Source organism: Micropterus dolomieu, linkage group LG04 (genome assembly GCF_021292245.1).
Source record: "Micropterus dolomieu isolate WLL.071019.BEF.003 ecotype Adirondacks linkage group LG04, ASM2129224v1, whole genome shotgun sequence".
NCBI lineage: Eukaryota > Metazoa > Chordata > Actinopteri > Centrarchiformes > Centrarchidae > Micropterus > Micropterus dolomieu.
Window position 1 is genome coordinate 2890715 of NC_060153.1, and position 72089 is coordinate 2962803.

A 72089-nucleotide genomic window follows, 5' to 3' on the forward strand; every position below is an offset into this window, starting at 1 on the left:
ATAAACACTCCTCATTATGGAAATGTATTCATATCACTTTGGCTTATATCCAGTGTGTGTGTTATAACAGTTAACACACACACACACACACACACACACACACACGCATACACAGGTTCATGCTGCAACAGGCTGGTGTTATGGTTGCTGCAGTGCCCCCAGAGACAATGAGGAGAGAGGGAAGAGAGACAAAGAGAGAATGCTGAGGAAGATGAACTTGACCTTTATGATGTCTTGGTGAGGAGGGGTTGGGGGCATGTTGCTACTTATGAATCTGTAATGAATCTCGACTATGTGTGTGTGTCTCTTGTAGAGGTCTGTGCTCTTAGCTGAAGAAAGGTCATCACACAGGGGGGCACTGATACACCTGGCCACATGCCTCCTTCTCATCCATCTATCTATCTATCTATCTATCTATCTATACGATATGTTGAAATATTCTTATTTGCTTACCTAGAGTTAAAAAAGAAAGTCGATACCCCTGATATATTTGCAGTCTTTTCTACTTTGTACTGCAACTGCTGCACAACAAATGCTCTATCTTACTTTATTTTATTAGATTATGAATGGGGGGACCATCTGGCCTGGCTCTGTCAAAACAAAAGTGTAGCAAAATCTACATAATAGCACCTCTATAGCTCACTAATTAAAATGTTCTGTCTGATTTAATCTGTACAAAAACTGAAATGTAAAAACGACACGCGGTGGTTTTACGGGAGGCTGTGTGCCGGACTATTTCTTGGTTCGGACGCAGTGATTTCCACTCTAAGTGACGACAAGGCTCCAGAATAGTCAGATGACATCAAGACATAATAATGTAATGAATAACAATTATCTTCCTTTTGAGTTAAAAGCTGAATTAAAAAAAAAACTTGAATGAACAGAAGTCACATTCCAAAAATGTTTATTCAGTATCCGCTCAGTTAATTAATTCTGATACACATATTCCCTTTAGGCTAATGCAACATTACTGAGCATTTAATGGCTTGTGATATTATGATTGTGCCATAACATTTATACCAGGACATCGACCCTTTTATTATCTCTGGTCGTAATGGCCATGGGCCTTCACTCATAGCAGACATTTTTGACTAGTCATAATGGAAAAAAGCACAGGTTTCACCAATAACATTAACAATGGCTCTGTTCTATTTACATGTGCCAGTAAACCATGAGAGTGTGGCAGTGATCCAGCATGCACAATACCAGGACCCTGAAACTGAAGCAGCTAAATGGAATTCAACCATCACTGATTTCCTTATTTACACCTAGTGTTACTGTGATATGTCAAAATGTTTTGGTGAAAATAGCCGATTGTGGGCAGTGTTGTAGATCAATGAACAGCACTGACTTATACCAATATTGGAGTGAAATTTTCAGACAGAATTTCCAGTGACTGCATACTATCACAACAAATATATTGATACCGCCATATAAATTACATATACCGTGGTAGTGGAGTTTATCCTTACCTTAAGTATGTATAGCAGAACAATATGCAGTACCATCTATAATGTCACTGGTACTGATTAATTAAAATGTCAGTCATACATGAACGATCTATATCCATCAACTGATGAGGCTTGCTATCTAGTTTGCACTGTCTCAATAAAAAGACAAACAGCCCTATGTATTACTCTCTAAGCACTGTCAAGTTTGTGATGAAAACAACCATTTCAAGTGATGGTAAAAGTAGATTATTAATTCTTAAATTGAGGCAACCCCCTTAGACTGCTGAGACGGAGCTTTTTGTCAGAGTGCTGGTCCAGCTCAGGGGTCCCTTTGTTCCAGCTGCCACAGCAGATTTGGGCGTCTGTACGGAGGCCTGTCAGAAACAGGCTTATCTCTTGGGGGCCTCCCAGCACAAAGACCCATTTAGATGCTCACAGAGAGTGAAATCTTCATTATATACCTCTTGAAAGAGAAACAGACCTCTGCTCTTTAAGAAAATTAATTGGAGACAACTATTTTGTTTGCCTGCGTAGAAAGCTCCAAAACAAAGGACAAGGAGAATCTTGTACAGTGAACCCTTTTATTGTGTTTGACATAGAGTGGTTTGGGAAATATCAATATCTCAGGTCTGTTTGTGGTTCTGTTTAATATAAATGCAGACACTGTCACAGAGCTATGATAAATAAGTTTATGTCCATCACCTCTATCATTGTGTTTTGTTTTTTTCTTTTTCTTAAAATGCTTCAATTAGTTACAAAAGAGGACCAGACAATATGTAAAATTAAAAAGCACAGTATCAATCTCAAGGGTTTCCATCCATCCATGCAATTGTCCATTCATGTATCTCTATATTATCCATCCATCCATCCACCCACCTATCCATCCATCTGCTGGCCTTTCCCAGCCATGCCTGTAGTAAGAGTGTCAGTATATCTGCCATGGCGTCCTGCTGATGTGTATTGTGATGGGGTTGAATACTCCAGCTACCAATATGGCCTGCACCAATACTGGATTAGCCACAGTGGATTAGCTGGCTGCCCTCCTGCTGCTTATTCAAATATTGTTTCACGTATTGTCATCATTGGGGCAAAGCTCTGGCCCAGCAAGCTACAGAATATTCTCAAAGGCAACTAGAAAAAATGTCTTTGCGTCCATTTCCCCACAAAAGCACCTGATTTCATTTTTTCAGCGATTGAGAAATTTTGACCACTGAGGGTTGGGAGAAAACATCGACGGGTTCGGGGAGAACGTCTGCCGCCCTTGAACAGGGAGAAAAAGCAGGATGGAAAGATGATGGAAAGCAAAACCCAACCAGGGCCAAAATCAGGCATGAAAGCGTGCCTTGATCTTTGATACATGGTGTTCTTCTTTTTTCTCCTCTCTCCCTTTCTCTCTTTCACCCTCACACATACACTTGGGAGTCAAGGCAATTGATGTGCTGCCTTTGATGGCAAAGAGAGGCCTATATTAACAGCCAAAAAGACCATGATGAAAGGGCTGAGAAAAAGAAAGAAAATGGGTAGAAAATGTGTTATTAGAAAGAATGGCAACTCATGATAAATACTTGGGATGGGGTGATGGTAACCAGACATCGGGGCGTTGAGGGTTTGATGGTTTAACGGCAGCGGAGGAAAGGCTAAGGTAGACGGAGAGCTTACCGTGCTAGCCCGGCGGTAGTGGTGGCTGAGGTTGGCTTGGTGGTTCCAGTATGTCATGCTGGTGGTCATCCTGTTAGAATGAGGGGAGTGAATACACTTGCTGTACGTCCAGGGTTCTTCCTGGTGATTCGGAGGTCTGGACGCCAGTGGACGTCCCATAGCAGAAGCAGTCGCCATCTTTGTCCCGTTGTTGTCTTGGATATCCTCTCCAGCGTCTTCATCCCTCCCTCTCTCCTTTGATCATGCCTCCCTCCCTTGCTCTCTGCCGTATGACATCATCACGCAGCGGTATCAACAAGCATCAAAGAACCTCTGGGCAGGACTGTGTATCTGTCGGTCTGTGCATTTGAAAGGGGTGTAAATATGGAGCATAAAGAGTGTTGTAACCCCCCTCCGCTCCCTGCATCCACTGTTCTCCTCTCCCTGCAGATGGATGGTTTATTAGGCCAATACAAAACTATACACACACATGCACACACCCACACCACCCAACTCTCAGACGGGTGTATCCCGAGGCCCCCTGCTGTGCCTGCAGCGTTTGATGATGTGTTTAACGGCTTCATTCATCCCAAAGCTTGTTCTTTTTCTCTACTAGTTTTTCCATCCTCCTTATCCATCTCTCAAAGCTGGTGCAGCAAACACAAATGTGTCCTACAGTCAACTTTGGAGCTAAATGATCAAACTGATCTAGTAACACTCCTTGTTGCGTCGCCACCCCTCCTTCCTCCCACTTTGACTCTCATCCCCTGCTCTTTCTCTCTTACCTCTTACAGCTGGTGGGTACCATTTCCAATCCTGTTAAAGCTGTATGTCCTCTCGAGGAGCCCTTCTGTCTGTCTGTCATCTGCCTGAAAATCACATATACATGTTTCACTGTCACACTCTCAATCCTCTGCGGCAGCTGTTATCCAATCCAATGAGATCTTCCCCCCAAGAACACACATAATGAACAACAGAATGAGAAGCATCTGACCAACATTCATATAACAGAAAACAAAATAAGCCAATCAACTCTTTACTACCATCCATATATCTTTGAAATACAGTTAATTTAAATAACAGTTAACAAACAGTATTTCTGTATCTGACCCACAAAAGAGGAGAGCAGTAACTACAGAAACAGCGATGTTGAGAAAAAAGGGTTTGGAGTTTCAGGGGGGATGAGAAAGTGTGTAACAAACAGAAATGTTGTAATGCATTATTTTATACATTTTAAGGCTGAATATTTAACCCAGCTTAACCACATCACAGGACTGAGAGTCAAAAGCCACATTAGCTTTGTAAAAAAGTGTATTTATATTCAGCTTAGACCAGCAGTACCTATCTCCCTAGTTAGCTTTTATTTGATATAGCTATCTTGTTTTACCTGCTGTGTTGGTTAACTTTCTGTGGCTTGGTTTTTAGCTTTATTTTGTAGGCCCAGTTGCACATTTTACATTCTGTTTTCGCAAAGATTTTAACTTTCTACAGCACATAGTCTGGACTTAATTAAATTTTGACCACATATGTAGTCACTGCGTTTTGGCTTGGTGGTGCGTTATAGTTCAAACTTACATTTAGGTTTTGGCAAATATATTTACTTCTTTGATAAAATGTGCACAGTCATACACACGTCCTGTCTCTACCTTTTTATTAACACTATCTCTCTAAATGCATGTTTGGACATGTTTTTACAGACTGTATGAAGCTAATTCTGGATTCTAATGATATCATCTCGTACTGTCTTTTGCTAATAGCTAGTAAGCTAACATAAACTAGTTAAATTCAACCCAAACCAATAATACTGCATCTGAATGAATGCAGTATTAACTAAGCGTTATACTGTAATTAAGCTCAAACATTTCCTTCAAATGGTGGTTTTGAAAACAGTTTCACATTCAAGTTTCTGATACATTAGCCTACTTATGAAAAGCTGGTGATGTGATTGAAGATGTAGCAAAGTATCCTACATTGTTTAGCTGACATAACGGTAAGATTAAACTTATAGTGGCAAAGCTATTAGGCACACCTGTAATGCGGTCCAATACAAAAGCTCTGCCAAACAGTCTATCTCTAAGATGGTAATATTATCAGAAATGTGTAAATTCACATATGTTTAACACTGAGGTCATAGTGGTGGTGGTTATTTGCCATACTGCATCACTGAAAGGTATTTCTCATGATCTGTCCTCCTCATGTACATACATGGAGATGGCAAAAAAAGGAACATCTTATAATGCAGTCCACTACAACCAACACCTTTATCTAAAACATGTTATATTATAAATGTTTAAAGGTAGAATTTATGGCAGTGCTTTTGTATTGGGCTGCATTACAGGCGTGCCTAATAAAGTGAGTGTATGTTGCTAGTTACATTGACTCTAATTGCATCTTAACACTTGGTACCATTCAGTCTATCTGTGGTAGACTGAGGCAAGTCTAATTGAAATAGGGCTTTGATCCTGGTCCTCTTAGTACTGATCATTAAAAAGAAATTAAAGTCATTAAAGCTTTTAGAGTCACACAGCTGATGGCCCATTTCCACCTCCTCTCCATAGTCTCCTGTTCTTCTATTTTCCCCCATATCTTAATTCACGTCTTTACTCTGCACGGTGCACTGCTGCTTCTCTACCCCCGTGTTCCCTCTCCTATCTAACTAATTCTCAAGGTTCTTGTTAGCATTATGCTAAAATGTGTTTCTCTGCAGCATAAGCCGTCCAGTGATATGAAAAGCCCCAATCAGCAAGGATTATACCACTCATAAGAATGAGTGAGTAAATGTGTGGAAGGCAATAACCGCTCCTGAATTTGTCATTCGCTCATGCTTTCTCCTCTCTCCATCTTGTGATTCCTCCTTTTCAGCATGACAAAATGTTTCTCAGCTTTCCTAAAACCAAGCTTTCTTTCTCTCATCCGCGTTCCAATCACATAAACAGTGATTTACATTCAAACAGCAACTTCATCCCAGGTATTAAGAAAACTAATTTCACAACATTAATAGACCCCTTAAAAATGCCCTCTTATTTCCTCCACAAATTACTTCCCTTAATCCTAATCAACTAAATCCGTCTGCTGATTGCTCTCCTACTGCGGGGACAAACAGTGATGTTTGGAATCAATACGTGCACTCTTGGCCTACCTGTAGGATTGTTGGGGTAACAGCTAATAGCACCGAGCTGACAGGCTGTAGAGGGTTGATAAGCATTTCTCATTACTGAATCCCATTCACATTGCTGGCTGCTACACACACATACAACACATCCACACACACAGAATCTCTTAGAGAAATAGATGTCCTCCAAACCGATTTCCCATCACTGTAACAATAGATATAAATAAATAAATAAATCATTGGCATGTGCATCTATTGACTATGCATGTGTGTGACAAAAGAGAAAGCCTCTGGAAAGCTACAAACTGACACGTAGGAATGGACAAAATAACAGAAAAGCCTCACTATACAATAGCTCTGCGGTAAATACCAGTTTGACAAAGCTCATTATCGCTTTTTTGTTGCTGCTGTTTGGGTTCAACTCAGTGGTCATTTTTGAGGCCATAATTTGTTATCAAACAAATACCACATTCAGTGTCCAGCAGTCAATGTTAGCCTATACTTATGACACCTTTGTGAGTTGCCATAAGCAAATGCAGCATGTGTTTGGTGTATGTCTTCATGATTTTTGGGACTTCATGTAAATTACCATTAAAAATGAAGATATACAAGTATATCAGCTTTAAGAGGTCTGACAATCTTGCATTTTACTGTAATGTATATTAATTTGGACTAGGGAAGCATAAGTACCACTTTTTTCTCTCAGGTAACTGAATGTAAAGTCATGGGATTGGCTGATACCAGTGCCAGTAATGATATAGGGTGATATGATCCCCCCTTTTCTATTCCAAAGTAAAATCTGTATTCCTCACTGTAAGCCCACCCCCTGCCAGCCGAGGCAAATGACTGCCGACCCTGAATCTAGGTTCTGCTTAAGGTTTCTGCCTGTTAAAAGTAAGGTTTTCCTTGCAACTGTCTCTTAAGTGTTTGCTCATGGTGGGAGTTGTTGGGTGTCAGTAAATAATACATACAGTATAGACCTGCTCTATATGTAAAGTGCCCTGAGATTATACCTCTGTTATTATTTGGTGCTATAAAAATAAGATTGATTGATTGGTTGACTGTTACGAACTAACCTCTAAATCTAACCAATAAATCACCGCTCACATTGATTTGGCAGTAATTAATACAAATGTGTAATGTGAAACAAAAGGGTAAAACAATCTGATGAGTGTTTTTCACAGCAGACATCATGAAATGTCATTGTAGGAAAAGGACAGGTTTAGAGGAGAAAATCACTATTTGCTTGAACTGCTCCCAGATCACAGATATATTCAACCTGTGGTGAGGGGTAGCAAGCAGGCACAGCTTCATTTTAAGGAGTCATCAGCCAGAAAGGTTACGTAACAACTGTTCAAGAAGGGTTTATAAAATAGAAAAATCCCCTAAACAAGCGAGTTAGTGGACCTTCAGGTGAGACTCCGGGTCGAGAATGATTGTTGGCTCGGCCACATCTGGCTGATCCAGATTTCAAATCAGGTTAGTGATGGACAAAATCTCCTCTCAAAGAGATCAACGCTACACTTGGACACTGTTTTAATTACTTTGTTCCCTGTCTTTTTTTGTAATTGGTTGAGTGCATAAGATAAAGGCAAAGGACATAAATGTAGTAATGTAATGTAGGATTATGGATGGAGAGCCCTCATGTTCTTGAATCTGCCCATGCCTCTTTCCCTAGGTAAATACTGCTTCACTCCCACACCTATATTTAAGCATACAAGCTTGTACTAGCTGACCTTTTTCCTGTGCCTTGTCTTGTTTGATATGGCTTAGTTTATTTATTTAGTAATTATCATGTCATAATGAAATGCAACACTTTATTCTACTCTTTAGTTTGATAATCTTCCATTTGTTCACTCTTAAAATGCGCCTATGAAACTTTTGCTGAACTCTGTGGCCAAAAGTAACAATAACAGGATAATGAAGGCTGAAACACAGTGTTAAATCAACACAAGTGGAGAAGAGTCAGGAAGTCAGTGAGGTGATAGATAACATCAGGTGTATAACAATGTCTCTGTTTGTTCACATTATTTAACATAGCCACCACAAGCTACTGGTCCTACCAGACCAAGTAAGTCAGTTGTAGTAGCAAAACCCATAAGAGCACTCAATTGTGTTGTGTTATTGGTTATGCATTATTGGTTAGAAAAATTTGTTTGTAGTGCTGGGTAACGATTAAAATTTTGAATCACGATTAATCGCATGATTTTCGCATGACCCATAGTTTGAGGATATATGTATTCAGAGGCAGTGAGCAACGGATTTTCTAAATAATAATAATAAAAACTGCGTTAACGTGCGATAAAACAGTTGTCTGTGTTAATTAATGAATGCGTTAACGTGCCCAGAGGAAGAATGTGTTATTTCCACTTTCACAAGTTAGGCTCCATTGTCTTGCTTTAATATCACATTTCAAAACAATATGTGCCTTTAGTATTGTGACTACTTGAATTTTTAGACAAAATTGAAGTAGACAAAACTAAAATCCCTATTTTTAGCAATGGGATTTAAAAGCAACATAAGATAACATACTGGTGTGCAAGGAGACACGCTGTCCAACCAATAGGAGATTAAAGGAAAAACATTTTTCTCAATGAGCTTCTTATGTCCCTCATTAACTTACTATTTTCTGCCAGAGTTTGACCAGTGTTTGTTAACCTATTTCACATGACAGATTTCTGTATTTGTGTTTTTGTGTCACTAGTGAGCAGAGGGTGGGGCTCTGTTAGAAAAGGGGATGTCACGTAACTCCATGCACCACTCACAATTCAGCAACATTTGAATCAAAATGTGATGACCGTTGTGGGGTTGGTGGCTCACCGTTCTATTGAAGCAGACTAGTTTTCGAGTGATAAAAACACTTAATAAATAATAACAAATTGAATTGCTGCTTATTTAGTAATAACTACAGAATGGCATTATACAATGTTTTTTCTGGGGTTTAAACGGTTATATTGAACACATAAGTAAGTAAGTGAAACCTGTAGTCCTTGAAAAGCTCTGCAGCTCACCAATTTGAGCCTCAACATGTGAGAAAGAAGGCTGCAGTTTTGAGGGGGTTGAGGCCATTGTTCGGGTAAAGTGAGACAAATGAGACCCTGGAGAGCACTACTTAGCCACTCATAAAGGTCAGATATGGAGCCACACCAACGGATGCTAATCCTGACCCGGGGGACAGTGTGCACATGCGCCTGTGGATGCAATTGTTTCACAGGCCTGTGACATTTAAACCTGAATGAGTGTACAATCCTGGGTGGCAGAACAGTGTGTACGTGCCTATTTGGCTGGAAAGCAGTGGGCTTTAGTTCCCACTGAGGTTTAATTAGACATGACCTTGGGGGCAATTAAAACATCAGAGGCTGTTTTCTCCTGTAGACAAATTGGTTAGTATTGTAAATATTATATCCTCTTGATTTTGATTGTGCTGTTCCTGGTAAAACATTTTAATCTGTCAGCTTCTACAGAATGCTTTACGGTTTTAATAAAAAGTTTCAATATCCGTCATTTGTTATACATTTTCAAAACGCATTCAGCAACCATGAAAACCTACCTAATACCTTTGCATCTGTAGTAAATTATGTTTTATTATGTTCCCTATTAAGACATAAGGAGTTCACCTGACAGCAGACATATCATTAAGATGCTGCCGTTGCGATATCATTATGAGGCATCACTGTACGTTAGCCATTATGTAGGCTAGTCACATCGTCTAATTGGTATTATACTAATAACACACCGGCAGGCTGAAAACATTCAGTCCTTTCCCCTTGTGTTGGAGCTATAAGCTTGTCAGCGGGTCACACTGATTGGGGTACCTGAGAGCTGGTGGCAATGCAATTTGTTGAGTTTTAGCTGAATATAATGGAGATAACGACTGGCGGGTCACAGCAACAGCTCAGCCCAAGTGTAATGAGCAGAGAGAAATTCACAGCTCTGTCAATGCATGTGTGTGTTATGTGTACGTGACAGAGATGGACAACTGCGGAAGTCCTTACTATGACTGACGCCTTCACTGAATGCCAGCACTGTGGTTATACTGCACAATTTTTGCTTTAGAGAACATTTTAACATTTCTCTTAATTTTCTATATCCAGTTTTGATGTGTCATCCCAAAAAATCATTAATCAAAGCCAAGTTCTCCCGATAACATCTTCAAAAGACAAACCATAAAACTGTTCATGACCTTTGCAGAAAGGCTCAGTGCACACAGAGGAGAGACCCAGGATAATTCTACAGAAACATGAGCACATATTCTGGCTTGAACCTGCAAAGTTAATGGAAATAAAACTCATCCAAGAGTCACAGATTAACACCTTTGCAAACATGAAGAAAACACAGAGCTCTCTTATCTACCATAGGCATGTTGTTGTGACAGAAGGTGGAGCCTTTTGTTCCAAACTGAAATATCTCAACAACTATTTGATGGATTGGTATGAAATTTTGTACAGATATACATGATCCCCGAGGACAAATCTGACCTCCGTGATTTTCTGCAACGCCAACATGAGGTTAACATTTGTGTTTTGGGTGAAATGTCTCAACAACTACTGAATGGGTAGCCATGACATTTGGTACAGATCTTCATGGATGAGTTGTTAGAACTTTGATGATCCTTTGACTTTTCATCTAGAGCTGTCTTATCAAATGTTTTATTCAATGTTATTATTATTAACACAAAAATTAAATGATCAAATCAAAATCCCCTCAATATACCTTAACAACAATCACACCACAGCTGCTTCTGTCTTTTAACTGGGTGGCACATAACTTGACATCCATCCAGTCTGTTTGGCTTTCTCAAGTTTCCCAGAATAAGTAAATGTTAAAACACTTTAAATAGATATATAGGTGAAAAGATAATGTCAGCTCACAAACATTTGGTATGACCAGTAAATAACCGATGTTTGTATTCATCTCATCATTGCAAATGCATATGAGGGACGGGGAGAGGGCAGTCATAAAAGGTAGGCTACATTATATTAGTAATAATAGTCTTTCTAAACGAAGCTTAAGAATGCTAAATTCCCATGGCAAAGTCTTGTCAACCTCTAAAGTGGAGCAATAGAAAGCATCCTGACAGGAAACCTCACCATCTGGCATAGGATGTGCATGGACAGGACAGGAGGGCTCTGCAGCAGGTGATTTGAACCGCCCAGAAGATTATGATTATGAGGAATACCAAGCATCAGTGATATCGGTGAGGTGAGGTGTCTGCAAGGAGCCCAGGACAGTACCAACAAAGCCACAGCCTGTTCACCCTGCTGTCCTAGAAGTCTCTGTTGTCGTACAACCAGACTGCTGAGCATTTACTAGCATAAGAAAAAGCACTAAAATCTAATATGAAGAGGTGTGTCTCATTTGTCTAATGAAGTACTACAATTGAGCCATAGGTTGGAGTCACTAGTAAAACATGACATTGAAATAAAGCTGTCTTTTCCAAAAAAAATATTAATAGAAATATGAAAAACTACTCAAATCTAATATGAAAAGATGTGCTTCATTTGTCTAGTATAATACTACAATTCAGCAATGGTATTGAGTCACTGAATGACATCACATGGAAGCTATTAAAAAAGAAAGCCTTATAAATAGTCATATCAAATAAAATATGCACTCAAATCTAGAATGAAGAGGTGTGTCTTATTTGTCAATTGTAGTTCTACAATTCGGCATTGGTTTGGAGTCCCTGAATCACATGACATGAAAGCTATTGAAGAAAAAAAGTTTTTTCTTTACATAAAATATTAATAAATATTAATATAAAATAAAATATGCACTTAAATCTAAAATTAAGAGGTGTGTCTTATTTGCCTGGTGTAGTTCTACAATTCGGCATTAGTTTGGTGTCCTTGAATCACATGACATGGAAGCTATTGAAATAAATGATTTTCCCATAACACTGTTTTAATAATTGTAATTTATTGATGGTCCCTAAGCTAACCCCCGGTGGTTAAAAGCGGCACTTATACTGCCGACACTGGGTGAACTGAGTAAGAAGCCGTCACCGGATCCTGGGTGAATGTCTGTCGAATTTAAACGAACTTAAAACTAACTTCACCGCGGTGCATTCCGTCACTCAAAAAACCAACTCGCTCATGACCAATGCAGTCTTTTGCCATCACAGACACTAGTCGTTACTGTTCACTTTTCTGCTGTCAAATACATGTAAATTCACTACATCTGTCATATATCAGTCTGATATACCAGAAGCTGATGTAGCAAAGAAAATGAGATTATGTCAAATATCTGAAGCAATTATTCATCCATAAGCAATCACCATATTTCCGCCTGTCACAGATGTTAATGTCTGAACAAACGAGCCACCAGCGCCATCTTGTGGTGCAGAGAAGAACTAGCAGCTCGATGATCGTGGCAGTAGGCATAACACGTCAAACATGACATTTTACTACGTCATGTAAAATGAAACTAAAACTGAAACACTGTACACTTATGTACTTTTTTACCCTTCTTTCTTTTCTTCTTCGTTCCTCCCTGTTGTGCCAATCACTGAAGCACAGTGTACCATAAAATGAGTAAAGGATATGTGGCAAAAACCATCAAACACACAGGTAGCTTTAATTCAGGGACTGCTTTAAGAAATGACAAAAAATGTGACACACCAGTTGATCTGAAAACTCTTTTTTCCTTTGAGTAAAAATGTCAGAAATAAAATGACACTGATATAAGAACAAAAAAAATCAAATCAAATTCAGCATTAAAAAACTGTCAGATGATGGTAAAGTTATGCTGCAGACATGCAGTTAATTTAAGATCACTGCTATCTAATACGGACATCTCAATGGAGACAGTACATATGTATCATGAATATCTTATAATGATATAAAAAAAGACATATGATATGTTTGGATTCTGTTTGAATGTTTCCAGCCTCAGTGAAAAACAAATCGCCTTATCTTTGCTTTGAACCATCCCTTTAAAACAAATGCACTACTATATAAAGCAACTTGAGATGATGTTCCATTAAAATAACTTTTAAATCTAACTCATCAACTGCTCAATTTCTCTAGCTGTGAGCTTTTACTCCCCGTCAGCTTCACCCTTATCAACCTCCTTTTTGTCTTGTGGCACATTTTTGTCATTGTCTTCCTCGCCTTTCTTCTCTTCTTTGTTTGTCTCTGCATCGTGTTTCTCCTTCTCCTCCGCTGTATTTGTATCAGTTTTTACTGTGGCCACATCAAGCTTTGGCGTGTCCTCTTTTACTACTTCCTGAACGTTGTACTTTCTATACAGTGTATAGTCTTTTACCACACTGATGCAACACACAGCCTTGATGACCTCCACAATGACTGTCAGTTCTGGGTTGGTCAAATCAACCTTGTTCTTGGGGTTCAACTTCCCCACTAGGCCTGCAACATTCAAAAACCAAAAGGACGAGTCAGTATTGTTCAGATTGTCAAAAAGGTGAAATTAAATTTTCATGTAGTTCTTTCATCTGACATCTAAAAGCCAAACAATACCTGCAACTGATTTGATGATTTCGTCTCTCTTGTTGTGGCTGCTGTTGCGGGCCTTGAAGGCGATCTGGTAGGTAGCACAGTTTGGGGTTTTGAACCAAGGCTCCAGGTAAGTGGTGAGGTACTTCACCATGTCATCCTGGAAGGCCCTGCATGTTCCTGTTACCTGGATGAGATGAAAACAAGGGTAAGACACTGCGGACATTTTAACAATCATTTCGATTGTTATAAAAAGGTATTCAACAACTGCACCTCATCTTAATTTGCACAAGTGGCATAATAAATGATGCAACGTGAAAACTATGCCTAATAATTTGGACACATACAACATTAGAAGTTGTTATCCACAAATGTCAAATAATGTATCCTTTTTTTAAAAACCACTGTCTCACGAACACACTTTAGTCACTCAAAACAGTTCAATCAAGAGTCATATTAAACATAGTTAGGGTGACTGTTGACTGTGATTTTAGCTTCTCACTGGCAGCATCCGAAGTATCACTCGGGACTTTTTCTTCTTGGTGGTGTGGAGATCAGATAGGATGTGATGAACCAGCTTGTCAGATTCTTGGAAAGGAAAAAACAAAATCCAAATTGTTGCCATAATAATACTGAAAGCCAAAAAAAACAAAAATTAACTCACTTCATTCTTTCAAAAAAAAAAAAGGACTTACCCAGATTTAGAGTTTTGATGAAGATGACATTGTTTGCTCCACTGTCCAAAGCCTGGAAGCGTCTCTCCTGTTTAGCTCCAGATGCTTGCAGCTGTGCCACTTCCTTCTTCAGCGCTACATCAACATCTTCTTCCTCGGCCTCTTCTTCTTCACTGCTGCTTCCATTATTATCTTGCAACTGTGATCATGAGAGTGCCACTTTATGTCAGTAGATCAGTTAAGTTACTCAGTTGAGGGCAGTCTCTGAAACAACTTTATTACCAAATCAAGTCCAAAGATAATAAAACTTGATACAATGATATAAAACAAGCAATTCTTCAAATTTGATATGGTGGAACAGGCAACATTGTTGACCACTTTTGGCTGAAAGACTACTTAAAGAATTGAACTGATAATCCAAACTGTTAGATTAAGCACTATAACAGATGATCACATTTCAGTTGATTTGTAACTAGTTTGAGGTTTAATTCAAACCAATTGTCACAGGCATGTGCACAATGAAAAGTTTTTTTCTCTGACTACCTCAATGCAATACACAAACCCAATGTGAGGTTAGAAACAATATAGAATATGCACTTCAGTCTTCACTTTCCCACTAACTTACTGTAATAAGAGTGCAGCTCACATGCACAGTAACTTGGGAACAGGCCTCGTCTATAACTGGTAGAGATCTGATAGATATTTATAACAGGGAATATAAAAGTGCTTCTGGACTCACCTTCTCGGGCCCATACAGCTGGTCGGCGTATTCATTGAGCAGATTGAAGGCCTCCGCGGTGCACTTCCTCTCGTTCATGTTGCATGTGATGAGAATCCCCTGCATCCCCACCTCCAGCTCGCGGGAGCCCTTCCACCGCTTGTTGTGGTGGCTGGCCGCATACCGCTTCTTGCTCCGTTTCCTCGAGTCATTTGACACGGCCGACATGATAGCAGATTTCGTGCAAATAATAAACTAACTTGTGTTTACGCTCTCTAGCAGCACGGCTACCTTCTTGTTTTGGTTACTCCCCCTCGGCTTAATTAGCCGTTAGCTTAACCGCTGCGGCTAACACAAGGTTATAAACTTTATAGCTGCAGCGTCTAAGTTACTATATAAAAACAAACACGTGGAGTTCACAAAATGATACAGCCTCCCCGTCTAAACACGTGTTCAAGTCGAAACTGTAGCTGCTTTGAGGCACGACGTCTCATTTAGTCACAACCATATGTACCGTCTATGGTCACAACATCGCACGTTCCGGTTTGTCCTGTACGGAGCGTGAGGAGGGACAAAAACTTCCGAAACATTGTGCAACTTGGATTATCCGCATTTTTTATTACATAAATATCAGTGGTGGATGTCACAATTTACATTAATTTAAGTACTGTACTTCACTACAATTTTAAGGTACATTTCTCGAGTATTTCTATTTTATGCTACCTGGTCCACCACATTTCAGAGGGAATTATTGAACTCCATTATGTTTATTTGACAACTTTAGTTACTGGTTACTTTGCTGATTTTGATTAGTATATATATATGATTCTGAAAAGGGCCATACTTTTGATACTTTAAATATATTTTGTTGCTAATACTAAAATTTTGAATGCAGGATTTTTACTTGCTATAAGTGCTTAAGTAAAAGTTCTGAAGACTTTTTCCACAACTGATAAAAACAGTCCAAACAAAACCAAGAAATTAAACAATTACAACATAAAACAAAGTCTTGACATAACAGTCCCTTTATTATTTTACTTAACATTTCATTTGATCTCTAAGCATATTTCCAAAACAGTATATGTACCATACAGTAGAATACAATGACGTTTATTATCAGTTTTCATTATTAGTACTTTTTTCAAAAAAAAAAATAATAATCGATAATCACTAAAATCATATTAACTAATTTTATTAGTCAATTGTTATTATTCATTAATGTTCATTTCACTTTTATGTCCTAAAACGTATGACTCACTTTATAATATTGTCAAATACAGAAAAGCAATTAATTTGATTTTAAATTGATCAAAGCAAATGAATTGACCAAACTGGAATCAATAAATTAAATTAAGCATTCACTATGGAATTTCATTAACAGCTTTGATTTGTACTGCTGTATGTAGTTCCTTCCAGCAGATCTCCACCGCAGCGGTGGGTGTGGCAGCAACAGAAAAACAAATCTGTTCTCATCTTCAAGCACATCTATTCAGTTTTTACTTTTAAAAAAACGTAATGAGGAGACACAAACAAAATACAATTAATCATCTTCGTACCAATAGTGTTTTGATAATATCACAAAGTCTATGTGACTGAGGTAGAACACACACGTCAGCAGGTTTTCTCCAACAAGTCAATAGCTCTTTCTTATCGCGGACCTGTCGGGTGGGCGACGGCTCAGAGTCGAGTTGATCTGACAGAGTGAGACAGAGGACCCGACCGCAGGAGAGGCCACTGAACTGCTCTTCATCAGAGCTGACTCCCACTTAAAGAATTCACATCCCTTCTGGATTATGTTTCCGCTGCCAGACCTGCGGACTGGACAGCAATAAAACCCTCGCCCGTGATTCGGCCCACCATTGGATACAACTTGACGCTTTGCACGACGCCCACACGCACACAGTGGGGATGTGATCCTCTGTCCTTTCACTGTCACAGAGACGGAGGAATGATTGGCCCGCGAGGAGAGTGTGTTGGTTGACAAAGAGGAGAGGACATTCTTAGAGCCGCAAAAAGATCCACATGAGGGGGGACGGGAGGGTTTTTCTCGGTCAGAGAAGATGGTAAAGGAAGATTGTGGAGTCTCTTTGAGCTTTGCGTGTTGTGTGGTGAATGCTTTGGGCCTGGCAAATGAGGTATAAGGGGTGGAGGTCTTTTCCGGGATGAAGGGTTTGTGCCTGAAGGGAAAGGGTGTGTTTGTTTTAGAGTTTTTATAGGGCCCATCAGACTTTTCTAGTACTTTTGTAGAGGTTTTAAGTCCTGTTTTATGCTGATTTGATTTGGAGTCCCGAGGAACAGTTTTAGGAACTGCAAAATAAGTATTTGGCTCTGAGAATGTTGAATGTTGCCCGTTTTCATTGAAGCATTTAGACACATTAACATGGGATGACTCACTGGTCATCTTTTGAGTTTTAAAGTTCTTTTCAACGCACAATGTTTGTTTTATATAAGCCGTTAATGTGCCCTGAACGCCTGGTGAATGTGTATTATCAGTTTCTTCCCACACATAACATCCGCTGTCAAAATCTGACACATTGTCAATATCAAATCCTCTCTCCGTTTCACTGACGACATCATCATCACCCTCCAACACCACATCATCGTATGAACCACACCTGTCCCCTGTCTCCACTAAGAGTTCTGCAACTTCCCCCTCCTCCACAAGTCCGACTGTTGCTCCAGTTTTTGAGGGCTGTTTTGGCTGAGGCAGATTTGAAAGGCAGCCCGCCGTAGAACACAGAACAAGGCAGTTATTGTTATTGTGAGGTGAAAGACAATTTATCAGAACTGAGGAGGAGATATTAGTGACTGCCTCTGCTGTAACTGACGTCCTGCTGCGTCCCCATAGTAACGTAGTTGTACCATTGAGCAGTGTCTTTGGTGAAATCAGGCTCTGACAGATTTGAGCAGATTCCTGAACTGAACTTGTCGTCTCCTTTGTAAAGTTCTCTGAACATGATTTGGGAGGAATCTTGGACGATGACAGTTTGTTTGTGGTAAGTGTGTTTTCCTCTGTATCGATGTTAGATTTTTCTTTCTTGTTGTCTGCAGTTGTGTTTCCAAACACAGGTTTGACCATTAGTGGGGTCTATTAGAAGAAAGGATGACAGATATATATTTATTAACTAATAAAATATCACCCACTCCTGATTTTTCTTGAAACCGTCTTGTCAATTGAAGTTATTGCTGCTATGCTGTATTTTCCCAGCATGTTTACTTTCTCTCTTCATTGTCCATTGTCATATTTTATATCAAGTGCAAAAGTCTAAAATCTGGACCAAACAAAGGGTATGTACCAGAGTTTATGATTTGCAACGGTTCAGTTATAAATGTGTTTATTTACATAAGAAAGCGTCACAAAATTTATAATTCTACATGCCTTTCTGCACCAAACAAGCTTCATCCATGAAGACTTCCATACGGTCATCCTCTGTAACAGGTTATGCTTGGCAAGACAGATGGGGGCCAGGGATTTAGGGGTTGGGATGTATCGTTGGACGGCGACCACTCACCCTCACCAGGCTCCTAGTGGTCTTCATCACACACCCATCCCTCATCATCCTCGCTGCCAACTGAGCTGTATTTCGGGCATCATCCAAACCTGACAAAGAGGAAAAATAAGAAACACAAGATTAGATCAAGTCTTTTTTATTTCAAGATTAAGATTTATTTTGACAAAATAACTTTTGTTTTTTTTTTTATACCAGAATGTTCTCTCCCTGAAAACTGTATTCCAAGATCTTGTAGTGCCCCGTTGAGGCCTTTGGGTTTCCTGTCGTAAAACAGCTGAAAAATACAAAAAAGGGGTTATTCTTGTGTTCATGTCATTAAAAATGTAATAACTTTGGGTTTTGGACTGTTGCTCAGACACAATAAGAAAACTGAATACTTCATTTTGGGTCCTGGTAACTTCAGGTGGGAATTTGCCATAACAATAAAATGTAAATTACTTTTATAGACTAAACAATCAAGAAAAGAACTGGTGCACTAAACAACTACAAAGATAATTGTTTGGTACATCCGTAAGAGAGTGTGGAACAATGAAAGAGTACAGAAGTGTAACGATAAAGCGACTGAGCTTTTACTTACCCTGTAGGTGCTTCTCAAGTCTATCCAGCTGTTGAGCACGTCAGGTTTATGGAGCTGCTTGCGTTTGCACTCGTACTGCAAGCAAACTCCAAGATCCCAGTCTGATGCGCAATGCAGATGGAGGCACATTAAAATTAACAATGTGTTTTAGCAACATTTCTCCTCTTCATTTTTCAAACATTTCAAAATTCCAACAAGGGGAAATTAAACCATGCTAAAGTCGTAAGACAGCCTTTCCAATGCAAATAATGCAACAGAGCTACTGAGCCAGATAAATCAGTATTCTTGTATAAGGTTTGGTGTTTAGTGTGCTCTTGTCTCCAATGCAGGAAAGATCCTCACTAACAGAGGCAGAGACTGTTTACCACAAGAGTTGTCGATCATTGTTATTGACTTTTACCTGACCATGTGAGGAAGGTACAGAGTTTTTGAGAAGCTGAAGATTCAGATGATATCTGTTGTCTGTTGGAAAACACCACACCCATATCGAGCTGCAGGTTTTGCAGCCAGCGGCTGAACCGCGAAAGACAGATTTGAAGGGGGATCCCTGCCTCAACTTGCATCTGTGAGACAGAGAAATTAAGCTGTCAGATGTAATGTTAAACTATCTACAGTACATGGAACCAGAAAGCGCAATGATATGTTTGTAGCAGTGTCGTCATGCCTATGTACAGATACCTGTGTAATTCCAGTCAGCTCAGTGCAGAACTCAGACAGAATGGGGCGCTCCTGGGGTTGAACATAAGTGTGAAACTCGGACTCGATCTCCCCTGTGGACGTGTTCAGCAGAACAGCAGGAAACTCAACTGCATAGAAGGAAGAATGGAAAGAGGGACAGGTGTTAATAATAATAAGGGTAAACAGATGAATGGTTTGCACGCAACATATAAAGGGTTACTTACTAATTTCCTGGCTGTAGTGGTTTTTCTCTCTCCAGCAAGTAGACTCGAAATCAATCACTATCAGGTATGAAAATATTTGATCTGAAAGAAAACATACAATATTATACAGCAAATGTAACAGCGTCATCCAGTGAATAAAAAGGGGGGTCAAGTCTAAACATGAACTCTGTATACACATTATCATATCAAATAATTTCATACTTACTTGATAGCAGTTTCTTTAACCCATTAGAGGACTGACCCCGCTGCTTCAATAATCCTAGTTCTCTGTGGAGGCAGGAAAGGATTTAAGAGCTTCTGTTATAAGTGTAGGAACGTTAAACCTAATAACTTATTATCTTTAGGCCCCACATGTTTTTGCCAAATCTTAGCGATACTTGCCCCTTAGCCCCAATTTGTGCCTTTAACGTTACAAGACAAAGTAAGGGGGTAAGGGGCAAGTAACGTTACTGTTTCAAACACAGATAGCTTCCATTTTAAGAGACTAATCACGCACTTATCGTAACACAAAAGTAACCTTATAACCTACAAAGTTGATAAAACATTCAGGGATGTTAACTAACGACATTGTTTCTCTGTCTTCCCAGGTTGTTATTTAACGTTAACTTAGCTAACATGGCTAATCTGTTACTTACTTGGCCAGTTTCCTCGTAGACATAATGTTACCTATTATAATTTCGTGCAACTAACGTTAACTTTACCACAACATATTACGGTATAAATGGAACTCGCCACTAGCTACGTCAGAAAACGAAGCACAAATCGCGCTGTTTTTTTAAAATGTTCATCCATTACTCTAAGCTTGATTAGTTGGGGCTGCAACTGAAGACACAAATAGTCGATCAAAGAAAAAACGAATCAAAAACAGAACTTCACTTCCGGTTTTTGTCAAAACAAAAGCATGAAATACTGGCTTTAACCCAACCGCAGCCCATCAAAGACAACAAGAATGAAATAAATGTAATTATATGCCGATACAGTGTCAGTCTGATCTGTAACGTGTGATTATTTCCCACTAAACACTGACACTACGCAATTTTATCTACATGCACTCACCGACTTACAAACGCTTACAAACCGGAAGTTGTCATAGTATTTTTCTTACTTTACGTCACACATTGTAACGTGCTGCAGTACCTCCATGTGTTTTTAGCCTCTACCAGTGGTGGAAAAACATGAATTCAGACCCCGCAGGACCAATAACATCTGGTATTTACAGATGCTCTCGTTACTATTCTCACTTGTATACCGATCTTATAAACACTCCTGAGCTATGAATGCGTTTGTGGAAATTATTGGTTGAAGCATTAGCTTGCTAACGTTAGGTGTGTATAGTATTTCCCGTGTAACGTTAACTGTTATCCTAGTAGTTAACCACCAAACTGACCCCAGAAACTCCCTCAGAGAGAGAGAAAGTTAAACCACTGATCCAGCTGAACGGTGAGACATTTCACGTGTTTAATTCTGTACGTTAAGTATCTTTGCACACCTGTAACAGTTCAGATTCCCAAAGTCACTGTGGTGAAAATCCAATGTGAACTTACAATCAATCCACCTGCACCTTTAGATAAAGCTTAAATTTACTTATTTACCTGACAGTTCATAGTGGGGTAAAGTACCCCAAAGACAACATGTAACGTTAATTTCAATCAGTCTGTAAACCCCATAATGTGTTGTTTTATTGTTAAAGCAATCAAGATGAACCCAGATTAATGTTATTTTAAAAATACTATACTAACGCCTCTTTAGTGTTGCTTGTACAATCCCACCTGGTGAAGTTATTACAGAATTTCAGTACACCAAATAATTGCCAGGTGGGCTGGGTATCTTTTGAAAATGTTCAGTGCTCCTGCCAATATGATACCTGTACTAAAACATTACTTGATTTGGTGCCTCATATTGGGGATTACACTGTAAACGTGTTCATATTCTTCATTCCCTTTCTCTCTCTTTTTTGTTTCAGATGTCTATGATGTAGTTTACTTGCAGAAAAATACAGGTTTGTGTAGTTTAAAGTCATTTCCAGAAACAGCAATGCAATCGGGCTAGATGAAAGCATGAAGACCCCCACCTACCTACTTTGTCTTTTTCCTTGTGTTTATTTTGTCCCAGCACAGAGCACAAAGCAACCACAGTATAAAATACAGTTGAAAGTGATGATTTAAGCGAGGAAATATCTGATCAAAGAATAAGTAACGTTAAAGAACACATAAAGCATTCAATGCTAACTTTCAAGAATTGACAGTTTTTGATATTTAAAGTTACTGACACATTTTGATCAGTACTCAAAAAGTATTGGGCTTTGATAGACAGCACTAGCTGGCTTAACACAGGGCTTGCTTTTTCTACTTCTTTAAATAAAACAATGCAAATTTAAAAAGGAGCATGTGTAACTTTTAGATGTACATCAACTTCTGCAAGTTTAAGATTTGACAGCCGGTAGACAAATGTCATTGCAAATAGCTTTTTTTATTATCTCCCAGTGGAAATATCAGCTTGAACATGGAGCCTTCATCCTCGTCGTCATCATCATCATCATCAGCAGCAACAGCAACATGCAACGGACAGAAAAGAAAGAGTAATGCCCCCACAGCACATGAGAGGGCCAAGAGATTAAAAATTGTGCAGGAAGGTGAGGAGACGCTGGAATGTGGACGTTCCTTCCGCTCGCCGCGGATCTCTGTGCTGCTTGACCACATTCAACAACCAATTACACTGAATGAGCTGACGGAGCTGCTACATTACGCCGCTCTGGGGAAAACAGGTGGCATTAAACAGCCCAGGTAATGACTTTGGTAGTAAGATCTTATCAGCTCTCATCAAATAACTCTCTGTAAGATACTTATACTTTGTCCCCGTGCTCTAACAATAATCTATATGATCTTGTTTAAGTCTGTTGTACTGCAGACTACACCACTAATTGTCTTAATTTTCTGCCTTCCCCTGTGTCTCTTTTAGTTGGTGTCGTCTCCGTCATCAGAAGAGGATTAAAGCTGTGAATGTGGTGATCGTGGAAGGCCTGACCCAGAGTCACTTTTACAAACACTACCTCACGCTGCAACACCTCAGGACCAGCTACACCACTGTAAGCAACCAGAGGTGATGGGAAATGGGAAACATTATTTTCACTGTGTCAGAATTTTAGGTTAACACTGGTGCTTGCTTTTTATCTGGCTGGATTAGAGGGTCACCTTCATTCCACCCTCTACCGACCTGGCGTCAGGAATCTTCAGCAGTGAAGTCCCTGAATCTGATGATCCATCCCTTTCCCAGAGACACAATGAAAGCAGTAAACTGCACAATGGTGAGAATCGTGGGGGGACAGACCTATGCAATATATCAATATAACAGGAGACTTGGTACTGTTGGTGATGAAATTAACAATGAATGTCTCATATCCACAGTTCATTTGACTGTTAGTCAAAAGGACATTCTTGTGTGTAATTATCTTCTGAATACTGTAATATTCATCCCCAGAATATCATCACATTATTATAAAAATATTATAGTTGTGAGTTGTAGATTTGTGTTTTTGCTTTTGTTATTAATTGTGTGTGTGTGTGTGTGGTGTGCACTGCTGCAGCACTGAGGTGTCACCCAGTAATCACCAAGTTTGGGACACAGAGGAGAGGACTGACAGCGTATGTTCTCACCCAGGAGGAGATGATCAAGAGACACTATCCTGTCAAAGGTAAGTCTATCTCTGATAACGTCCACAATAAGCCGGCTAAATTAAGTTCTTCCACGGTTGCACTGTCAGGACTTTTATACTGCCACTCTGCTTCTGACTGTCCCTCAGCAGGCACACTGTATGTTTTTGTTTTCCAAAAGCTCTGTATTCTCCATCCTCACTAAAACTAAAAAGTGTTTTTACATGTATCTACAACAAAAGCTCTGTTTTTGGGTGTGAAAAATTATGACATAGTGTAGATGGAAAGCATAAATGCAGAGAAAGAGATGCATTGTCGGGTTTAGCTTGGTTGATGTGGACGTGGTCTCTCTTTCTCCATCTCTACCTTCTCACTTCTCTTTGTGTTTCTTCTGACACAGGAATGCCTGGCTTTGAGGATTATGTGTGCATAGACAGTGTTGACTATGTGACTGATAACAGCCCTCTGTATGGACTTGACTGTGAGATGGTGAGATGCTCTCAACTATATACTTAGTATTCCCACTTTCCATCCAATTATATAGTGTCAAACAATCAATGCTACAGTATATAGTATATTGTGACAAATATATGCATCATACATTATTGATAGACAGGCATGTACCAGGTATACTATATGCAATGTAGTATGGATACACTAATGTTATAGTACCGTCTTATATATATGATAGACGGTATGTTATGAATTCACTGGCAGAATTTGGATCATTATAAATATGACATTTTCATTTGTTTTTAAAAAACATTTTTAAATGGGCGATTTTGAGTTTTCATAACGTTATAGCGCATTCGGTCAAGTCAGAATGTTACTATAAATACTATAAATATGCTTCAGGTAAAAATGTTTTTGGTTTGTCAGGTAGAAATTATCCATCCAAACAGACAACCAGGTGGATACATGTGCTCAGAAACAAGTCAGCCAAGTTTTTAGAGCAATCTACATCACTTTAAAGCACTTCTATTTCACTCTTAGCTCGTGTGGTACAAAGCGCAGCTGAAATTGTCAGATCACCGCACCCGTCACCCTGTAAATAACTGTATTTTGGTTTGGTTCTTCCTCTCTAGTGCCATCCCCGTTTACACATCTTGGATATTATCGCTTTTGTGGGCAAGATGTTGTTAGAAGTTTTGTTAGAAGTTATTGCAAGGTTTTCATCTCTGTTCCAGCAGTTAATCAGTGTGTTCATGTTGTGGCTCAGTGTCTAACAGAAAAGGGATATGAGTTGGCTCGTGTTTCTCTGGTGGATAGTGATGGGAATTGTGTGATGGACGATCTTGTAAAACCTCAGGACCGAATCCTCAACTACCTCACCAGGTACACACATACATATGCATGTACGCACACACACACAGATGGATACTGTTAAAACTGATTGATTGGTTCTGTTTTACCAACATTAATCACAATGTTCTGATTCACCTTCTGATAGGTTCTCTGGTATAACCGCAGAGATGTTGCGACCAATCACTACCAACCTGCAGGACGTTCAAAGGAAGCTCAGGGCGTTGTTGCCGAGCGACGCAGTTTTGGTGGGCCATTCACTTAACAACGACCTTATGGCTCTAAAAGTGAGTTACTACAATAGTTCTGTTTGAACGTATCATGAACCTGAGGGCAGGTGAATCTTTGTATGTGTTTGAAGATGGAAGTGTGTGTTTAGCAAAATGTCTTCACTATCTATAGTCTTTAAAGCCGCTATGTGAACAGCCTGCGTCGCTGTCAGCCACGTATATTCTTTGATAATAGAAGTATTTGAGAGAAGCTAAGCTCGTAGCTTCTCTCAAATACTGTGCTGTACTCAAATGTGTGTGTACTGTAAGTATTCAAACTAACCTAGTAAGTAAAGGGCTTTTATATTCAGAAACACTGAAAAATAAATGTGATTGTTTCCAGATTTTTTTTCTGTGCCTTATTACTAGTGTCCACGATGTGGGGATTTTTGTTGCCTTCATCTAAAATGTCAATATTTTTAGAGCTCAACGTGACTACAGTATTTAACAGAAGTCATTTTAATTGGCAATCCATTCAATTCAGATATATCGCAGATATATATTTCATTTCGGAGAGGCTCTCTTTAAACATTTTTTCTATAAAAGCTGAAGTTGTGACCGCTGTTTTGTTTGTGTCCTTCCGGCAGCTGGTCCACCGGCATGTAATCGACACCTCACTGCTGTACAGGAGAGAGTTTGGACAGAGGTTTAAACTTAAGGTCCTGGCCGAGACAGTGCTGAAGTAAGTTGTCTCTCTCTCACTCTCTCTCAGCATATCTGTCTCTTTCTCCCACCACGGCTAATAATTCAATTTTCCACTTGTGTCCCAGGAGGCAAATTCAAACTGAAGAGAAGAAGGGTCATGATCCCATAGAGGATGCCGTGGCAGCCCTGGAGCTGGCTCAGTACTTTATTAAAACAGGACCTCTTCAGGTAACACATTACTTTCTAACACACAAACAGACACACACACACACACCTACACACAGCTGAGATATCTTCTGTGTATGCTCACTGTCAGGTTGTAGAACTTCATCTGGAGGAGCTGTGGGGATATACAGTAGTGGAGGAGTCCACCGACTGTGCACCTGCACCAACACCGAGTCACAGGTACAATACGTATGTGTACCTGTTTATATTCTACATATCACTACACTTTTTATCAACAGCAGTTTCAGATTTTCGCAAGTGGACCTAGTTTGAGTCAGTCTACTGATCTCTGTAACCTCTGTCTGTCGTTGTCTGAAATTTTCTAATCAAGTGCATATGATTTAGTTGTTCTACAGAATAATTTCAACTACAACGGAAGGGTTAATGAGCTTTAACGCCTTCTAGAAAATCTGAAATGATAGACTTAAAAACGTACATCTTCCAATCCTATCCCAATCAATTTTCCTGCACATCTTTGTTACTAATAGTAGGATTCTGTTCTTCATTCACAATGTGAAGCCCATCTTATCGCACATTCTGCTGCAGCTATATTTGACAGATTATCCGTCTTAATTTCTTGTGCAGGTTTGTTGACAGACTACAGACACTTGGACGGTCAATAGCCTTTTTAGGAAAGCGCTCCGACATTGCCCTGGATCTGTCGAAACAGCTGTGGCACAACTCTGACAAAGAGGTGAGACATGAGGATTCGTAGCTTTACTGCCTCCTGGCCTTTACCTGATTAGACACTTGATATGAGCTTTGCTTTCTACCCAAAATATGCATTGATCTGTTGGTCCTCATAAAGGTTAAAGGGAAGTTATAGCTTCCCTGCTGCTGTTTTAGCTATTTGTTAGATATTGGGATCCCTGTCTCCATTCAGTTGTGTGTCATTTCTGCCTAATTTGACAATGAACAATATAGTGCCCGTCCTCTTATTTTTCTCTGCCTTTGTCACTTTATCTGGTCTCCTTCAGCTGTTGGCGTCTTTCAGGAGACAGACCAAGTGTCCGTTCCTCTCAGTGCTCCAGTTTTCTTCCCTCTCAGACTATCTAAAGAGGTACTCCTCTCATCAGGAGCACCAGTACCAGAGAGTGAGGCATTTATTCAGAACATGATCACTTTAAAAGTGTCTGAGAGTTATTTTATGTATGTAAAATACTACTTGTATTTAAATGTGCTACCTAATGTGTGTGTTTATCCTACAGGTGTGCGCAAAAATTAGAGATATGTGTGTAGTGTTTGCCGGGCCGTTCCCTCCAGGTTTCTCTGAGAGGGAAGTGAGGCGGCTGTTTTGTTGCTGTGGACCGGTTCGGAAAATCAAAATGTTGAACACAACTGTCAGGGTATATCTTACCTACATTATAATCATTTATTTTACATTCAGTAAGCTTTGTATTTCTATCTCTGATTAACACACCTTGGTCTCCAGGTTCATGCGGAGGTAGAGTTCGAGCTGCTGGAGGGAGCTATGCTGGCTTTAAAAACTTTGAATGGACTAAATATGCAGGGACAGTCCATCAAGGTATCTCTCTTCCTGTTTTTCTTTTGCTTTCTGTTAATTATTCCCCTTACATTACACTTAAAGTTACGTCGAAACTTTTGTAGACTACTATATCTCCAACATTTTTGCTTGTGTGTGTCTTTTCTAGGTCCAGAGGCCTGTTAATGAGTCAGTGCTGGACTTGGATCTGACTCTTAATGCGTTAACGGGCGACAATCTCAACACCAGTCACCTGTACACTGTAAAATTAAGCCCCAGTATGGCTGAGTGCATACAGATTTCAGCAAAGTTCAATGGACACACGTTAGATCCAACATATTCAGGTATTACTCCTGTTACAACAGTGAACGGGTTTCCCCCAGTTAAAGTAAACGGTAAAAAGTTGCAGCCCACTACCACAAAGTCTAAACTGTCTGAGGAGACAGTCAGAGAGACATTTGGTCACTTTGGTACGGTGGAGAGAGTTGTACTGCTTGCCAAACCTGGAAAACATGCAAGACATGCCTACATAAGTAAGTAAAAAGCTACATTATTCATCTTCCCTTGTTGTACTGTATGAGTGTCTCTAACCCAAGTGTCTCTGGATGACAGAGTTTGAGAATTCAGAGGGTAAACAGGCAGCCCTCTGCTCCTCTGAGGATCTCCGGAAGGAAAACTACCTCATCTGTCCATCCTTAACTCCACCCCACTTGCCTTCATGGGTTGCCGGGACAATGCCGATCACCACAGTGGAAGCAGAAGATGATGAGGAGGGGACCCACATGCACAGCAGTTCTCAGGTAAAGACAAGGTTGTAATGACTACAGCTGGTCGTCACACATTCCTAAAGCCACTGTTTTGATAATGATAAATGATGTTTTAAATGAATCTGATGGCACAACTGTTTTTTTTTTTAAACTAGTCAATCGCAGTGAAAACTGGTGCTGTATATATGTTGAACTAATCCCCGCTTTTCTGTCTGCCAGTGTATTTTTCTTTGTCAGCATGCTAACACAGTACACATTAGTATTACACGTTAGTAAATGCTATGCTGAATTTAGCCCGTTAGCAAGCCATGTTAGCAGTGAAGTTTGTTTTTGCCCCTCTTTGAACATCATAGTTCCCTGATTGTTCCGTCTTTCAGCTGGCAGGTTTAGTCAATTCTTAGTAGATATCTTACTATACTAAAATCTCATAATGAAAACTGAGCTGTTTAGATTTAGGCTAGCTTTGTGGGGCAAATGTTTTAAAGACCTGAACAGTTTATTATTCATTTAATACAAGCAATGAAGACTCGAATTTGTAATCTGTGTAGGACCAGCAAGTGGATGTCATGATGAGGAAGTTGGACCGACGCTTGCGGAAGCTCTTCAGATCCCTCCAAGACAGCACCTTGTCTGTGGTTGTGCTGCTTGGAAACACCAGGTGAGGACTCTGACAGCGTCTGGAGAAGTCTGCCACCAAGATAAATAAATCAATCAATCATTTTCTATCTTTTCTCTTTTCTAGTCCACATGGCCAACTTCCTGGTTTGTGCCTTATGGAAGTCAAGCAAGGGTCTTGAGGAGAACAGGGACCTGGTTCTCTGTGGGAATGATCATTAACCTGGACTATCAAAATATCTTTCAGTCCAGTGATGCCTGATCTTGTGCGTCACTTGAACCGAATGAAAGATAAAACAATCACATTGTTAAATAATCGCCACAGACTTCCATTTACCTAAGACTTGTTTTTTTACTGAAGGAGCTGAGAGTTGTATGTCTGCACAATGCATTTTTTGGCAAATGTATATAAAGGCAAATATATATTTTTTTACTTAAATTTTATTTCATTTTGTTAACAAAACAGTGTCAGTGAGGTATAGAACTCCTGTACACAGTAGGTTATACTAGTGTCTTTGTGATTGGTTTTATAAACTATAAAAGGCAAGTCAAATACAGTACTTGTAAAATCATTTGTGACCTGGAAATATTTTGTTATAAATTAAAATCTGACTTTGGTACAACATTTACTTATTCAAGTGGTACAACACCCTAAAATGCGTGAGGGAACAAAAATAAATCAATTTGTGTAACTATACAAGTCAGCAACAGCACAAAACTGTAACATGCGTGTTGTTTGAAAATCTTCTGGATACAATTTGTTCTACTTGAAAACGACAGTTTCATGAGGTGACTGAACCCAAAGACATCACCTACATCATGTTAGGTGAATGTATACTGTTGTAAAATTAATAGCAAAGTGAATTGTCATTTTAAACAGGAAGAAGACTAACTATGAGCAGTATTTACTATACATGATCTATGCATTTTGATGTTTGTCTTCTCATTATCTCACTTTGATTCTAGGAACAAGTGTAAATATTTCTTCTTCACAGCAGACCTTTACTTCTAACAGTAGGGAAAGAACATATGTTCCAATAATTATGGCTACGTTATTGAGTAACACCAAATTTAAGATGGTAGACCTAATACGCTTTAGATCATTAGTGTGCCAAGTGTAAAGCTGTAGAGCCTTTTTTTGTGGAGATGTCAAATGCTCTCAATTAACCACATACGGGATTATGGTTTTACCAGAACCCAAACAGGACCTGTACATAAGGGCATGTGAATGCATGTTAATATTTCAGACTATGGATTAAACAATTGTACGGTGCAGTTACTAATTGTAGAAAAAGGCCCTCAGTTCAACACGGGTGAGTTTGAAAACAGAAGACAAACCGACTAAGAAACATTCTTTTATTCTTTCCTTTTCCAAGGAAATATTTAAGATTTTTAAACTTTATCTTGTACAAAAAAGTATTCGTCTTCTTAACGTTCACACATTTTGCATTAGAACAGACATTGTTGCAGGTTGACAGTTACAAAACACAAAAAAAGGTAAAGAAAAACAATTCTGTACAAAAACAAGCACCTCTAAGGATCAAAATGCCACCAATAATAAACTTACGTTTCATAAAACTGGGGTAGTTGATGGAACTTTTTTTTTTTAAAAAGGGAAAAATGTGACTGCATTAAAAAAAAAAAAATCTAAATAATCCAGATATTGTAAAGTAAAGGAAATGGATTCACAGGGATACAAAGACTGGAGAAAAAGGTACATCTCTCTCACATGCACAAACTCACATACAAAATATAAGACTGATGGAGGTGACGGTGTCATTAAAAAGATTTCAAAGTGACTGCATGGCTGTGGTGGCAGATTCCAGTCAGAACACAGAATAAATGAACATTTCTGGAGTTTAGATTTTAAGATTCTAGTGGTGTGTGCGTGCGTTTACCCAGCAGAGTTGCCTGCTCCTCTGGTACAAGATCAAAAATATGGCAGCTGTTATGGCTTGTGTTCTCTCTTTCAGTCAAGTGGCTTGGCTGGTAGCTTTGGACAAGGTATCCACAGCTGTTGAGTGAACGAATGAATTTAGGGCGTACACCACTCCCAGTGATGTACAACCCTTACAGGATGAAGAGACTCAGAGCAGGAGCTTAGTGTGTGACAGAGGCTTCTCCACTCCTCACCTCTTGCTACCAGACTTCTGGGACCTCAAACAGTGATGTTGTAGATTCAGCACCTGTGCAAGAAAGGACAGACATGCCGAGATGAGAATGAAAGAGTTATACTGAAATTTTGTCAATCTGTAAATTTTTTTGAAACCTTAGCTTTTTGCTCAGTTTTTATTCCCTTGTCAAAGACACGATCATTTTCAGGATAAGCTGAGCTACCCAGAAATGCCATCATTTCACATGTCAATGGTACTATACATGTTCTCCACCCCACCTCCATTCATGTTTTGGGTGATGCAAACAGGAAGTGAGTTATCTGTAAACTTTGTTGTAAGCCCTAGTATATGCGTAGGTGTAGACAGGCGTCGGCGACGCTAACAGCTTTGTTCATATACTGGCCTGCGTACTTTGTGTGTACCTGGAGGATTAAACCTGAATCCACTAGGAGGCAGGCCAGGACCGGGTCATCCCTCGCCAACACTGGATTATCTTCCTTGACAACCTCCGAATTTGCACATCGTAAACAAACGAAACATAGTGACACCATAACGATCTCTATAATTGCGGACTAGCTCCAGGAGTTTTATTGTAAACATCCTGCCATAAATCTTTTTTTTTTTTTATGTCTCCTGCTGACCTTCTTTTGGGTTTAATGGTGGTTGGCAAACGAACTGCATACCGTCACCACCTGGGCTGGTGTGTTTAACAGTAGATTGCTGCTGACCTGCCAGTCAGATCGACATACTGCCTCCATGTTCATGTGCTGAACTGCATCTCGCGGACGCGTAGCGTTAATTTCTGGAGACGTGCACAACCTACGCTCCAAAGGAACGCAGGATACATGCGGCAGCACATCTTGCGGGCGTGAACGCGTAGTTAAAAGCAAGCATATCCAGGGCTTTAGCCCTGTTGATTTCCATATTTAAATTTTGTGAATCTACATTCATACAAGTTATTATGAGGTATCATTTGAAGGTACAAGAGTATTATTTTAGACAAATGCTTTTGTTAACCGTCTGAACCATGTCATGTTGTTTTAAAGGCTTAATGAGCGAACATACCTTCAGCTTTCTTTTTCTTTTGACCTTTCCTCCTGTGGACTGTTGAGGCTTGTTGCCAGGTGACTGTCCCCTCAGCATCATTGGCTGGATCTGTGGGCTCAGGACCTTCCTCCTCGTCAGGGACCAGACTTAACCCTGCTGAATCTGAGGAATCTCTGCAAGGCACAGCAACCATTAAGACACTTAAATCACAGCACAGAGGATAACAGTGACAGAATAAATGATCACTTCCATTTTACTTACGCCGTCTTTAGCCATCCTTCTGATGTCTTGCTCTCGACAGCTTCTGCATTTGCCTGTCCACTTATGTCTAGAAACACAATGACAAGGAATGAATAGGTTTATATTACTAAAAGAGTCTAATTTTACCCAGTGTTCCTCGACTTAATTAATCTCATTGGTTGCAATGATTATTCACAATGCCACCTGCGCTCTCTGCCTCAGGGTACACCGAATCTCTGCTGAGTACTTTCCAAGGGAAAACCTGCTGCATAATACCACACTGCAGCAGAAAATATTTATGCTCGCATGCGTTCACACACCATCAGTTTTCATCTTCTTGCTGCCTGTGCTATCCGGATACGAGTAGTGACTCCAGCCGTCTGCAATTAGAGCCTCTCCAGATTCGTGCTCTCCCTGAACAGGACTGATGCTGCGTTTCCGCAAACCCCTGTAACAAAGAAACAATAGGCCATACATCAGTATAAATAGAAACTGCATACCTGCAGAAACTCCCAAGGCGAGAGGTAAACCCGCTAGTGTTACATTGAAAAATGCAGTTTACATTAGCATAAGTGTACCTGGGATATCCATATCCACACGAAGTAGTAGAGGTGTAGTGAGATTTAGCCCAGCCGTCCTCTCCCCAAGATTTGGTTGTCTGACCGAGCTTCTCCTTGTCCTGCTGCTTACCCTGGATGTACTCTGCATAAGTCTGGATCCTGTAACTCTCTGCATAGCGACTGGTGTTCATAGCTACGTGAACAAAGTAAGACGTTAACAGACTGCATCAACGATTTTTTGCGCAGATGACACATTTATTCAGCTGCGGCGTCAAACTCACCTATCTGTACCTGGTCCGTCTGACTTAGGGACACAAATGCTGATGTGTCATCTATCCATGAAACCTGGATGTTTCCTGGTTTGATAAGTAGAAATAGTAGAAGTGATCAACAATGGGTTATGATTATTTAATCAATCGGGCAGAATCTTGTCTTACCAAAGGCACTAAAGAGCTGGTAGAGGTCACTAGTCTTCCATTCTTTTGGAAAGGTGACATACAGGACATGGTCTCTTTTAGGTTGCACTATGGGAACAGAGGAGATGAGATGGAAAAACAAGGTGAGTAGTTTTAATTTAAAGCTTCATTAAGTGATATTCCATATTAAACCTGAATCAAGAAAATCAATAGCTGAAGTTAGTAAGTGGCTCGTGGCAGGCTAAGATACACAGTCAATAAAATCAAAGCCGGGGCCTTTTTCTTTTTTTTAATAATATAATGCAGCTTTAAAAAAAGGTTCCCTGTGGAGTTCTCATAAACCAACCCTACTTATGTTTACATCTTTCACCAAAAACAGTCTGTCCTTGGGACCCAACAAATTCATTTTGTATTCATGTGGGCATATTTCCAAACACGTAGCACTTGTCTGCTATTTCATACTCACAATCTGGTCCTGTGATGTTGAGGTAGGGAATATCTATTATCCTCATCAGGAAAAGCCTTGAGTACAGAAAAGAGAAGTATTACTTGCTTCTTATTTTTTAAATTTCTTTTGTAGAAAATGAAAGCAAATACCATAAATATAAATGGATCTCTTACTTGTTGAAGAACGGCTCAATTAGTTTGGAGCGAGCAGAGATGTACGCTTTGGGTGGAGTCAAGAAAGAACCTGTAAAGAGTGTCGAGCAGACAGTTTGTTTAATTTAAAACAAACAAAAAAAAAATTTCTTCATAATTTGCAAAACACTGTGTGTGTTACCCAGGTAGTTGGCCATTGAGATGAAACAGAGGCCAGTGATGTAGGCGTCATACCCAGCCTCGTGGAGCTGCTCCTGGGCGGTGTCATAACTATGGAATCCCTCTGCAGTTTCTGACAGGAACAGTATTAAAAAAAATAAAAGGTGTTGGCAGGACTTTGTAGAATGAGTGTTCAGGCAGACATTGGTGTATTTACTCACCAACTTGTGGTGACTTGAAGGGGGTCTCCTTCAGCTGTTTCTCCAACTCTGCCAGAGAGGTGTTCGTGATCAGCTCCTGGATCACAAAAGTAAAATAACGTGTTTTTTTTTTTTAAAGAGCCATGTCTTTGCTCAAGATGCACCAGTGGCCTGAGTACCAAGCAAAGAGTCTTCCACTGCTTTTGGGGTAATCTAAATCAAAAATACCCTGCCAATTGCTACATTGAAAGGGGAGAGAAAGTATGCCTTTTAACCATAATAATGTCCAGTCAATTTGCTTGGATTAAAATATCTAATCACCAACTACAAATTGGTGCTCCTTGTAGACTGCCGCACTGAAGGTGATCATTTACCTTAAAAGGCTGAGTGGAAGCCATCAACTTTGTGTCCAGAAGTCTGCAAGTGGATAAACAACCAATAGGGCGTTGAACAAAAGCGTCAAAAAGAATCTGTTGTGAAGAAAACTAAACAAATTTAGCCAACAAGAGGAATTTTACCTTGGAAAGACACACATTGTGACCTCTTTAAAGTCTTGAAGATCCTGAAGAAAAGAGCATTGGCATTAATCACATTACTTAACTACAAATTCTTTCATTCAGCCAAAATGGCTCCATATTTGAAATATCCATCTTGTGTTTTTACCTCTGGCAGAGGGCAGTAGAACTGGTGGATGGTGTGCATCACATCCAGCAGCATGTTGTGTCCAACCACAAGTTTACCCTGTGTGTCAGATGAGATGGGTTAGGGGTAAAAGCCTGAGTTTCCAATTGCACAAATATTTAAAAGCCAGAAAACCCTGAATTAGCAACATAAGGTTGCATTCCAAATGCTAATTACTGAGTTTAATGTAATTCAAGATTTGGAACTTTGAGCAGATTGAAAGTTGAACTGGGGAAAAAAAAAAAAAAAAAAAAAAAGTTGAAAAACGCTGAGGTCGACTCACCGATTTAGAGATGGCGTGGATGACCCTGGAGAAGCCAACAGCATCATTTAGCTCCTCCTGTTGGAGACAAAGGTGGGGCAAAAAAAAAATATTAGACAATTAAAAACTAGTGCTTCTTTAAGCTCATCAAAATGAAAGACATTTTGTGTTTCCCTACATTCAATATACTACTCACAATTAGAACACGAATGTGACAAACACTTTCCATTTAATAACCATCTTCAACCCAAACTCACCTGCTCTTTCTCCAGTTTCTGCTGTTCCCTCCTCTTCCTCTCCTCATCATCTACTTTGCTGACCTGGATGTATCGCTCCTTCTGCAAACAGAACTTGCATCAAAATTTTACATATTCCACACAAAAACAAAAAAAAGGCAAAATTGCTTGAAATAAAACACTTACTTTTTCTGTTTCAATGGTTTCCACATGAAGCCCCTTGGGAAACCTGTGAAAGCGATACACATGTTTATCTTCTACAACCAAACACAAACCACAATAATAGAAAAATGTGTTGAGTGACACCCACTTCCAGTTCAGTGTCTGGTATATCAGCTTTCTCTGAAACCTGGAAAGGAAGTTTAAGTAGAGAAAAATACAAAATAAACATGATGAATACAAATCTGAATGTAGCTGTGGTATTTTGAGAGAAGGGCTAGATTACCCAGTACACGGCTCCAACTCCAAAGTCTTCTCTGAGTTAGTAAAGAGGGCCTCAACCTTCTCTCTGTGGGGAAAACAAGAGTTAAAATGCTCAAAACACAAGAAGGAGCAGACACCAACAGAACTGTTGATTAGCTGCATTCTTGCCCTTGGATCCCTCAACATTCAGTGTGTGTGTGTGTGAGTGAGAGAGAGTGTGAGATCCATATGCACTGTAAACACATACATGACCCTGTTGATGAAGTCTTTATGTTCCTCAGGAACATGTGCAGGGCCTTTGGAGGAGGATGGGGAGATGTAGGATGGTGTCCCTATACCGTTAGCATGTTGATTTCTCCTCTCCTCTGTCTGCTCCCTCAGCTGGGCTTCCTCTTCTTGATTTAGGTATGGGATTCCTATGAAAACCAAAAAGTCTCAAATGTACTTCACTACTGCAGTGACTTGAAGTTTTAAGTTGGCTCTACACATTCACTCTCCTGACAAAGAATTTTGTTGAGCGGTAGTTAAAAGAAGCAGCTGCATTGTTTCAACACTCAATAACATTACTGGCACACTGACAGACTTACTGCCAGACTGTAAGAAGTCAACTATTTTTCCCCACAAAGACCAGCCTAACAATCAGACTGAATTGCCATTCTGTTTAAATAAAAAAAATCAGTCAGTTTTTCCCGAACTCTGGAACCAGGCTAACAAAAGGACCAATACATATTTATAAGTCCGAGTGATAAGTCAGGGGCCCCCGAGCCAACGGTTCCAGTAGGACAGTTTTCCTAATACTAGTGCCAATATGAATGTTTCTGAACAAATTCTTTTGTCTACAAAAATCCTGTTTAACAAGTTAGTGAAACTTCCCCTGTTTAATGTTGTCTTAACAAAAAACATTCAAGAAATTTTCCTAAATTAAATACAGTACAAAATTAACAAGAAGCAAAACATCAGAAGATAACTAATCCAATAATTGAATAAGAAATGGACCATCATTCATTACCAATCACTCTTTATGGAAAAGTTTGACCTGCTATAAATTCAAGCTGGTAGTCAAATATTGACGTTTCATATCAAGCACTACACATGAAAGTCAATATGTGGTACACTCACCATTACAGAACACCTTGTTGAAGTCAAATCCCTGACTGGCCAGGAAGTCAATACTGGAACTCTGAAATTACAGACAATTTCCATTTTTATAACTTAAAATAATAATAATAATAATAATAATAATAATAATTCTGACTCTCTTTATCACTACTTAAAGCAATTTATGTCAGTTCACACGGACACAATCCATTGACCCCAAGGAGCAACTCACTGACTTACTTGACAGATGAACTTTATGTCAGGAGACGTCCTGTTGAACGGTTTCGGGAATATATAAAAATTAAAAGGTTTTATGACATACCTGCAGAGACGGGAATACAGGAAACAGAACAGTGAGGTTTAGTGAAATGAGTCCAGTTGCTTGGAGTTCATTTAAACAACCTGTGCGCACGAGTCACACAGAAGCAGGATCACTCCCATTATTTGTATCTGAGACTGGTTGACAAATGTTGTTGAATTGAGCCAATGGCATTGGTGGAAATTTATGAGGAAAAAAAAAAACAATATAGGTTGCTTGTTTGGATGAAGAGATGAGACTTATATTGGCTGGATTAATCTGTTAGGAGACTCCCAGAGCAAAAATTAGCTGCTGGGCGCCCATTAGCCCCCCAATGCTAAAATATTCCCTGGTTTGTAGTGTAGTAAATCAATTAAACATAGCGTGAATTTATGAGCATTTAAATCTGACTAAACTTTGTATCAAGACTAGATTTGGACATGGGGAACCTCTTTAGGACAGGCCCTCAAGATCTGGTAATAAAGCAGAACCCACCTTAAGGCCCTTATCCCCCTTTCATCTCTGTTTATATTTTCTTTTGAGTTTCATATTCTCAAAAATAACTTATAAAAATTAGCACAGGAGCCTGGAGGCTTTTGGAGCCCTTGGAGTTGAGAGCCCCCAAGGACAATTTTCCACTTCGTAATCCAGGAGACTGTAAAGTGAGTACTTGTGATTTATTTTTTGCAGGTCTACCAAAAGGACTTGCAGCAAGATGGCCTTTTCTCTGTACCTGATGAAACAATTTGGTCTCAAAATGTTATACTTCTGATGTATGTATTAAAATCTGTATAGGCCTCTATTGCTTTATTTCATATGTTACCCTATTCTAATATAAATGTAATTTGCTACGGTTTTGTACACCCTTGTATTATATGATAAATAAATGACCTTGATGTAATAAAAAAGCATTTGAAATTTAAGATGACAGTAGTTCTTTGTCCCAAATAACAATAACATGCTGTATTTGTTATGCCGATATCACTCACTTTGACTTCGCCTGGTCGTACTTGAACGTGCACAAACCAAACTGAAACAGCAGAAAGTCCATGGAGTGCTGGTGAACAGAAAGAAAAGAGATTAAATGAGATAAACATGAGCCAGTTCAAACTGCCCGCAGGACTGTGGAGGGCAAGCAGGATGCATTGGAGGTGTGCAGTAATCAATTGTGCTAACCTTTTTAAGCTTCTTGTATCGCTCCTCCGGTGTGTCTAGCCCGTTGGTTAGTGCACTGACATTAGGACCGTCGCTTATCCCTATGAACACACAACGCATGTCAACACTTAACGTTACACACACAGCGTTGGTTATTTCGATCCCAACCTCTGCAAGTCTCTTACACGGTTACCTGAAAATTCTCCATCGATGGCAAGGAAGTCTGCCTCCTCTATCGCGCTGTACACCGTGTTTAAACTGTCTTTATAATCTGGAGGGTGGAAAGAAAGTGAACATTAGTAATGAGGACAGCGTGATAAGAGGAACACATAGCTAACGTTAAACCCGCTACCGCGTTCATACCTTAGCTAACTAGCTAGCTAGCTAACGAGGTGCACAAACACTGAAGAATGGAAGTGTGTTGTGCATTTAAAATGTATATCAGGTCCCTACTCGGTTGTGAATTACCGGGATGTATATGGCGAGCGACAAAAATCTAGTGTACAAAATCTGGCTAGCTACTTACTTCTGCGTGTCACCTCCATCCCTGCTTAATGACTGAACCCGGCTGACAGCTAACGTGAGCTAGCCTACGTCAACTGGCTTTTAACCGTTTTATAAACACTTCCGGGGTCGGGTTCAGTGTTTTTGGAGAAGCTGTACATTTGGTTTTGTAATTGAGTGAGATTATATTTATTATTTAAATGGCATCCCTTAAATAAGTAAACAATACTTTTTTAAATCACATTACGTGTTGGCTGCAATGATACAGAGGTATGATCGGGTGCATTTTTCTGCAGCAGCTTAACGTTAAATCTAACGCTATCTATCTATCTATCTATCTATCTATCTATGCTAAAATGCAATTGTACCGTGACCTTCATGCAGGGGGATAAACTTTAATTTTTGGTCACAGGGGTAATCTAAAGACAACCAATCTTAATTTAAGAGACCAAACACATCGATCCGCATGCTGTTCATTTATGGTCTGCTTTCATATTCTTCAAGGTCAAAGAGGGCTGGAGCTATCAAACATGACACAAAAGCAAGGAAACAAGGAGTCACACATCACATCACAGTATAGCTATCACAATATAATGTACCTTGAAAGTATCCACAAAAACCTGCCTTGCATGTGAGCAGGATTTGTGGTCCTTACTGTGTTCCTAATGTGATTTTAGGTGAAGTATCTTAAGTCAGGTCAGCTGCCACCAAGTTTCCAAGAGGCAGAACAGTTCCTGCAATTATTTTCTACAGTTTGTATTCTAAGATTAATATAAAAAAAATATTTTACAAAAGGAAATGTCTTCACAGTGAAAGCAGTGGATGACATTTCAAAAAGTAGGGGGCGGGCGTCATGCAACACAGCTGTGTTTTGTATGCTTTTGTTTATAAGGTTTGGATGTAGATGGGCTATATCCTCCCTATATTATAAATATATTTCTTTAAGATGACAACAAGCAAGATATATTACATAAATCTGCAAATGAGACCAAAATGATCTTATAAAAGCATCCCTACTCCAGAACAAACAAAAGAAAAAAGGAAGAAGGAGCAAACAAACAAACATCAGTATGACAAGCAGAGATATAAGTGACATGGAAAAAAATAGATTACAGCGGAGCACAACATGGTGACAAAGGCTTACATAACTGATAAATGACAAGGCAAATTAAACAGATTTAATTAAATGTGGTTGTTGAGTGGAAGTTAGAGTGGGAGGGAGGTTGTGTGTGTGCTTATGTGTGTGTGCTGAACTTTAGCAGAGGGCACTTGAATCACAATTTATCTATGGGATGCCTTTATTTTTGAATGACCTTTAGCTGTCATTTCAGATTTACTGCCATTAAGCCCCCCCCCCCCCACACACACACACACATTAAGTCAACTTTCTCCAGTTTGAAGAAATGATTCATAATGTGGTTTTTAAGGTTACACGTGTGAACAAAAATGTCAAACAGCTGTGCTGAACCTGAATGAGTTTATCATTTCTGTGGAAAAATATCCCCTAAAAGGTTGTCCTGCTCTTTTCACCATCAGCCATCAATGCTGTTCTGGTGAGTGAGTCAGAGATGAGACACCCACACTTGCTCAATTACACATATCCACTATCAATTTCTCTAAATAACTTTTGCTCTTTTTGAGCAGTAAAATTTGGAATATTGAGAAAACTTTTAAATTGGGGGTATTTTATGTTTTTGAACAATTACTGATATGCCCACAGAAACACTGAAATTACTTTTGATTGCTGTAATCATTCCTGCTGTTCACACAGACTAGACAGAGATCCCTTTCTAAAATGTTAATGTAAGTGATCCGCAGTTCTCCCTTTAATCTATTGTTCTGATAGATTGTATATGTCAACAGTCTATCTATAATTTGGTCATCCTCATTGTCCATACTATAATTTTACCATGTTGGTCTGTTCTGTACACATGACATCTATGGCATGTCTCTTTCTCCCGAGAAAGGGATCCCTCCTCTGCTGCTCTTCCTGAGGTTTTTTTCTCTGTTAAAGAGTTTTTTGGAGGAGTTTCTTCATCTGAATCGGTCTAAGGACAGAGTGTGTCATATGCAGTACAGATTGTGAAGCCCCTTGAGGCAAATTTGTGATAAATGAAATTGACTTGTCTGTTTGCTAATATGACATTTCAGTAGTCAGACTTGACAAATGTCATGGGTATCTTCCAGAGTTTCACTCTTTATAGTGAAAAATGTTCTCTTTATGTTACTATCCTTCTGCCGTGGCTCAGGTAGGAAACACTGTGGAAACATAAAGCGGGAATTTTGTACTGATAACACTGTTCTTTGAAAGATTCCCACTTTATTTTCTAACTCAGACTGCTGAAGCCTCATTTTAGATGCAACTGAACTTTACAAGTCATTTTTACCCCATCCCATAGGAAGGGATCTCTTTGCAGCCATGGACAGCAGGAATGATTACAGCAACCAAAAACGGTTTCAATGTACATACAGTAATGTGTTCGGTAATATGATGTGTGCTTTACAGTTGCTAAGATGAACAAATGAGCTGTGTGCAGTAGCCTATTAAGTCATTAACCAAGTCACAAATGTTAGTCAAGTTCAGTGCACACACCAGATTACACATGACAGCGTCATTATATTTTGCCTGGAGTCCCATATACAACCAGTCCAGGTATTGGAAATTTAAGTGGTCCCAGGTTTGCCAAATTAGTTTGTGTTCGATTCAATATGTACCATGTTTGTTGTCTCATAATTAAACTTAATAGTTGTTTCGTTCCACTTTACTATTCAGTCTGCCCCAACCTCAGTAGCGTGTGACATATCTTTTCGACCAACATCCTTTTCAGTCTACACTAAAATTGTGGTAACAGTTGCAAGGAGCACTTATTTTTTTTTTTTGAGTCAATTAAACAAATATGTCAATTTAACATTGTTATTTCTGTAAGTTTAATTATGACTGTAGAGCTGAATCTCTCTCATCCACACTTTTTTGCAATTTTTCTGCTGCCGTTTTTCTCGTTCAGACACTGATTCAGCCACAAGATTTCTTAGTAATCACCATCTTAAGGCCCTTTTCACTGAAGCTGATTATGTGAGTTAGCCTATTAGATTTTCTCTAACTTGTTAGCATGTAGTCAAATTAAAACAAACTTACTGGGGCTGTTTCCCTCTTTGCCTGGTTGGTAAAGAAAAAAGGGATCATATTTCAATAAACTAATGATTAATTTGGATTATAGGTTTAGATTTATAATTTAGCTTTAGTCTAGGTTCACATAGTCTATGATAGGGTGTTATTACAGTCATAACTAAATGTAGTATTGATGATAACTTTCCTAGTTTAAATTACTTACTGTCATTTTTACTGCATTGTAAAATTAGGCTAAAATTGCACAATACCTTGAACATTACCTGTATTTTGCTTCACACCTGCATAACTAATTAGAGATTTTTGATTTATCTGAGGTGAATGATGTTAGAAAAACTTCCCCAAACTTCATAGTGTGCTTTTAAAATGATCCTTGCTTTGACAATAATCTAAACTAGACAGCCACCACAGGAGGGCACTATACTCCACAATTTGAGATGAGTTGTTATCCTGCATTTAGATAGACCCTCCCCCTTCCGTTTTATACACACACATAAACACACCCACACACCCACCCACACACACACACACACACACACCTGCCTGTGGATTCTTGAGCTCACCATAAAAGCTCTCTGCTCCCTCTATCTTTTTTCTTTTTCATCATAGCTTTTACAGTCAAAAGCAGCACAATGGAGAAGTCAAACTGGGCAGAGTCAGGAAGTGAATGAAAGACTGAAATACAGCCTGAGTGAGGGATGAGTGGGATGAGTGATGGGAGAGAGGCAGTAAGGGTGGAAGGGAAAAGAGGAGCTGCGATGAAGAAAAAGCAGTCTGAAGGGAGACTATTAGCATCTGTCAGCGAGCGTGTCCATGTGTGTATGTTGTTTTACTGATCCAACCTGTGGGCATCTCAGCAATGAACCTTTTTTTTAGAGCAGACAAAGAAATTGAAGAAAGGCCACAGGGGGTAAAAATGGTAAAGAAGGACAATATGTTAAAAGATTGGATGAAGGTCAAGGGAGAGGATAGGCCGGAGATTTATAATGCAGCAGGCATTAAGAAAAGGACACTTAAGACTGAAGGAGCACAAATGGAAAAGCAAAGAAAGAGTCGGTTTATAATGTGACAAATAGCAGTTCAATAACATTTTCTAGTCTGTCACACACATAAATGTGTAAACAAACGCAAACACACACAGAAAGGGGAGCTCACATTTTTGTAACCTGCTCAGACAGTCGTGTTATTGCTCTCCTAATCATGCGTGAGATTAGGTGGCAGCACACAAGCAAAAACCTGCTGTTGACACGTCCTATTCCATTTTACCATGCACATATGCATGCACGCGCACACCCTCTGTCTTAACTGGTCCTCAAGTGAATAGAAATGTATTTGCTTTGAGGCCAAATAGAGGAATGAATAAGTGTGGTTTATCACTCTATAATTGTAGGGTGGGGAAGGGAAAGGAACAGAGACATTGTTGTGAAAGGGATAAAAGTTTTTCAGAGTTGTCATAGTATAACAGATAAGTAAGAACAAAGCATAAATTGATGGCAATTTAGGGAGAGGAGCTTTGCTGGCTGCCTCTCTCTGGTCTGGTTCTTTGTTTAAAAAGAACTAGTGGGAGGATGAGGGGTTAGACTTGGATGAAAGAAAGAGCTGGAGTGAATCTCAGCTGTGGTATCAGAAGTAGGATGTCTCACGCTCAGAGGTGAGAGTCAGAACTGCCAACCATTTCCCGTCAATAGTGTACAGAAATGGCTTCATTTATTACATGTGGTACTCTGTATCACACATGATCAGAGAAGTGGTGCATTTCTGGGTTCTCCCTTGTTTACAGTCGATGGGCTTGAGATCTCAAACCAAACACATGTACAGAAACCGAATCCAAATTTGTCTTGGTGACTTTAGCGCAGGCAAATGTGAATCACAGTGAATCATTTAGCAGTTCAAGAGTCAGATCGTTCCCTCAGGAGTTGCTAGAGACCAACAATCTTAGCCTCAAGGAGAGTGAATATTGGACATTTATTCATCAGGCGGACAGAAAACAAAACTATACTCTAAATAAATGCTAATAGTTGCTTGCTATCTGCTGGATGTGCAAATTAAACCACTGTTTATAACTCGTTCACCATAACAAGATGAAGAACTGATCACATTTTATGACAAATTTATGCAGAAATCTAGGTGATTCCAAAGCGCTGACACATTTGTTCCTGCAACTGTACATGATCTGATTTGTGGCACTGTGACTTCAGTCTCAAAAGTCATACAAGACCTCATGTGAGGTACAATGAGGTGCTAAACCTTATAATTATTTTGAACCTGGCTTTACTCATTGCTAGCAAAACCCAAAGTGACACAACAGGGACACAGGAGAATGTGGCTACAAATTTCTATCTTTAGAAGCTAAAGATGTGTCTGGATAACATTTAAATGGAGCTGTTTTATGCAACAAAGTATGAACAAATTATGCTATGAACCACTGAAGATGTGTTATGATGATTGTTACCTGTTGTCACCATGTAGCAGCAGTTCAGTCTGTGTTACATATGAAACACAGTTGACAACATGGAGATTTTATTGACTAAAACTTATAGAACCCACACACTGCTGCAGATTTACACACACACACACACACACACACACACACACACACACTTACACAGAGCTGAGCATTGGATGATGATAATCTCAGCCTGTGATGGCACTCACAGCCACAGTAATTTTATGAATCATTTCCAATTTCCCAGGCCTCTGACTCTGCAAGATAGGAAGCAGTTACCATACAGTTTTACACTGCTACTACTTCTAACTGCTCATCTTATCTCCATTTTAATGCCCAATACTATCTATAGCTACAACGTACAATAGACAGATAGATAGGAAAAACTGAGCCTATACAGCTTTCAAACTGCTCTGTGGTGTTGTTACACTGTCTTTCATCATTCAGCTGAAAAAGCATGCACTCCTGCTTGCTTTCTTTGTTTCAGTCTCTGTATCTTTTACTCACACACAAACATACATGCAGGTACACACACTGATGATCCTTGCCTATGCTCAAAACACAATTACCATTAATGTGAAGGTTAATGGTACATGGTTAGATAGTGTGTCACTTTTATTTGTTTGTACCTTTCAGAGATTCCATACAATGTGTAACTTTCACATGTTATAGACTTGGGACAGGAAACAAGGTGGTGGAGCATCTTGTGTAATGTCATTATGGTTGGTTTCCAGCAACCGAGAAGGAAAAAAATTCATCAACCAACCAGGATACTTAATCACCTTATAAAGTTGTTTTGGTAGAACCAGTTGCCTGTTTACACATTTAGCAGACACAGAGCAACATTTGCATTCATTTAGAGTTGTGTCTCTAGCCATCTGGCGAATTAAGTCCAATATCTGCTCTTGCTTTGGTCTCCACCAAAGGAAATAGGGAAATATCTGAGAGCAGCCTGATCAACATATCCAAATATGGAGGGCATCTCCAACAGTACAGCTTAAAATATTTTAGCACTCAGGGAACACAATGATGTTGTTCAATAAATCAGTTCAGCAATTTTCAAAGGAGTGTGTGGTTTAAAATTATGGGTTTATTTATAATAATGATGACTGTTACACACCCTGGCTTTGACTCCACAGCAAAGATTAAAAAGTTTAAATGGAATGCTTTTTAAAAAATATGTCCACAGAGATGATAAAAAAACTTTGATGTTGCCACTTCATTTAACTGAAAAATGGCTTTTAGGCACTGCAGGATCTGACGTGATGAATTTATACTTTTTTTCTCCAAACACACTATTTGTGTTAAAATTGGAAAGATGGCAAGGACAAAAACTGCTATTTTTTCCACACAAGTCAGTTTAAGTCAGTGCTTTTGGATAATACATTTTTCTTTAGATCACAACCAGTAATCCATGTTTGTTAAAATGGCTATAAATCATTTTTTAATTTTTTCCAAATGAACATAATGTAAGTAAGTAAGTAAAATTTATTTATATAGCACTTTTCACAGATAAAATCACAAGGTGCTTCACAATAAAACAACAAAATACAGTTCTAGCTAAACACCAGAAACACGTTGACATATGACAGACAATTTTAAAACCAAGCGTAATGTTTAGCAAACGCCTGTATGAATAACAGAGTCTTCAGCTGCTTTTTAAAAGAAACAACACAGTTTAAGGTGCGTAACGAACTGGGGAGTGCATTCCACAACCTGGGTGCAGCTGCTTGGAAAGACCGGTCTCCTCTGGTCTTAAAGTGGGTATGGGGAACTACCAACAGCCTCTGATCTAACGACCTTAGGTTACGGGGGGGGAGTATGTTGCTGTAACAGGTCAGAGATGTAAGAGGGAGTTTGACCATTAAAAGTAAGGTCCAAGATTTTAAAGCAGCTGAGTTCTGGACAGCTTGGAGGCGAGTGAGTTCTTTATTACTCATGAATGTAAAAAGACTATTATAATAATCTAAACGGGAGGATATGAAGGCATGGATGATCATCTCTAATTCTATCTTTGACACCATCGATCTTAGTTTGGATATGTTCCTTAGTTGGAAGAAGCAGTTTTTAATTAGTTGGTTGGAGTGAGGCGCTAGGGATATTGCTGAATCAAAGACAACACCTAGGTTCCTAAGGCTCAGTTTCACATACGAGCCCAGGTCACCCAAATACTGCTTGATCAAAGGGGTAATGCTATCAGGTGCAATAATTAATGTCTCTGTCTTATCTGTGTTCAGTTGCAAAGTGTTCTCATTCAGCCAGTGCTTGATGTTGCTCAAACAGTTTGCTAGGGCGAATAATTTATGGAGATCTGTGGCCTTAAATGAGCAGTGCAGCTGAATATCATCCGCATAAAGGTGGTAAGATATATTGCTGAACTGTCTGATAATTTGTCCAAGAGGGAGAACGTACCGGAGAAATAAGATAATAAGGTCCCAGGACGGACCCTTGGGGTGCCCCATATGACAACACTGCTTTATCCGACAGGAACCTGTTTGCAAGAACACTAAAACTTCTGCCAGACAGATAAGATGAAAACCATTTTTAGACAGTTCCAGACATGCCTGCCAGCTCGTGAAGTCTTTTTAGCATAATATTGTGATCGATAGTATCGAAAGCTGAGGAAAGGTCTAATAGGGTCAAGACATGTGTGCATTTTCCAGAATCAGTGGCCATCATAATGTTGCTGGAGATTTTAAGTAAAGAGGTTTCAGTAGAGTGTTTTTTGCGGAACCCAGACTGAAATTTGTCAAATAATTCATGGATCTCAAGGAAGGTAGTCAGTTGGATTGCTACTATTTTTTCAAGAATTTTTGACACAAACGAGAGTTTTGAAATGGGCTAGCTCTTAGGGTCTGATGGGTCCAGTTTAGACTTTTTAAGTACTGGTTCAATGATTGCATGCTTAAAGGAGATAGGGACAATGCCAGTTTTAAGTGAGATGTTAAGCATGTTCACAATACTATGGCCAATTGAATCAAAAGCTTGTATAAAGAGCACAGTTGGGAGGACATCTATGGAACAGGAGTTCTACATGTTAGTACATGTAATAATATCTCCCAACATAACGTCAATTAAAATTGAATTAAGACCTGTTCACACCATAAATTGTCACAGTGAAGTTCAGCCATACAACCTCATGAAGGTGGTGTTACAAGCTTGGTGATGTAGGGACTACTCGCAGGACTAGTTGGCAAACTGTGAGTGGCCACTAACATGTTAATCAGTTACAACAGCTCTCCCAGCTAGCTGGCTCAGTTAGCTAGCTCAGTAGACAATGGGACAATAGGTCGACACAGTTTTTTAAAGAGACATAATTGTACCATCGACTCCTGTCTCTGTCTGTAAAACATCCTTAATGCTTATGGATATAAAAAAGTGGTGGGTGGTGCAACAGAGCTACTAAGTTACGATAGCTTACTCTCTGGCTCTTTGTTCCCTCAAAGGTCAGCACTGTCAAGGAGCACTGCCAAAGAAACTTCTGAGTTTTCTGAAATCTATGAAATCAGACTTGGAAAGCCGTAAAGTATATGTAAAGTATATGGATAATATGGATTCCCAAATGGTTCTCATTACCAACTCGTCACATATGGACACGTAGTCAAGACCCAATGCAACTTCAGGTCAAGTTAGCAATAATAAATATGTGTAATGGAAGCCGGATGGCTGTGCAGTGAGTAAACCTCACTCCCCAACCCCCTAAGAGATGCACTAGTGACGACACTAGTGCCCATGGGTTTTAGCCTCCTCATTAGCGCTCCAGCCATTTATATATATAGCGTAGGTATTTGACGCCCTGGGAATGAGAATAGGCTGGGATGCCTCTTTTACCCAAAATCCATGTATATTAATGTATATCATTTTTAACCCTCACACGACTAATCTTTGTAATCCTCACACCGACTAATTCAGTTGTCCAGTGATGTGAATACTTGCAAATTGTAAACACTGGAATCTTTCCCATTGCTAACATCCATCTCATATGGCATTAGAAGCTCAAAGAGAAACTGATTGGAAACAAAAGTTTTTATAGAGCAGGCTATGCTCTATAAAAACAGTAGATTTCACAAGTTTAAAGGTAGGCCTAACTGTTTTTTTCTACAGTTGCATGCTTTATTCTGGCCCAGTCACCTCCTTCATTCATTTGCAATCCAACATCTGGCTCTAAATACAGAATATGTAAGCTTTAAGTATCTAGAGCTCAAACAGGGCCAGTGGAAACTCACATTCACTGACTGTATTTATATGGACAGAAACAATCTTTAATCCTGTTTCTGCTTTGTGCACTTTGATCTATCTGTCCTTTCCATGGCTATATATGAGATTTGATTCATACACAGTAATAGCTCATGCATCATCAAGCAGCTGGATTGCTGTATGTGACGCAAAATGCCAAGAAAACTCTATGAGTCATAGTTTTATAAATGCTTATACATGTCTAAAGTGCCCTTCAATAATGAGATTGAATCCGCCACGTCTTTAATTCAAAGCTATGGCCTTATATGGGTTAAGCTAATTAGCAATGCCGTTAACATGTATATATCTTATTGTTTTAATTGGATTAATGTCTGAACATTGCTTTCCATTTTAACATTGTCACTTTGTCCATTATACCTTCACATTGTGGGGGAGGATGGTAACCAACTAATTAAGGTGGGTGGATTTGTGTTTGTGTACGTCAAAGAGAGCGAGAATATAACTTAATGAAGACAGAAGTTGTGTGTTTGAGCGGTGATTTAATGAAGTCTGTGTTTACTGATATTCGTAAGTGTAGAGGCACAAGTGTAATTTGTGTAGAGGCTTGTGTGTGAGATGTAGGTCAATTATCTTCAGCTGGCGCATGGGCAAAGCATGAGAGTGACATTAACATGAAAACACTGTGCATTATTTATAAAGAGCCAATTGTTTCAGAGGGCAGTATATGAATGCACACACAAGTATGGACCTTCCCACACTGTGCATTAGTTGGCCATTCAGTCTAATGTCAGTCAGTCTATCAGTCAATCACTCGGTTAGTTGAAGAGCCAGTCACTTTGATGTCAGTCAGTTCATCAGTTAGCTAATCACACAGTCAGTCAACTGCTTTATCACTTTTTAGCAATGATAGCGTCTCTAGGGATGGCAGTGTCGGTCGATTCAGACTGAAATAACTCTACAACTATTGAAAGGACTGCCATAAAATTTCATGCAAATATCCATGGTCCCAAGAGAATGGATCCAGCTCCCTGATGGACTGGAACAAAAGTTTGTAGAGACATTCATGGTCCGCCGAGGATTAATCCCAATGACTTTGGTGACCCTAAACTCTATTGCCATCATGTGTTCAAAATTTCAGTGTGTCCAATGCTTTGGTTTACAACCAAGTACCTGCAAAACTAATGACATTCCCATCCTCCTCAAATGTAGTTTGCTTAGTGCAAACTGGCAAATGTTAGCATTAGGGTTGGGTATTGGCACTTGATACCTTTAAGGTATCGACCGCAATAGCCCAGTACAGAGTAGAATCAAAACTTCTCTAGTCAAATGAGTACTGCATTTGATCCTTTTTGTAACCACATCAGGGGGAAAAAAATACTATTTGTCTGGTTTTGGGCATGCGTCTTTTTTTTTCTTGTCTCTCTTATGTGCTTGCATGCACTTGTAAGCCTAGCCATGCCTTTAACAGCCCCATAGCTTCGGCTGCTCAGGCAAGTTCGTCACTGTTGCATGTTCAGTTTCTATTTGTTTCATCTTCTGTTATCCTTTAACACTACTCTGTACATTTTTATTTGCAATTCACATCATGCTACAACTAAAATGCATTAGCCAAGCACCACTGTATCTAAGTGGCCTGATGGTATACATTTTTGTACTAAAATGAGACAATCCTGGTGAAAACAGCTATCTGTGACTATCTGTAAAACGTGCTGTTAAGACACACCAAAGCAATGACTGCTTATCATCACAGAGGTGATATCAGACACTGTGATAGTAATTAAATTATTATGTGGAAGATTACTAGATTGCAGAGATTAACATGAATTTGTCAAGTACGGTATGGACTGTCTTAATTTAAACATTTCTCAGGTGTCACTTGTAGCCTATGTTTGGTGGCCTTTTTTCACTTCCTCTGTCTCTCCCTCATAACCTTCTCTTTGCTTTTTCATGACTGTGTGTGTTACTGTGTGTGTATCTCTCTTTTTTAGCATTTATATATTATGATCTCCTTTTCATTTTTCTCTTTGAACCCCAACCTGTCTCAATCAGTGTCCTCAAATGTCAGTTAAACCCTGAATTATATTTCTTCATTATGGTGTAGTATGGTCCCATTGTGGATACCACTGCATGGGAATGAACTAAATACTGCTTAGCCAAGATAAAGTATTTGCGTTAACATTCTTTCATTCACTTTATGAATGACAGAGTGTGATTTAGAGTGGAACTGTGCCTGTCTGCCAGCATTCATGTTAACCTGTGGATTCTTGTTTGGACTTGCTACCTTTGCCTGTAAGCCTATCTATCATCACTTTATCATTAAGATCACTGTTTGTGTCTGCAATGCTGAGTCCTTTCCGTTGTTGTCCCGTAAACACCCCTATAGGACAACTGGAAAAAAAAAAGGAGACCATGAAAAACGAATAACGTAGAGCTTTGACTCTGCTGCTCTGTATGCCCATAATCCATCTTTCTCTGTGATACTGTGTTATGAATTAAGGCAGGCATTCAAAAGGAACAATACGGAGGTTCAATAGTGCCAGTCAAGAAGAAGGGAAAAAGAAATTCTTAACAAGAAAGACAAAAATACATATACAGGAGACAAAAATGAATCATCCAGGTTATGCTTTTCCCCACAACTGTTTTATCATTTTCAGTATAGAGTACATACAAATAAGATCATCTATCTATCTCTCTGTGTGTGTGCGTGATGAAAACTGAGAGAGAGAAGAGAGATGAGAGAATTTATGGTAAAACACACACACACACACATACACGCTCACACACACAGTTAATCTCAAATGGCCTTGTGTTGAGGGAGGATTCTGAGGTAGCTTGAGTTTAAGCCTTGAAGGGAAAGAGAAGGGACGATGGAGGAATGAAAAGAGAGAAAAGGAGAGAAAAGAAATTAGAAATAATGAGTGGGGGATCCTGTGAGGGTTTGGGGCTGTTCACATTTTCTAATTTGACAATAGCACACACACACACACACACACACACACACACACACACACACACACACACACACACACACACACACACACACACACTTAAACCCAGATGTGTACACATTTATGCCTTTTTTTCTCACTGATATTCACAAACTAAATATAACACTTTTTTCTTGGTGGTTGGTTTTATTAGGTAGATTGTCTGTGTTTACGTATGGAAGTGTATTCAATTATTGCTGTGCAAATATATGATCATGCATGTAAAGAGTTTACTACTCATGCTCAAAAGGAGAATTGATTGTCTGCTGTAAACTGACACCCAACACATCATGGCCTTGACATGCAGCATAGAGACAAGCAAGATGTGAGATTGTGTTTTACTGGCATGTCACAAAGCTACACACACTGACATGCACACATGTACACACATAGGAGAGGGAAAAGTCAGACTCTGGTTTCTATCTGAGAGCTGAAATTCAACATTTGCTCATTAAAACCACTGTCAGAAATGCAATGCGATACATAGTGCAAAATTTGTCATCTTGTGTAAAAGGGAGAATCTTGTTATCTTTGCTGACAATGTGTATATGTGTGGGCTTGTACTGCGACTTCTATAATAGCAGCTTGTCTGCTCCCTTTATCAATTTTTAAAATACATTTTGGTAATTCAAAAAACATTATTTTTGAGTATAATTTGAGCTCACTATTAGCTTCAAAGCTTATTTTCTTTCTCTCTCAGTGAATTTAATAGACATTGTCCCCTGCTGCTTGGAACAATGTTTTAGCCCATTTTGCTCATGCAAGGGTCTGTAAAATTAATCATTTCACAGCTAACCATTCCAGAAGGAATTTATATGGAATATATTTAATGTAATGACAGCTTTATTGAGGATTTCTCTTGTCTCTAGAGATTTCCCCACCAATTCAGGGGCATTGAAGATCAGTGGATCGGTAAAAGGCAATGAACAGAATTAAAATTTTCAAAACAGATCTTTTCCAAACCAAAGATGATTCACCATTTAAATTTTTTGCATTTACATTTTTTTTGCTGCTGCTTACACACAAAATCTTTACATGTCACACGATTTTTGAAACCTCTCACTCTCTCAAATCTCCAAAACCATTAGCCTCTCAGCCTTTCACTCATTTTCAGTTATATTATATTAGAACAGGTTGCAACAATCTATTGGTTATTTCAGCAGTACAGTATTGTAAAATACAGTTTTTTTTACAACTGCTTACACACGTTTTCAAAACTATGTCTCCTTTTGTCAAAACTCTACACACAATTCTCCCAGCTGCTCACACAAAATGCAAAATGCCTCATATGTCCTTCAATATTAAACACTACATTCAAAATGCCATAAACACATTGGCATCAGATGGCAAACACTTTTTTCAAAATAGTAAATTACTGGATATACCATGCACACACTGTTGTTCTAAATTTAAAGCTCTTTTGTCTTTCACAGGCGTATGTGTAAATTTCCATACAATGTTGTAGAGTGAAACTAATCTGCTAAGATGTGCTGAAAAGTAAACTGTAAACACCAAATGCAATGTTGAAACAGCAAAAACAGTTATTTTTACAGTAACAGTAGCACAGTGTTGTATACTGTAGCATCCAAGAAATGAAACCCATGAACATATGTAAACCAAAAGTATAATTTTTACTTTTATTGCCAAAAATTAATACTTATTTTACAATACTGTACTGCTGAAAAAAACAATAAATTGTTGCAACCTGTTCTAATTTCTGAAGGTTCAAATTATGAACACCATTGTAAAGTGACTCAACTTGGGCTGGACACTTAGTCCAGCTTCTTTCATGGTCAACCTGTGGTCACATGATCAATAAGCGTGGCCCTGATCTCGTCAGTGGTGGCTCTCCTTCCTTCTCTTCTTCCCCTCGTCCTCCTCCAAGTCGTTGTTTTCCTCTTTCTCCTCCTCTTACTCTTCTTCCAACTCTTCCTCCTTGAGCTTGAACTTGAAGTGTATACTAAAGCAGTGATTGGTTAGTGATCAGTTAAGCAGTTAGTTTTTGCACGTTTGAGCAGTGGCTGTGTGACCTGGTGAATAAGCGCAGCATTTTGATGTTGTTGTGTTTGAAAAAGGAAAGCAAGTCACTTCCTGTTAGATTTTTGTGTCTTAGGTAGAGAATTGTGTGTATTGTTTTGAAAAAAGTGTTTTATGCAATTGAAAACTGAGTGAAAGGCTGAGAAATAGCTAATGGTTTTGGAGATTTGAGGTGAGGTTTTGCTCTTTGAGTGAGAGTGAGAATCATGTGACATGTAAAGATTTTGTGTGTAAGCAGTTGTAAAAAAACTGTAAGTAATCATTTTTGGCAATTAAAGTTAAAATTATACTTTTGGTTTATATATGGGTGGATGTGAGTGTGAGTGGTTGTTTGTCTATGTGTGGCCCTGCGATGGACTGGCGACCTGTCCAGGGTGTACCCCGCCTTTCGCCCGATATCAGCTGGGATTGACTCCAGCGACCCTGTACGCAGGATGAGCGGTTGACGATGGATGGATGGATGGATGGTTTATATATGTCTATAGTTTCCTTATCTTGGATGCTTCTGTGTACTCAACTGTGCTTTATGCTCATGTTGCCAACTTTTGCACATACTTGTCAGCATTGTATTATAGTATTTTTTAAATACTTTTTGTATACTTGTAAATTTTTTTTGATCTCCTTACTTTTTATATATTTATATTACTATTTATGTTTTATGTGTACTGTAAGCACCAATTCATACCAAGGCAAATTCCTCGTATGTGAAAATGTATCTGGCAATAAACCCGATTCTGATTCTGATACAACAATGTTCTATTCTAAATATTGTAAATGTAAATCTGTTTCAACATTGCATTGGTGTTTACAGTTCTTTTCAGCACCACTCAGCAGATTACTTTCACTTTAGAACATTTTATGGAAATGTACACATAAGCCTATGAAAGACAAAAGAGCTTTAGATTTAGAACAACAGTGTGTAAAAGGTATATTCAAAAATGTACTATTATGAAAAAAGTGTTTGCCATCTGATGCAAATGCTTAATTTTGGAATGTGTTTATGGCATTTTGAATCCCGTGTTTCATTTTGAAGTACATATGAGGCATTTTGCATTTTGTGTGAGCAGTTTTGGGAATTGTGTGTGAGTTTTGAAAAAAGGAGACATAGTTTTGAAAACGTGTGTAAGCAGTTGTAAAAAACTGTAATTAGGCCCCAGCATGAAACATGCGAGGTCCCTATTGAAACTAAAAGATTGTTTTTCCTGCAAAGTAACCTTAATTTTGGGGGCCTAAACATACTCGAAAACTCACCAAAATTTGCACATAATTCAGGCGGGGCGAAAAACTTCATATTTTATGGGTTTCGCGCATGGGCGTGGCAAAATGGCTCACTAGCTTCCCCTAGAGAGCAGCCCCCGTGTATGAAATTTACGTTATGTGTAGCATGTCCAGATGTACAAAAATGCCTCTTGGAGTGATGCCTGACACCCAACAGGAAGTTGGCCATTTTGGATTTAATGGTCATTTTTGGCGATTTACACACTTTGTACAAACTCCTCCTAGGAAATTTGTCTGATCGACTTCACCTGCTGGCAACAGGAAAAGTCACGTTTTGCGCAACAATGGACTACTCCTAGCAGGTTGGACATATCAACTTCAAATCTGTTCCAGAAAACGTTTAACACATTGACGATGCCATGTTTTTTTTCAGTTTTCAGTTAACGGTGGCGTGGTGGCAAAGTTCCACGCTTCGCCATGACACAGAAAATTGTTGTAACTTGACTGTTCATGCTCAGATCTGTCTACAGGCCAACATTCACCCATAGTCATAGCGCCACCTGCAGGCAACAGGAAGTGACCTTTAACGAAGCTTCGGTGGCACATGTATCATGTCCAGACGTACCAAAAAACCTTTTGGAGTGATGCCCTAAATCCAACAGGAAGTCGGGCATTTAGAATTTTAGGAGCTTGGATGATTTACACACTCCATAGTTTAACAAACCTTCTAGAGAATTAGTCCGATCCACTTTAGATTTTTGCTGTGCAGTCTGAACCCATTGACGATTAAAAGTTGTACAAATGTTGAGTTTTCGTGGAACGGTGTGCCTGTGGCGTGGCGTCCAAAATCGATGATTCGCCATAAAACAGGAAGTTGTTGTAGCTTCAGTCTGCATGCTCACATCTGCACTAAATTTGGAATGTACCATAAGAGTCTCACCCTGAACACATCGTTGAAGCCATGTTGTAAAACTTGTGAGTTTGCAGTTAATGGCATGGCAGTGGCTTGGCGGTAATGACACAGGAAGTTGTTGTAGCTTGACTGTACATGATCAAATCTGTACCAAAGAGTCCTGCCCTGAACACATGCACAAGCCAACTTTCAACCATAGTAATAGCGCCACCTACTGGCAACAGGAAATGGCCTTTCACAAAACAGCTCCACGTTTTACCTACATGTACAAAATTTCTGTGGCACATGTATCATGTCCAGATGTATAAAAAAGCCTCTTGGAGTGATGCCCTAAACCAAACAGGAAGTCTGCCTTGACTGTACATGCTTAGATCTGTACCAGACTTGACATGTTTCATAAGGGTCCCGGCCTGAACATATCTACATGCCAATATTCAGGCAACGTCATAGTGCGAAGTACTATGTAGCGCCACAAAGGGGACACAGGAAGTGATGATTAACACCTTTGTGCAGCATCCGAAGCGCGTGGCAAATTCACAGCCGCACCGGCAGCGCGGACCTCTTCTAATAGCACAAACAGACAGGATTTCACTTCCCATGTCCCAGGTGAGATACATTCATTTCCTGTTTTGTTTACAAACCTGTCCGCTTTTGTACATTTCACCAGGTACATTTTGGTCTGACTGTAGCTTAAGGACCGTGTGGACATGTGCAGAATATGACTGTGTCACTCCCTGCTTATTATATAGTGCAAATATATATATATCTACTGTCCACCATTTTATTTAATGTCAGAAAGTCCAAAGTGTCCTCAAAAATTTATGAAAGACATGCCCTGATGATGCATTATGAGACAAGAGATTGGACTGTAATTGGAGATTTCAAAATTAACTGGGAGCCAGTAATAAGCCTAAACTGGCCTTAAAAACTGGTTTGCTGGTATTCTGGCAGCAGAGTTCTGAACAAGCTGGAGGCTGTTTATTGAAAACTGAGCTATGCAAAAGTGCAATAGATTAATCTACATAATACTGTAATGAATGAACATTAATGCATCACTTCAGAGATACCATATAATGTAAGGACAATTGAACACAGAAATGATCTTTATGATACAGAAACTGAGATACAGCACAGTGCTGTTAAAAAAAAAGAAGCCAGGCTGTTTGCAGCGGAAGCATTACTGCTTCCAAATAAATTATAAATGAGATCATAAGGCAGATGATTATCATGATATCATTGCGTAGAAAGTTACAGGAATTTAAAAGAAAATAGTTTAATTCAAAAAGCTGATGCAAACATCAAGGCCAGGTGATGAGGATGGCGAACAACTGACGGTGTGTGTGAAATTGACAAACTAGACTCCTGAAGACTTGAATCCAAATTTTGCAAATATTAGTATGAATTAGTGAATCACAAAAAACTGAATTGATTAATTGTCTCTCAGCATATTAAATCAGTGCTCATTCTAGTCCACTGGGCACAGGCATAACTCACAGCTTGAACCGATAATAGACATGCTGACCAGGGCTGTAGGCCCAGGCCTCTCTTAATTATTACACTACTCATGCCTGCGTAGAGCAAGCTGAACTGTAGCCTGTGAGGAAACACACAAACACACACTCAGAGAGCAATTTTTAATTCCCCACACACAGTGCAATCCTTGTTCATAAGAGTGGAAGGTGAGCTACACTGTGGGTTCACAAGTCCCAGAGCGAGTTGTTTTCCATCCCAGATGAGATGCAACATTCTGGGCATGTCTTGCTTTCCGCCACCCCTCCTCCCATTACCCTCAGAAACTAGTCCATACATCCTCCCCTTGACATTTATAGCATAAACTGTTGCACTGTTGTGTACAATCTGTACATACATGCTCTTCATGTTTTTATCTCCCACATATGCACTGTACACGCACAGAATCCCATTTGGATAATAAAGAGAGCTGTAAATGATCTCAGGTCAGCAGCAGATCATAAGCATGAAGATTAAACTCTGTCTGTGGTGCTTCTTTAATAAGATTATTCTTGGCTAAGGTAATATGTTCATGGTATCACTGGGATTATCAAATTATCTTTTATGACCTACTAAATATCTACTGTTGTATCCTTGGCAGTTATCCTTTGTATGAATCAGATCAGACTGTTTACTTTAGCAAATACAAACAGGTTATTGAATAACAGTTTAACAGGTTAACAGGAAATGTATCAAGTCTATAAATTGATAAATTACTTTTAATAGTAAGATTGAATTGTATTCGCCTGGAAAATAATAATAATAATGAATATTATTTTTTTTTATTTAATCAGTTTAATTTAGCAGGGACAGTGCAGATTAATAAGAACAGATGCAAATGTGCCAGAGTTAGCCAAAGACTATTTTTCATCCAAAGTCCCTGGACAGTTGTTACATAGTCAACCTATAAAACTTAATAAACAATTATAAAATTAATTTAACAACCTTTTTAAATGAAGTCATACATTATGAATGCATGCATTAAAATGAGCTAGAAAGAACACAGACATTATTATTATTACATTAGACTAGTCCAGAAGAAAATAAATAAATAAAACTAAGTCAGTCATTAGGGTTTCTATGGGTTTTTGCTTAGTTTAAGTCAAATACAGTACTGTTTCCTCACATGCTATTTTGGTTTTCTTTTGCCCACAGACTAGCCACAGTAGCTGCTGCCCACCCTCAGAGCAGCCATCGTAGCAGTTTGTGAACTGGAGCGTGAGCAGTACCACATGTGAGGCCGAATAGCGGGTAGGAATCTAATAAAACCTTGAATTTGTGTAAATTGTCATGCACAGAGAGCGATGTGAGCACTACCTCATGAGCAGATATGCAAATATGGTGTTTTTGAGTGTCAAATGGTTCAAAGGAGGTCCCAGTCTGCATAGAAAAATGGAAAAGGAATGAAATTGTTGAAAGTCTTTTGGCCGGGCTGCAGTAAGTACCTTCACAGCTGCTCAAAACACTCAGCCATGTGCAGTATAGAGCCAAAGCAAAAAAGTTTAGTGTGGCTCACTGGAAAATGACTGATGATGACCACAGGTATTGACCTATATTACTGCATTTTATGAAGCCCATGAACTGTTGCTAATGTAAAATCATTATAGCATAATGCAAATGGGATGTACATAACCACCTAAAGCACATACTAAACAGATTTATTTAAATTAGACAATTATGCAGCGCAACGTTCAATGTCATTGCTATGCTTTATGTTGGATGGCCAAATGTAAGGGTGTGGAGATCGGGGTGGTGGATGGGTGTGTAGCTTTAGTCAGGGAAAAACAGGCCAAGTTCCTACTTAAGATGAAGCATCAAGAATCATGTCATATACTCATTTCGTACAAGTGATGGAAGCGACGGATCATACCAGAACTGACAGAGATGATTGAAGGGAAGCAAATGTAAGACGTATTGTGAACTTTATATACAGATATTGAAGATCATTTGAGAATTACATTTACACGGTTTTGCCTGTCATAACACAGGTTGCATATTGAATTAGGAAGATGGAGTCGTTCACCACCTGAACAACGCCTGTGCACATGTGGCACTGCTGAACAGAGTGAAAGACATCTACTATTATATTTTCACACTCATGAGATTGAGAAAAATTTGGCCATAACTCAAATGATCGCAGGTCAGTGTTTATAGGAACACATAAGTGAGTCTGTTGCATACTTGCCTGACATTGTTAAGAATTGACTGTGTTTTGGGGTATGTTATTTACTGATGTGTTGATGGAAGTTTATTGTATACGGAATATTGTTTGGACTTTTTTGATTAAGTAAATTTATTTTATATAGTTATATTATGATATTTAAGTTAGTATGCTTCCTGCTGCATACCAATCCTGTCTCCTAAAAGCCAAATCTATATACTATTAATTTATATACATACTAATAATGCAACAACAAAATACATTTTGGAAAGAGACATAATATTGTCTAGATTACATTTTTATCATGAAACTGTGAAAACAATTTTATCATTTTTATAAAAATAATTAGTAGTACCACTTAATCAAAAAACACCATCTCTCCCTTACCTTAACCATTCTGTAGTTATGCACAGATACGTTGTTTAATGTAACTTGGAGTTTTGCAGAATCAAGAATGTCAGTTTTCTGTCTGACAATACAGCTGAAGGTAGTTTCAGTTTCATTTGAGGTTTGGGGACATCTTCCTCTGCTGCCAACCAAATAGAGGCAGAACGGATTTTTGTTTGTGCTCTTCAAAACACAAAAAAAAGTCACTTTCTTTGGTAGAAAGTAGTTCCAGTGAAAACTGTTCACAGTGAAGTCTGCGGCGTAACTGGGATATTGTCTCTGGAAACATATGTTGCTATTGAGTTATTTCAATACTTTGAGAGCCACAAATGAAATTCCATTTATCTCCATTGTGTTGGGGTGTAGGCAGACATCTCAGAGATGGATATTTTATAGGTTGAGCACATTAAACCAAAATCTGCATAAATAGATACAGTATATGCCACTATTGTTATTCAAGAATATAATATTATGTTTTTTGGGTGAAATTAAAACTTACTAGTTACTTCTGCTATGGAAAGAGTTGAAATTGTCAGAGGAATCATTTGGAAAACTGCGCACTTGAGATTCCTTCACCATGGCAGCAAGGCAAATATTACTGATATCACTGAAAGATTCTTGGATATTACAATCACAGGACATCTGTTGCTACTAATGCTCTCCCTGCGGACTTACGAGGACTGAATATTAAGGAATGAGTGGTGATGGTGAGGATTATGAAAACAGTTTATATTTAATCGCATTCATGTCTGTACTAATATTCTGAAGCCTATGAAACCCATGCATGTGTGTTAATAGGAGAGAAATCAAGTGTGTATTACACAACAGTGTAATACATTACAACACACAAACACACTCACACATTCATAAACAAAGTCATAACACAGTGACCTTCACCCAAACACATTCTTGGGATCATATTGTTAATGTAATGTTATGGTTGACAGATGACCTTTAACCCATGGACTTCCATTTAAAACTGCGCAATCTCACATAGAGCCTCTCCACAACAATGGTAACAACTTAAACTCCTGTATATTTTTATGTTTCTTCACAGCTAAAATGTTAATACAGCAGCCTGTACCGGAGTCTTTCATAACTGCTGCCAGTTCATTGTATTCACCACTCAATCCATCTTCATATGCAGTGTTAGTGTGTGTGTGTGTGTGTGTGTTTGTTCACCAAGGTGTATTGAAATTAGGCAAGAAAATGTGGTTACTCTGTGGGCTCCAAGCTAAATTTCATGCAGCTAACAGTTTTATTTTCTCACAACTCCTGTTAGACGAATATTCCTTGCAGTTTGTTTGTGTGTATGTGTGTTTGCCAATGCAGTACAATATGTGTATACACAGTAAAGTACAAATCAATAGACAGATATTAATGGATGAGTTTTTTCAAGTCTAATTAGCTAACAATGCATCAGCCAAGACACACAAACAATGCTAAAAAGATGCACACAGAACAGAATTATTGATTATTGTCTATAGGTTTGTACTACAGATACAGTATATGGAATATTTGCAGACATGCATAGAAGAACACACAGGTTGAGCCCTATGCTCTACATCCCTGTCAGTGCATGTAATTTCAGTGAAAATACACGCAGCACCATACACTATAAGCTTCTTACAATATAATTAACAAACAAACAAACTGCGCTCTAGAATAGAATTTGATGATACGGCACATATTTCGAATGTTCCTTCCAAACACAAAGCAACCGTGTACCATTTGATAATGAAGCCTAATAAAATAAATAAACACAGAGCACCGATAAACAGAAACGCTGTGCTTTTGTTACTGAATGTGAAACCATTTCTGTAATCATCAGTGAACTCTGCTGTAAAGAAAACAGTGTAATCTGAAAAGGAGCTTTTCTTGTGTAGCTTCAGGCTATAACGTGCATACTTTGTGTTTAAGCGCGCCAATTCAACATGACCCCAGACTAAGGTGGAAGGTGGTTTAAATGGCTTTCTGCCTGATAAACCTAAAGTCATATGGACTTTTTTTATTATTATGTGTCTCCTTTTTTTATTGTTCACAGTGTAGGCCTATTGCAGATCACTCTTCTGCAATGAAATGTGTTTTTCTTTTTTTTATATATATTTTTCTTCAGCATGGATCAGCCTCATTTTTCCCAAGAGACATTTCGGAGCCCGAGCTCTGTTCCAGTCGAGCGAGAGGTTCCTGCTGAGGTCCCATTTCAGGGCATGGGGAAAAAAAATCTTTGCCTTATTAAGTGTGGCTCCAATCAGTACGGGTCATGTGTGATCACTGCTATGGTATGCCCTCAGTATGGGCATCCCTGCAGTGTTACCTACCGCGGTAATTTCTGGGGAAATGGACATTTTTTTTAATGCATTGCAGGTTGGTCCTATCACAGCTGATAGGAAAGTCAGATTTATTTATAAGGCACTGTACATACATTGAGGCAGCAGTTTACATACAAGAAATTATTGTATTTAAATTAAAATGACAGAATATTGATAGATTCATACCCCAAGGGAAATGCATTTACATTATATAATATAATAAATAAAAAAGAATGACAAGACAGAGATAAATAATTTGATATATTACAAAACTGATTCATAAAGGGATCATACCATGAAATATATCTGAAATACTAATTGAATCTACATGAAGCGTATTTATTTTAAGATAAAAGTAAAGCCTTTGCTGACTTTGGTTAGAATTTTCTTTTTCTTTTTGACCCTTGTATAAAAACATGCTCAAGCTGCTGTGAGTCTAGAACTTCAGGTTGAAGAATGGGTGACATGAACCTTTCTGTCCAAAAAATACAATGTATCAGCCACTAAAGCTTATTGATAATGACAAGACAGGCTGCCAGTTTCAAGCTTAGACAGTTTCACCAGTATCCACAATTTATGGTGATGTTTTCCAGCTATGAGCAACTTTGTCATCAACATCAACCTTATTATTATCCCAGAGGTCACAGAAATAATCTTATGACAATGACCAGTGACAATTTATAGTCAAGGGCATAAAAGTAATATAATATATACTTTATAAAAATTGTAAACAAAAAATTAAAAACATTATACATAAAAAAGAATTAAATCAAATAAACTGAATATTCCTATAACAACTAAAAACAGCTGCAGATAAAGCCTAATATAAAAACACTACTTCCATTCAAGGAAGATTAAATCAAGACCAACTGCAAATAGAGCCAAATAAACAAAGTGCAGTTCCTGGTGACATAAAGTGTCTTAATAGCCATATCTTTATTTTGAGCATCCTGTCAAGCTCCTTATGAAGATGACGATCAGGACAGTTAAGAACCAGTTAAGACTCAGTGATAACCCTTTCAACCCTGTCTTGAAGCTATACCTAGATCACCTTGCTTACCCCCTTCAACAGGTTAGCTGACCCATTTTTACTTACCAGACTGAGGCAACTAAACCATGCAGTATAATACATCAACATTCATCAAGTAAATTCTGTATGCATACTTGTGTGTGTGAACATGAATCTGATTAGAATTAATAAGTAGTATTGAATTGGGGCACTGCTTTCTTCAGTAATTTTTGGCCATTATAAGTTTTTTAGAATAATTATTTACCTGCTAGGAAATACAGGCAGAGATGGTCCCCAACTGGATTACATGGGCAGCTTCTTGAACACCCCAATTCCAGCAGGATACCCCAAATTGGGACAAAGCTTTGGTGACTTCAGTGTGCTGGCTCCTAAAAGTTCTCTAAAGAGATATTGCAGGTAATAGCCGTTAGACATACTGAACTGCGTTATTCAAATGAAAAGATAAGATGAGATATTATTAAGACCTAACTTCCTGAGAAAAATAAATATTGACTGTATTTATGGAGTAAGGTTGAAGGATAGTGGATTATTATTATTAGGAGATCTTAGGAACATTCATACTAAGCTCTGGTGGTTCCCACTTTGACTAAAACTGCCATCTAGAGAGATGTAAGTATGTATGTGTGTTTTTTAATTTCCAGTACAGGAATCCACAGAGAGAGGGTGGGTGTCAAGTCTTTCCTAATATTCCTTTATGAGATTTTGTGTATTTCTGTGTTTGTTGGTGTTTGTGGGTGTATGAGGGTAGCTGCAGGTAAACCTCTGGGGGCGTATGCATGAAAAGCCACTTAAAGCTGAAAGTTTCCCTAAATGCTGTTGAAATGCTTAGCCAGGAGTTTGGAGAAAATGATTCACAAAGTAGCCATTAAGGAAAAGCAGGGATACAGAACAATTAAAATAACATGAATCAAATCACAGAGAAAAACTGAACTGAGTGATCTTCATCAGCAAATGGAGTTTGCCGAGTTATCCTATTTGTGCTTTAGGTTTTGTAAATGCCAAAAGAAAAAAAGAAAAAACAACACCACCCTCCAAACTATCTAAATGCTGAGAATCGCTCGCACACTGCTTCAACGTGTGGAAAAAACGTTTCGGGTTACGTATGTAACCCTTGTTCCCCGAGAAGGGGAACGAGACACTGCGTCGGTGACGACACTATGGGAACGCCTCTGGGCGTGGCAGGGCTGAACTATGAATGAAACTACTCCAATCCTATTGTTACTAGAACGGTAGTGTGTGACGGTGTAACCGGAGGGGGTATATAAGCCCGCCGGCACATAGGACACATTTGCCCTTTCTATTCAGCAGGCACTCCAGGCTGGGTGAGGTGTGACCGACGCAGTGTCTCGTTTTCCTTCTCGGGGAACAAGGGTTACATACGTAACCCGAGACGTTCCCCTTCGAGGGAACTCGAACTGTGTCGGTGACGACACTATGGGAACAAGATACCCACTTAGGTCGCGCCAAAACCCTGCCTGCCCCCAGCGTGCAGAACCTGACGGCACGACTAGGAGGAGAGCGCACGCGTGCCGGGTGCAGAAGGAAGGTCCAGACTGTAAAACCGAATAAAAGTATGAGGGGTGGCCCAGCCAGCCACGTCACACAAATCTTGAAGTGACGCCCCTGCGAGGAGGGCCCTAGAAGCCGCCATGCCTCGAGCAGAGTGCGCCCTTACGGCCATAGGTGAAGGCAAACCGCGGACCTGATAGGCCAGGGAAATAGTCTGAACGATCCAGGGAAATAGTCTGAACGATCCAGTTGCTGATGGCTCTGCTTTCCTCCACCGGGAAGACGTCAGAGTGTAAATACTCAGTGCTCTGACAGGGCAGAGCAGATGAAGTCTCCCGTCCTCCGCCATCACATGAGGTGGGGGATGAAACGCCTGCAGCACCGTGGACCCTGCCAATCTGGCCGGAACCTTAGGGACATAACCTGGACAAGGGTGCAGGATGGCCCTGACCCTCCCCGGGGCAAACTCCAGGCATCGGTGAGAAACCCTCCTCAGAGAGGTCGAAGGGGGCCTCAGCCAGTGTTTCGAGAACCACTGCCAGGTCCCAGGAGGGAACCTTGGAATGAGTCACGGGTCTCATCCTCCGGGCTCCACGGAGGAAGCGCACGACCAGTGGAAGCCTCCCCAAGGGCCCATCACTCAGAGGGGCGTGGAATGCTGCAATGGCAGCCACATACACTTTGAACATAGCTGCCACAGGGTGGGGTGCGGGTGAAAGATCCGGCCCTCCGCCTGGGACAGCAGGTCTCTCCTCATAGGGACCTGCCAGGGCGGGCCCCCAAGGAGCGATATTAAACCCGAGAACCACACTTGTGCCGGACAAAACGGGGATACTAGACTGATGCCGTCCTGGCGGCCCCGCTCCAGAACCCCCGGGAGCAGAGCGACTGGGGGAAACGCATAGAGACACAGCCTCGGCCACGTCTGCACCATGGCATCCAGCCCTAGCAGGGCTGGGGGCGAGAGGGAGAACCACAGGGGACAGTGCGCCGTCTCTCGGGATGCACAAGTCCACGTCTATGGGGCCGAACTCTTTGCATAATAACTCCACCACCTCGGGGTACCCGCTCATAACCCGTATCAGACGGAGCGGATTTCCCCTCGGGGAGAATCCCTTGGATTTTAGCCACCACTGCAGGGCTCTCATGTGCAGTAGCCCGGGAAGGTATTATACTGGACGCTGCTGCCAGGAGACCCAACACCCTCTGAAAGTGTTTTATGGTGATGGCGCGGCCTAACTGCACTCCGGTCACTGTGGACAAAATGGACTCGATGTGTGCGGGAGACAGGTGGTCCCACATCGTCGTTGAGTCCCACACCACCCCTAGGAACATAGTCCGTTGGGCGGGTGTCACCATGCTCTTCTTCGCGTTGAGCCGCAGCCCCAAACGCTGAAGGTGGGTGAGGACGACATCTCGATGCCGAACAGCCAACCTCGTCTACATCGTCGATGTAGGTCAGTATGCGGATGCCCTGGAGCCTCAACGGAGCCAGAGCTGCATCCATGCATTTGGTGAACGTGCGGGGAGATAGTGCTAGGCCGAACAGAATAACCCGATACTGGTAAGCCGTGCCCCCGAAGGCGAACCTCAGGAACTTCCTATGAGAGGGAAAGATGGAGATGTGGAAATAAGCGTCCTGCAGATCTATTGTGACAAACCAATCCTCGGATTGGATGTGACTGATGATGGCGGGGATGGTAAGCATCCTGAACCTGAATCTCCTCAGAGATTGGTTCAGGGACCGCAGATCCAAAATCGGACGCAATCCTCCGTCCTTCTTGAGAACCAGAAAGTATCGGCTGTAGAAGCCGGCTTCTCTGACCGGCGGGGAAATGAGTTCTATGGCCCCTTTCTTTAGCAGAGAGCGGACTTCCTGTCCTCCTGACAACACCTGGCTCTGTTCTGTGTGTACTGCAGTCCCGACCATCCCGCAGAATCTGGGGGGGCGAACCTGGAACTGCAGCCTGTACTACTACTGTACCCCCTACTCGAAGTCTCAGGACCTCTTCCCCCGGGCCCGCCGAGACTGAATGACGGTCCTCAGATCCATCTTCCCGGGGGGGCTGTGGGCGAGAGCGCCGTCTTGCGTCCCAGGTTGGTTGAGGGGGATCCCGTGAAGCGACGCTCTGCTTCTGGCTGCGGCGGTAGGTGCTGGACGAAGGCAGCGTCCGCCTTTCCTGAGCCGTCGCGGTCCTTGAGTCTGACCGGCGGGGGAGATATCGCTCAAACGCCTCTCCCTGAGTTTTGGCGTGCTGGAACCTGTTGACGACAGCAACCACTGCTTCGCCAAACAGGCCAGTAGGTGAGAGGGGCGCATCCAGGAGAAAAGCCCTCTCCTTCCCCTGGATGCCCGAGAGATTGGCCACGCTCCGTAGCCACCAAAGCCGCCATGGATCGGCCAATGGAATGGGCCGTTTCCTTGGTCACACGGAGAGCTAAGTCCGTCGCTCTACGGAGCTCAGTCAGGTCCTCCTCAGAGGGACCTCCCCCTACGTCACAGTCCCGAAGGAGATTGGCCTGGTATGCCTGCAAGACAGCCATCGTGTGCAGGCTGGCACCAGCTCGACCTGCTGCCATGTAGGCCTTGCCCACCAAATCGGACGTCATCCGACACGGAAAAAATGGTAGGGGCCGACGCGGGGGTGGCGCTCGGTGTTGCTGAAACCGCTCGTCTAGTTTGCTGCCCACCGATGGCTGCTGCACTGCCTGTGGCCAATAAATGTGCAGCTTGGCCACAGCCCACGTCACTACTTCTAACAACTCCTCGTATCCTGGCGAGGGCTGATGACGTTCCGTTTCCCCGAAGTCATTCTCCATGCTAAACACATCTAGCTCCTCAGAGCCAGATTGTGCAAGCCTCTCCGGACTCACCCCTCGAGTGGGAGAAACCGAGAAACAGGCTCCCGAGAAACAGGCTCCCGATCGGGGACGAGGGGAGGAGGATTCCGCGGACGAGGACCGGAAAAAGGCCTCAGCCGTTCCGGCATACTCGATGAACTCGAGATGCGATCCCCAGGATCGGAGCCGCCGCGACGCCTCAGCGACCGCGGGGCCTGTGCCATGGGGGGAGCGCATCCGACCATCCTCTAGAAAAAGAGCCGCTCGAGACCTCAGCACCCTCAGCAGCAGGGCTTCGCAATGGTCGCAGGCAGCCCCCTCAAGAGCTGCCTGGGCGTGCGACATCCCCAGGCATGAGACGCACATCCCATGGGTATCACCTTCCGTGATGAAACGCTCACATGGAAAGACACACTGTCGGAACATATCAACATGATCTGCTTCGTCTCGACTTCAGGTAGGATGATGGAGATTCCAAACATAGCCAGAGTGCCTGCTGAATAGAAAGAAGCTAATGTGTCCTATATGCCGGCGTGCTTATATACCCCCTCTGGTTACGCCGTCACACACTACCGTTCTAGTAACACCAATAGGATTCGAGTAGTTTCATTCATAGTTCAGCCCTGCCATGCCCAGAGGCGTTCCCATAGTGTCGTCACCGACACAGTTCGAGTTCCCTCGAAGGGGAACCAAAGCTTGGCAGACCTGCCGAGCCTTGTCACAGTTGCTAAGCTATGAGTGGACAATCGCTACTCGGGGATGGAGTTTAATGAGCATTCATTTGAGATTGCAGAGCTAACCGTTAAGGCAATATTACTGGTTTTAATCAATTGAAATACCTTATAAATTGAATAGCTCAATATTTGACACTCCTCCCACAAATCAGCACAACCACACACACACACACACACACACACACACACACACACACACACACGCACGCACGCACGCACGCACGCACGCACACACACACACACACACACACACACACACACACACACAGTTTTTGTTGTGTGTTCTTGTATTTCTTGTCTTTTATTTGTTTCATAGTTGCATTAAAGAAATCGGTTGGTTACTGTTATTGTGATGGTAGTGCTTGGCTGACTTCTCACTGTGTCCTGATTTTGCTCAAGTGCAGCAAAACAGACTTGATCTACACAGACTCACCCTTGTCCCATACAGTTAATGCAGAGAGTGATGTTTAAGAGATGCAGACTATATTATATTCAATGCTTACAGCTGACAAGTCCTGGGCTACCAGCAGTGAAATTAAACAAACAGAAATTTTGAACAGGAGGGTTCAGATTGTGGTGATAGCCATTGGGAAGGATTTATTAAGGGCGGAGAGTGGTGACAATCTATCGTTGTCCCCTGAAGAAAGGAACGTTTGGACAGACTGTATGGGGATTTGCCTGAGGCCCTACTAAGAAACACAAGGAACAGCTGTCCTTGACACATACACTGCACACAAATATCCGTGCAGGCACGCAGACAAAGACGTGTACATGCAGAGCACACACACTTAAACCAAGCTGTCTATTGTTGCCCGAGGGCACATTTTTGAAGGGAGGGAAGCTATTCCACAGAATAGGCACAGGAGATGCCCATGAGGCCAACAAACTTATATCTCCTGTACTGCACGACAGGTGGAAAAGACCTTGCATGTATGTTTGAAATTATGTATGCTTTTCATGAATGCATTTGTTTGAATACAACCACTCCATCCTGTAACATATATTAGGGCTGGGGGCACGTTAACGCGATAATAACGTGTTAATGTTCCCCCTAATTAATTAATGCTGTAAGTTATTTTATTGCGTGTTAATGCAGTTTTTATTATTATTAATATTATTATTATTTTGACAGTCCATTGCTCACTGACTCTGAATACACATACTTTCCAACCATGGGTCACAGGAGGGGTGGGATGTTGATCAGCCTGCAATTCACCCACCCAAACAAGCAGTGGAGTGAGACTTTGACAGACTATGCTGGATGCAGCGTGTGGGAGAAGTAGATAAACAAAACCAAGACAAGTGATCAAATGCCATAGTGAAGTGGATAGCTACGCACTGCATGCTGGTTAGTATTAGGGAAGATGTCGGTCTTAGGAATGTTCTTAAAATAACAATGTAGTCGCTTGGCCCCGCGGGGTTGCTCTTTGCTCCAGTGATACCAACCATGGCAACGGCTTCTGTTCACTAAACAGCTGTAGCCTATTTAGCTTAAATTAAAATTATAGACTAACATTACATAACTTTACCTGATAGGCCTACATCTACATTTGCGGGGACGCTCTGCCATGCGAAGTCCCTCCTGTTGATGTCCTATTTAGTAAACAGTAATAGATTCTGGAAACTCACAAAGCGTACAAAAAGTTCAAGACAATTCCACTTTGGCAGTGGGCGGGCGTGTGCCTGAGGCGAGCACTTCACCTCACTCTAACAGGGACACTTGCTACTGAACATAGACTGTTGCTCTGCTGCTCCCTGATAAAAGAAAACAAAAAAACAAACAAGAAAACACATTTATATGTTAACCTGTTGCTCAGAAGGTGCCTGTTATGATGTTATGATCGTGGATCTGGACTCTAACTTGTTTTAACAAGCTAGATAAAAGGTAATGCCCTGGCAGTGGCAAATAGCTTTGGTTTAATATTTGATTTGATTACATTAATGTTTAGATTGAGGTTGAGATTTACAAGAAATATTTTACTGCTACAGTGTAAAGGGAATACTGCTGGTAAAAAGCACCTTATTTGTTTAAAGTGTTTGCAAACCACGTTATTGCACTTTTGTGTATATAGCAGAACATTTAAATTAAAAGTGTGCAATACACTACTTTATAATTCATTATTCAATTTTGCGCAAAACTATGCGATTAATTACGATTAAAATTTTTAATCATTGCCCAGCACTAGTATGTATGTATATATATGTTATATTTCTCTATTTAAATAACTCCATAGCTGAAGAATCCTGTAGGACTTGTTAGCACAGTTGGCCAATAAATTGACTAATTTAAAACAGACACTGCTTAAATCGTGTGAGAACGGATAAATCAATGTCTCACGCACACACAGAGACGCATACACATACATAAACAGATACAGGGTCTTAAGGGAGGTGTTAAGGCGCTGGTGAGTTATGGAAGCCATTAGGTTCTCACATGGAGCGTTTATTGCATATTGCTTTCTGTTTCTGCTTTCTGTAGATGTTTTTTTTGATTAATAGAAACACTTTTGGTAGATGTGTGGCTTTCAAATATAAGTCAGAGTTGTGCTTAAAAGTTAAAGACAACATAAAGACGGCAATACAGAGCAAATCTACAAATAACTAGCAGAATGGGTCATCCTGGGAGATAAAGTATAGTATAAAAAAGATAACCATCTCCATTACGGTTGTTACATCCCATAAAGTCTGATCCAACCAGCTATCATCAAAGCTGAAATCTTCAAAATGTTTAAAAAGCTTTATGAAGTTGTGTACTAGCTTGTAATATGGGCAGATGTAAGGAATTACTTATCAGGCATTGGCATATTTGACAGCATCTGAAAACAGATAGTTAGAAGCTTGTTGAAAAGATTCCAATAAAATTTTGTAATGAAATACAAGGCTTAACAGATCCAAATTAATAGATCCCCTACCATGAGGCCCGGAAATATTTTGGAATAATTAATCTAATTGGTTGATGATGCTTTTCAGATACAAACACAAGGACGTCTTTTTGAGATGTGACCTCCCCCCCAAGCACACTGCAACTGCAACTAAAAGACTGAACGGTACTTTATAATGTAGCCATGGCTGCATGTTTATGAAGACGCTTAGTAATCCAGGTGGTGATATCTAGAAATAGCAAGTCAAAGGCAGCTGCATTGGTAAGATTTTTCATATAGACACACCTGTGCACATCTAACTGCTTCTGACTCAGTTCTTTTAGAACATTATTTCCCAACCCGGGGGGTCAAGACCCACACAAGGGGCCACCTGCACGTTGTTTGTTATTAAAACAGCTCCAAGCTGATGTGGATGAATTGTAACAATCTAACTCTAGTGCTATATATAAATGCAAATCTCCCCAGTTCAACAGTTTGGATCTCTAAACTACCCAGCTGTCCAAGAAGAAACTGGTCAGGATATGAAAAAGGTTTATGTCTGCAACCTCAAACTATTATACTGTAGACTTAGAAAGCTTAGAAATACATGTCCTGGAGATCAAGAGTTTTTAGGTTTGTCTGACTAATACAACACAGAAACAAATTAAGATGGGAAGAGTGTAGCAGAGAGAAAGGAAAAGAGGAAAAGAAAATGCAGATTAGCCTTTTAAGGCCTGGAAGGTGAGGAAATGAGTGACACCTGTAAGTGTGGGAGAAGCAAAAACATACCAAACAAACCAGAATGGAAGCGAACAGGAAGGAGAGAAGTCAGA

General features: G+C 40.0%; 4 protein-coding genes across 6 annotated transcripts; 1 reads left to right on the top strand and 3 right to left on the bottom strand.

The window, feature by feature from the left end:
- Positions 1-12758: 12758 nt before the first annotated feature.
- Positions 12759-15612, bottom strand: thumpd1 (THUMP domain containing 1). The gene is made up of 5 exons (XM_046047204.1): positions 15069-15612; positions 14351-14528; positions 14158-14243; positions 13680-13842; positions 12759-13568 (listed from the first exon to the last, which is right to left on the bottom strand). The coding sequence occupies exons 1-5, from the start codon at positions 15273-15275 to the stop codon at positions 13240-13242; spliced, it is 963 nt and encodes a 320-aa protein (XP_045903160.1). The 5' UTR covers positions 15276-15612; the 3' UTR covers positions 12759-13239.
- A 639-nt stretch (positions 15613-16251) lies between these two features.
- On the bottom strand, positions 16252-20861 carry eri2 (ERI1 exoribonuclease family member 2). Its single transcript, XM_046046273.1, has 9 exons — positions 20674-20861; positions 20244-20305; positions 20039-20119; positions 19815-19942; positions 19537-19699; positions 19137-19237; positions 18752-18833; positions 18560-18648; positions 16252-18135 (listed from the first exon to the last, which is right to left on the bottom strand). The coding sequence occupies exons 1-9, from the start codon at positions 20694-20696 to the stop codon at positions 16681-16683; spliced, it is 2184 nt and encodes a 727-aa protein (XP_045902229.1). The 5' UTR covers positions 20697-20861; the 3' UTR covers positions 16252-16680.
- A 302-nt stretch (positions 20862-21163) lies between these two features.
- On the top strand, positions 21164-30572 carry LOC123969674 (RNA exonuclease 5-like). Of its 3 annotated transcripts, none has more exons than XM_046047293.1 (21): positions 21164-21247; positions 21406-21478; positions 22002-22037; positions 22522-22821; positions 22997-23123; positions 23222-23342; positions 23622-23729; positions 24089-24177; positions 24908-25023; positions 25139-25277; positions 25847-25941; positions 26030-26132; positions 26221-26318; positions 26715-26823; positions 27107-27223; positions 27338-27475; positions 27562-27654; positions 27782-28145; positions 28225-28412; positions 28928-29037; positions 29122-30572. In XM_046047293.1, exons 4-21 carry the CDS (start codon positions 22541-22543, stop codon positions 29174-29176), a joined length of 2451 nt encoding a protein of 816 aa, XP_045903249.1. In that variant the 5' UTR covers positions 21164-21247; positions 21406-21478; positions 22002-22037; positions 22522-22540; the 3' UTR covers positions 29177-30572. The 3 variants fall into 3 exon arrangements, with proteins under 3 accessions (XP_045903249.1, XP_045903251.1, XP_045903250.1); XM_046047294.1 differs by having other exon boundaries at positions 21219-21247; positions 21409-21478; XM_046047295.1 differs by having other exon boundaries at positions 21174-21478; positions 26221-26309.
- parn (poly(A)-specific ribonuclease (deadenylation nuclease)) lies at positions 30337-39091 on the bottom strand. The gene is made up of 26 exons (XM_046047296.1): positions 39010-39091; positions 38677-38754; positions 38505-38584; positions 38318-38385; positions 37271-37352; positions 37052-37112; positions 36180-36348; positions 35955-36017; positions 35820-35858; positions 35696-35738; positions 35531-35611; positions 35295-35351; positions 34994-35071; positions 34849-34892; positions 34705-34747; positions 34352-34427; positions 34153-34263; positions 33993-34062; positions 33838-33893; positions 33393-33479; positions 33237-33311; positions 32974-33148; positions 32716-32843; positions 32417-32483; positions 32174-32328; positions 30337-31180 (listed from the first exon to the last, which is right to left on the bottom strand). Exons 1-26 carry the CDS (start codon positions 39026-39028, stop codon positions 31134-31136), a joined length of 2052 nt encoding a protein of 683 aa, XP_045903252.1. The 5' UTR covers positions 39029-39091; the 3' UTR covers positions 30337-31133.
- Between the last annotated feature and the right edge of the window lie 32998 nt (positions 39092-72089).

Bases quoted from the DNA above. Each gene is read 5' to 3' on its own strand.
- parn (XM_046047296.1), bottom strand. The intron at 33,312-33,392 runs GTAAGACAAGAT...TTATCAAACCAG, and splicing joins CCAGCTCTTTAGTGCCTTTG to GAAACATCCAGGTTTCATGG. The intron at 32,484-32,715 runs GTGTGTGAACGC...TTGTGTTTCTAG, and splicing joins CAAGAAGATGAAAACTGATG to ACATAAGTGGACAGGCAAAT.
- LOC123969674 (XM_046047293.1), top strand. From the start codon at position 22,541: ATGGAGCCTTCATCCTCGTCGTCATCATCATCATCATCAGCAGCAACA. The intron at 25,942-26,029 runs GTAAGTTGTCTC...CTTGTGTCCCAG, and splicing joins CTGGCCGAGACAGTGCTGAA to GAGGCAAATTCAAACTGAAG. The intron at 27,224-27,337 runs GTGAGGCATTTA...TTTATCCTACAG, and splicing joins AGGAGCACCAGTACCAGAGA to GTGTGCGCAAAAATTAGAGA.
- eri2 (XM_046046273.1), bottom strand. From the start codon at position 20,696: ATGTCTACGAGGAAACTGGCCAA. The intron at 19,943-20,038 runs GTAAGTAACCCT...CCTTCTATGCAG, and splicing joins CCACTACAGCCAGGAAATTA to TTGAGTTTCCTGCTGTTCTG. The intron at 18,834-19,136 runs GTAAGTAAAAGC...TGTATTTTTCAG, and splicing joins ACTTGAGAAGCACCTACAGG to CTGTTTTACGACAGGAAACC.
- thumpd1 (XM_046047204.1), bottom strand. From the start codon at position 15,275: ATGTCGGCCGTGTCAAATGACTCGAGGAAACGGAGCAAGAAGCGGTAT. The intron at 14,244-14,350 runs GTAAGTCCTTTT...TTCCTTTCCAAG, and splicing joins CATCAAAACTCTAAATCTGG to AATCTGACAAGCTGGTTCAT. The intron at 13,843-14,157 runs GTGAGAAGCTAA...CATCTCATCCAG, and splicing joins TGATACTTCGGATGCTGCCA to GTAACAGGAACATGCAGGGC.